The following is a 72,089-nucleotide window of genomic DNA, read 5'->3' as shown; positions in this document are numbered from 1 at the left end:
ATTTCAAGATAAAAGAAAAACCCCAAAAATATTTGATTGTTTGGTGTGTGTAATTTCTTTACTTTATTGAAATTTGATTGCTTAATTATTTGAGTGTTAATTTTATTGATTGTGCACCCGCATGATCACCTCTTGCATGTTAGTAGATAAGTTAAAATCAATTCAAGCTGCTTGCAAAACTTTTTTCTAAAAATAATAATGAAAAGTTACTGAAAGGGCGTTAGAGTAATCTAGCGTAATTAACTCCTCGAATCTATGTAATCTCTGGTTCGTTGAAGTAAAGTAACTTTTACACTTTACTTGGATTTCTAATTGACCCACAAAAAACTTATTAGTGACGACTCCTAGATAAAATTGATTTGCATGTTAAATAACTTGAATTATAACTTGTGAATTGGTATGAGCTTGGAAAAGTCTAAGTTTTGTTTAAATTTAGTAATCCATTAGCCAAATCCTAGGTGGTGCACCTGAAGTAAGATTGCGATAGTGAGAAGTCCAAAAATCGTACTCATAAAAAAACTCATGAAACCATTGGTTATTTTGACTATTTAAGCTCTTAGAAAGTATCACTTATTTTGTAAGAAGAAATGTCATGTAAAAAGAGAATGCAATAAATATAAAACTTGGTTATCCAAGCGTGAACCCGCGGGTAACGATTTTTTAGCATTTATTTGTCAATCCAACCTATCAGAAAATCCCATTAGTTCATGATGGCTAGATAGCGGTTCAACAAATCATGTTGAATTTACCATATAAGGATTCATAAATCATAAGAAACCAAATCAAGATGAATAAAAGCTCACCGTGTAAAACAATAATAAAGTCAACGTTGAGTTCGTGGGAAATGTCATTTTAATTATAGATTATGGTTTTAATTTAATATTTTTAATGTTAAGAAACACATTTTATGTACCTACTCTTTTGAAATAAGTAACAATATTATTGTTATGTTCTTCAATTCAAATAAGGTTATGTGTTGCAATATGTCCGATGGACCGTACAAATTGTGTTTAACTCCCAATGATATATATACGTCACTTGTACAACTGAAAAGATTGTTTCCCAAAAACCTCCATCTGCGGTGTCTCAGGCACGCCTCTTTACTAATGCTATCAATAACGATCTTATATACTCATAATTTAGCACCCAAGTGGAAGATAATCCCTTTTAAAGTCAGCATTTATAACATGAATTGAACACAAGAAACACTCCTATTTAAACTAGTCAAGACTAACCTTCCTACTTATAAGTCATGACAAGACCATATTTCATTAGATACGACCCTCCAAACTTAAATGGTCTAAAGTGCCCACTTAGTTCGTTACTTGTTATTCTATTTCTTCAATTACTATGAAATTGAAAATAAATAGATAACCAATGTAAAGGATAACACAACAACGTAAAGGACGACATTTGTTTTTAACTTCATCTTTTATCTTATTTATAGAACATGGGTGATATACAAGGTGAGAATACACTTTGGGGAGGCTATTGTTAGGAGCTACTCCCTATCGGGTTTCTCTACACAATCTCGCTTACCACTATAGTCAAAATCTATCACCCTGTTGCACGACACTATTTCCAAAAAGTGATTAGTCGTGCCCTCCAAAAATGATACTCCTAAGCCGACTCCCTAGCCAAGCTACTCCACCACGTTCAACCGGCCGTCTGCACCATCACAGCCGCTGCCATTCACTGGGTAATGAATGGGCCCCACCAAGCTCCCGCCCACGTCCAGAAAGACTGAGACGAGACGGATGGGTACCCAATGCTTTGGCGGGCCAACGTCTACCCACAAAGTGACGTCATAGCGGGACCAGCCTAACCAACGGAAAGTCAGGGTCAGTGAAGGTTGTTAGACAGCCCACGAACTCGTCGAGGGTAACAAAGAGAGTGACGGGGGTTGCAGGCGGAGGGTTACCCATGCTTATCAATCTGTAAAATTTATAGCAACCACAAGAGTGAGTGAAATATCTATCACACTATACTATATGAACAAACCATCAAGCACATCAAATAGGGTCATGCATGACAGGTATCTATTTCAACATACAAGGCCTACTATAACATATATTGTCTCACACATTCCATTACCAATTCTAAGGTGTAAAGATTTAAAGGTTAATGACGACGAGCAACCATATGATTCATATAAAGACACACCATTTAACCAATGCAAGGATATTTTAAATGTCAACTCCAAGACACATGCCCGATGCACTCCCTGGTCACGCAAGGACTTCCCGTCTAGAAAGGTTCGGTGTGTTCTCCGATCTGCTACGGTGTACGCCGGTATTCTCATTGGCCCACGCAGGCTTTGTGGTCTACTGACCACGGCATCCCGATCACACTCCCGGGACATCTAGGGTACACTCGTCCTAGGCATCCAGTTCACACGATCCCTGGGCATCCCGCTATTCCCTGCTCGCTTCGCGAGGCATTGTCGATTTGTTAACCAACGACATTCAATTGTATCTTAACCAAACAAGCACAAACACAGGTGATCTTCCCATTCATTACACCGACCATCAATGACACTCAATTTTTCTCAATGTCACTTGGTTCCTAAGTCCAACTTAGACTTACGACTTACTAAATACGATTCTATCGGAACATTTCACAAGTTCATTAGGAAACAAGCATAAAAACCAATATACAGAACATATCACACCACTAAACCTAGCTCACCATTCTACTAAGCAATCTATAAATTCCCTACTATCTAGTTAACCCACGGTGCAACTGGATTACTAAGTTCGTGACCCTCTTCACCGCAACCACATCAAGCCGCACAATGAATTCGTTGCTTTCCCCTTCGCGACTTAATCATATTCAATCTCATCACTACTCATACAAAGTTCCAATTGGTTCATTAGTTCGCAAATGCCGACAAGCATGGCCTCACCGGACTATGCACTGAATCGGCCCGAGCACCGAATCAAGACTCCTCTCCACCGCGCTCCAATTTCCCTCTCTTGCGCAGCAATTTTGTGGTTCCGCCCAACGTCCTACTCCAATTCAGATTGTTTACAACCACATCCACCAAAATCCTTGTTCACAGAGTAAGAAACTTCATCATTTGCGCCCCCAACCAATTCGCCTACAGTGTGGAACTCACAAGTCGAGCTCATAGCCTTCTTCCCCCTCGCGGCGCCGTCCACCCGAGCAATATAGTGCATCCAACAGCATATCACTCACCATTCGACTCGTCTATAACCTTATCCAATATAATATTGCCTTCTACACCACGAATCTCATTGTTCGATCCCACACTGACCCGCTCACGGTTCCGAAATCACAAACTGGAATTCGTAATTCCTTCCCGTTGTGGCAACGCCCAACCACAAGATACTATAATCCATCAATAACACTACAAAAAAACTGGATTTTTGCCACGAAAATTTGCGACGAAAAAATTTTCGTCGCAAATTTGCGACAAATTTTCCAACGAAAAGTAAAATTCGTCGGAAATTAACGACGAAAAATTTTTCATCGCAAAATTCGTTGGAAATTAGGGACGAAAAATTTTTCGTTGGAAATTTCCAACGAATTTTGCGACCAAAAATTTTTCGTCGCTAATTTCCAACGAATTTTGAGATGAAAAACTTTTCGTTGGAAATTTCCAACGAATTTTGTGACGAATTCAAAAAAACCCGGTATTGTTCGGCATTTTTTTAATTCGTGGGAATATTCGTTGGAAATTTCCAACGAATTTTCCCACGAATTTCAATTTTCCAGGCAATTATTTTAGTGTGTACAATTTTCGTTGCAAAATTCGTGGGAAATTTCCCACGAATTTTGCAACGAAAACCCTACTCCTTCCTTATTCAACATTTTCGCACTCATTATTCCCGCAACGATTCTCAATTTCCACATTCTCTCAGCGCACTCGCTGAGGCACTGCTCCACCGCCGGGCCCAAGCTCCCCCCGCCGCCGCCGAGCATCCGGCCGATGAAGGGGGCGGTGTCCGTCGCATTCGCAGCGGCGAGGCCGAGCGCGACCGCCGTGAGCCAGGCCCTCGCCATGGCGGGCGAGCTCGAGCTCGCCCAGATCTGGGCGAGTTCTAGGCGACCTCGAGCTCGCCGGCGACGAGGCTGGGCCTCACCATGGCCGGCGAGCTCGAGCTCGCCCAGAACGCTCGCCATGGCCGGCAAGCTCGAGGTCGCCCAGAGGCTGGCCCTCGCTGGTCATGGCGAGGGCCGAGCTCGCCATGGCCGGCGAGCTCGAGGTCGCCCAGAACTCGCCCAGATCTAGGCGAGCTCGAGGTCGCCCAGAACTCGCCGGCGACGAGGCTGGCCCTCGCCTGCACGATTTTTGTCACGACGAAACTAATTTTGCCACGATTTTTCGACCAAACAAAAATTTCGTTGGATTTCCAAATTTTTCGTTGGAAAAAAGTTGTTTTTTTGTAGTGTTTCCAACGAATTTAGCCACGAATTTTCCAACGAAAAAAATTTCGTCGCAAATTTCCAACGAAAATTGAAATTTTTCGTTGGAAAAATTTGCGACGAAGAATTACCGACGAATTTTTTTTCGTTGGAAATTCGTTTTCCAACGAATTTTTCCCAATTTTTCGTTGGAAAAAAGATGTTTTTTTGTAGTAACTCAAGCAGCAACACAACATTCCCTACTCCTAACCGAGACCCCAATTCATCATACGGTGGTTATCGATTAGTATAGGTTGATAGAATTTCACTTGCCTCAAGTGTCGGGCTCGGCGCGGTGCTATTCCGAGGAGAAGGAAAGGTCGCAGGGCTTCCCAGGCTTCTTGTCACACTCCTCGAGCTCACTGACGCGGAGGAAATGGCCAGCGTGAAGTATTTTCTGGGCGGTGCTGGTGGCGGACTGGACGAGGCTGGTGGGTGGTGTCGAGGAAAGAGCAACTGAGCAGAATAAAGAGGAAGGAAGAAGGAGAAGTCGGGCAGAAGAGAGAAATCGGAAGAAGAGAGAGAAAATGAAGGTTTCATCCCCCCTTCTGCATGCCTAAAATTTGGCTGTGTGGGTGTGATGCCATCCGTCTGTTGCCCGCGCCACTGGGCGCATTCCTTCCGCCAAATGGTAGAAAAGAAAATGAAGGAATGAAGAAGGGTGGGCTGGTGGTGGTGTGTAGGAGGAATAAGGGACCGGGGTTTTTAACGCGAACAAAGGAAGTTGTAAGGTAGAATGTGTAATTGGTAAGATGGCGTTAAGAAGTGAAAGGATAGGTGGTCGTAAAACGGGTCATGCGGTGGTTTGCATGGCGATTATTTGGTGGTATCCAAGTTTCCGAAGTTGACACTTCCCTATTTCCATCAAACGAACATTCTAATCCTCATCACCCCTTCATTTACTTGTGTTCGTTAAACTAACAGACGAAATTTTGGGATGTCTCACTATCTAAGGAAAAGTTTTGTACGTTGTGGCATAAACGCCATGGTCATATTTCTAAGAAAAGAGTGGAAAGGCTGACATACTACCTGCTCTTAAACGTGACTTAGAGACTTGTGTAGACTATTATAGGGTAAGATGACTAAGATAAAAAAGAAAATTACAATCCATAGTTCTGACTTGTTGGAGGTTATTCACATTGATATTAGTGAACTTTATACAGTGACCTTGTGTAGAAATTTTTATTTCACCACATTTATTGATGACTATTCCCGATATGGTTATCTATACTTGATTAAGGAAAAGTCTGAGTCTCTTGACAAGTTTAAAATTTTTCGGACTAAAGTCGAGAAACAATTGAGAAAAGTCATAAAGGTTGTCAGATCTAACTGAGCATTATGGCAGACATGACAATGCTTGACAGCTTAAAGGGTCATTTACCAAATATTTGAAAGATTATGGGATAGTAGCTCAGTAGTATACTATGCTTAGGAGTCCTAAACAAAATGGTGTGGTCGAAAGGCGCAATCGCACACTTATGGACATAATAAGGAGTATGATTAGTAGGACCAACTTACCTAGTTTTCTATGGGGGTGAAGCTTTGAAAACAGGCCTCTACATTCTAAATTGTATTCCTACTAAAGTTGTTCCATTGACTCCTTTTGAGTTATGGACTGGACGTAAACTGAGCTTAAATCATCTTAAGGTTTGCGGAAGTAATGGTATATAATCTAACATTAAGTAAGTTGGCCCTTAGAACCATTCAGTGTTACTTTGCATCTTACCCAAATCATTCTAAGGAAAATTGATCTTATAGTCTCAATTGAGGTACAAGAATTGTGGAATAACGAACAACGAATTTTCTAGAGTTTGATGTGGCTAAAGAGGGTAGCTGCTCTCAAACTATTAAGCATAACAGTACAATAGGGACCACTGTCTTTTTTCTCTACCTATACCAATAATTATGGAGCCTCTAACACCACAAACTAAACCTGTTAAGGTCTAGGATCTATTGAGGTAGCTCCTAATGAAGTTCCTTAAGCCCCACAGGAGCAAAATAAGGTTATAGTAGCTCTACTCAAGAGATCCATCAAGGAGAGATGACCAGCTATACCACCGGACTATATATCTGGGATAGCATGTCTACGATATCGGTTGTGTTATATGCAGTTGCAGTTTCTTATCCTTAGTTAGATCTGTGGTTGGATGCGATGAAAGACGAGATGCACTTTGTGAAACATAATGGTGTTTGGGAGCTTATTGAATTGCTTGAAAGTCACAAGCACATCAGCTGCAAATGGGTGTATAAGACTAAAATGGACTCTAAATGAAAGATTAAGAAATTTAAAGACAGACTGGTAGCTAAGGTTTTCACCTAGAGAGAATGAAAAGATTATGAAGCAACATTTTCCCCAGTTTCTTCTAAAGATTCCTTCAGAGTGTGACATTCTGAATTTCGACCCATTTTTGGGATTTATGAAATGATTATCTCATCAATGTACTTTTAGTTAAATCTCGCTTTGAATTGATCAATCATGAGAAGACTAACCGTTAGGGAATTGCTAGTTAGGAATTAAGTACGCACGACCTAAGAACTCGACCCTGGATTGACACTTCGATCATAAGGATTGACGAGGGGATATTTTGGGCCATTATAGACCGATCCAAGGATGGTTATGGAATGATTTGCCAATGTTATACAAATGGATCGCGAGTGATTCCGTTTGACCATTGTATGGATTAACGTTCCTAAACCAATTTCTAACGATCGCGTCCTTCGAAACTAGTGATTGACTCTCGCAATTACATGACAACCGAGGTCACCATGGCTTGAGTAAACTTAAACGTGGCTTGATATTGGATCAACCACGGGTTGAATACGCATAACTCCTAAAAGCCACCCGTTAATTTGAGATATACTAAAGTCGCAATTGATCGATTTTGGCCATGAATTGGAATCCAAACTTGGGTATTGAACTTTCAAGGATATCAAAACTATTATATTGGACGTTGCCTCATTTAACTTGCTTAGTTATCGTTTTGCTCGAAAATTCTTAGAAAAGTGAAATTCGGCCCGGAAATTGGAAAAGACCCTTTCATCCCTTTGTGTTCTAGCACTTCTTGGTTGAGTGGAAGGACATGTTGGTCTTTTGTACCCCCTAGTATGACCGAATTTCTTGGACAAAATTACCCTTCTTGCTTTGGCTATTTTCTTAATTGCCTTTTTTAGAAACCTTTTCAAGAAGCAACCGTAGCCTTTGGATCTTGACATGGGGACCCAGGGGTGATCTCGACCCTTCATTTGGATGATGTTGTTCAGCCCATTCTCTCTCTCCTCCATCATTTTCAGATCAACCACTTCACTTCATTCACTCACTTACTCACTCTCTCACTCACCCTTTTTGTTCGGCCAAGCCACCGTCCACCACCATCATCGACTAGCCACCGCCCTCACGCCACCACCAGCTCCACCACACGTGAACCACTGCCCCTAGCTACCGTTCAAGCTGTGACCAGCCGCCGTCACCACCCATTCGCCGTTTGCCGTCCGCCATGGCCGAGGTTGTTACTGCACCCCGGGACCATTAGCTACTGGTTTAGTGACACTTTGGGCTTAGGATTAGTGGTAAGTAACTTCCTAAACCTTGATTAGGTTGATAAGTGACTAATGGACTAGTTTAGGGGCTGATTAGTGGTTAATTGTGGACTGATTAGTAGCTAATTGTGGGCTGATCTATGGATGATTAGTGGTTAATCTTCTGGCTTAGAAGGCTGATCATGAGGCATAAGGTTTGTTCATGTGGTTTAATCTTGATTGTTTGATGTTAATCATATGGCTAAAAATTGTTGATCATGGCTGATTATATGCTAATCATTAATCATGTGGCTTAGAATGGTTGATCAAGTGTTTAAAGTTAATCATGTGGCTGATTAGTTCAATCAATGGTTGATCATGTCCTAATTGTTTGATCATGTGGTGCAAATGCTAATCATGTGGCTAATTATGTGACTAATGTTGATTGTGTGATTGTGATTGATGATCATGTGATTAATTAATTTAATCATGGATAATTAAGTGATTAATGTTTGATCGTGTGGTTGTGGTGACAATCATATGGCTAAAGTTGATTGATCATGGCTGATCAAGTTGGTCTCGGAGTTTAAACATTGATCTTGTGGCTTAATAATGGATCGTGTGGTTAATCATGGTTAATCATGGCGAATTGTGACTAGATAATGATATTTGATATGGATATGAATGCGATTCATGACATATTCATTCGTAGAAAAATGCACGTCATAAACACTATGCATTGACTAATTAAGAAAGATAAAAATTAGCAATCAATGATTATTTGCGTGCATGGCCATGACAAGTTCCGTCTAGGCGGAAGTTCTAGACGAAGCCTGGCGGGTGTTCGAATGCCGTCTAGGTAGGGGTTCTAGACGTTACCGATCGCGGTGGAGGCCGGATCGATGTTCCATAATGGAATGCCGCTTGGTATCCGGCGTACCGGGGGGTGTTCGATCCCAAACGTTACCGCGCCCGAAGTAGCGGGGATGCCCGGCTAGACCGGAAGACCGACGGGGGTTCGGTGTGGTCCGAGGGGTCGTTAATAATTTGGATAACTACGAGTGCTATTTGCATTAGGGAATGCTTTGTGTTCAAGAGTGATATTTGAGCATGTCTTGATTATTAATTGTTAATATGTATGTTTATGTAATGCCATGATCTGTTTGTGTTTGGTGAGTACATGTGGTATGGTGATACCGTTGGGTGCTCGTTAGAACCTTTATTATGAATTGTAAGTTGGTTGTGCCAAGGAAAGGTTATTGTTATTGAGTTACCATGATAGATAGGATTGCATGATTATGATGATCCCGAGGTACATGTTCCTAAGCGAGGCTTAGGGAGTTTACTCATTGAGATTTATTCTCATTGTTGTAATTCAAACCTTTCAGACCCTCGATCATGAATATGAATGGCCATCCGCAATGTTTTGGGGTACTAATGGATATGGAGCATATGTTGACGGAGTTTCCGGTAGGTGAAGATAGGGTGTATATTAGGCATGCCAGTACGGTTTAGGTGGATGAGGGCGAGGCGTATTGGAAGCCTCATACCTTTTTGGCGTGGTTCTTTAGAGATTGGGATCAATCCTTTGGTCCACTCCGTGGATTTGATAGTCCTTCGGATGATGAGATAGGAGAGTGGGACCTTATGGATATCGTTCCCCCTAATAGAGTTATCACCAACCTGGTTATCGGCCCAAAAGACTCAGACCTCGAGTCGGAGTTCATGGAGTCTGACCCCGAACCGGAGCCTTTGGAGTTTGGTCCTGAGATGGATAGTGACATGTTTGATCTGGGGGGACGCCGCCAGGATATCATGTGAATGATTGATGGGTTTGGTGATTTTGTCTTCTGGATGCCCTCTTTTAAGTAGAGAAGTTAAGTAGATCGACCACCCGATCCTTTTTGAGTGTGTGTGGCTCGTAGTAGAGGCCTCTAGTAAGGCTTGTATTTGGCGCCGTTGTAAGTAATATTATGTTTATAAAGTGGTTTGTTGTTATGTTTCGTTTGTCTCTTTACTATCTCGTTTAATTGAATGTTGAACGGAGAGTTCGAGTTACTTCCGCATGTATTACTCTTTAGTTCGCTTGTATTGGGTTGGCGACGAGTCCTAGGAAGTCGCATATATAACGACCAAGCGGGATATTGCAAGCTCGTAGGATACGTGGCGTGACACAGAGTGACCATGGCACTGGTAGCTCATTGTAATATAGAGTTACACTAGATGGATGTTAAAACTGTATTTCTGAATGGAGACTTTGATGAGGACGTCTATACGATGCAACCTGAAGGCATTGCAGTAGATGATTCAAATAAGCTTATGTGTAGACTGAAAAAGTTAACTTATAGCCTCAAGCAAGCTTCTAGACAATGGTATTTGAAGTTTTATAATGTTGTCACTTCGTTCGGTTTTGTTGAGAACAAAGTGGATCAATGTATATACTACAAGATAAAGGGAGGAAATTTATTCTTCTCATACTCTATGTAAACGGTATCTTGGTCCTTTTTTTTTTTCGGTCTGATACGGTATCTTGTTACGAGCAACGATATGAGATTACTATATGAGACAGAGCGGATGTTGTTGCAGAATTTTGATATGAAAGACCTTGGTGAAGCGTCTTTTGTGCTTAGCATTGAGATCCATAGGAATCGTTCTCGGTACGTATTGAGTTTGTCTCGAAGGGTATTTTTTTATCATATTTTAGAAAGATTCTATATACAACATTGCAAGCTAGAAATTGCTCATGTCATTAAGGGTGATCAACTGAATATGTCATAGTGTCCTCATTCAAATATTGAGAAAGCTCAAATGAAGGATGTATCATATATCTTCAAGTTTGCAATAGACCAAACATTACTTTTGCAACTAGACTTTTGAGCATATATCAGTAAAATCCAGGACACAATTACTAGGTTGCTGCCAAGAAGGTTTTGAGGTACTTAAAGAGGGTAAGAGACTATATATTGATTTACAAACATGTTGAGGACTTGCAGTTAGTAGAACATTCATATGCAGGTTTACCGAATGTCAGGATAATATGAAGTCGACAATAGGGTATATCTTTATATTAGCAGGAATTGTAATATCATGAAAAAACGAGAAACAGAATTCTATATCATCCTCGACCATGCAAGCAGAGTTTGTAACATGATTTACGGCCGCTACTCAAGTATTTGGCTCCGAAATCTCATTAAGGAGTTGACCATATTTGATTTTGTGGATAGGCCCACATGGTTGTATTGTGACAATAACTCTGCAGTGTTATTTATCAATAACAACAAAGGTCTTAAAGGGTCTAAGCATATGGCAGTCAAATTTTTAACCATAAAGAAAACAGTTAATAATGGTGACATTGCAATAGAGCATATTTCCATAAATGATATGATTGCAAATCCACGAACTAAAGGTCTTCGCCCTTATATATTTGAATGACATGTTATTAGCATGGACTTACGAGCATCATGAGATGTTATTTAGTGGGAGCTGTTTTAATTTTGCTCTAATAATGTTTACATTTATGTTTATTGCATTTTGCAACATATTTTTATATGTATCAACTCATTTGTATTCAAGAAAGTGTTTATGAATGCATTGTTATCGTATTAAATACATATATCTGATGAAAATCTTAAGGTATTGTGTACACCTTTAGTAAAGGCTAAGGGCATTTAGTTATTAGCTTTAAGGATATATCTTAGTACACATAAAGTAAAATTAACTAAAAGAATAAGACATATGTAGGTTTATTGGAACCATAACGAGGTTTATTGGAACCATAAGGGTATTATCCGGTGACACATCAGGTTTCGTGACATTTAAGGAGAGAGAATGTGGACTGATAAATGAGATAACACATAAGGTATCACTCCCTATGAATTGTTATTAATTTGCCACACTATCACATTGAATCCATATCGATAGAATTAAAAGCACTTATGACCATGTCATGCTCTGTACGTATTCATGCAGTCATTGCCATGATTCAGTGTTTGAAACTTTATGAGATCGTATTGATTGTTAAGAATAATCACTAGAACAACACAAATGTGCGTATATGAAGTACAATTTCAATTAATATAACTTAAGTTAGAGATGTAAGAGTTTTTCTAATATGGACTACGTTAATTGATATTGTAATTTATTGTTTTATGGGATTTATCTAATACAGTAAGATATAAATATTCTTAATTAGTTTAATATGGGCCTGGTTAGTGCGAGCTGAGTAAAGCCCAGCCTATGATGAGAGGGCATGTGGTTTAAACTCTATAAATAGTGCTCAAGTGTCTTCTCTAACCCTGATGTACAAATAACCTCACATAAGGAGCAGTTACTGAATGGGGCAGTCTCAATAAGCCAATGATATAGAGGGCAATAGAGGAGAAGTGCTTGTATTCAGAATCGTCGCTATTCCGCATCAAGAACGAAGGATCCTAAATTAAGTGTGCAAATCCTCTTTTACTCGATTACAGTTCCATAAATTCTAGTTGTGGAGATCTTAAGTGTCGTTTTCGCGGCTTACAAGAGAGAGATTTATGTCGTGTCGGATTGACAATTTTCCACATTGAACTTTAATTTTATGTTAAAAAAGCCACGTCGAGATCAAATAAGTTTGAAAAGTCACATAAGATGAATCGGCAAAATAGGCACCGAAGTAAACGATTTTTAACCTATTTTGATCGAAAGAAAAGTGATGGTACTCAAGTGCCATAAAAAAATTATGGTACTTATAGTGTACTTATCCCGACATATTTGTTTGTATTCAAATTTAGTGAACTTAGGCTACGTTTGGTACTCGGGATAAAATTCGGAATACGATAAATTTTATCCTATCCCGTGTTTAGTGTCTGCTCAAGATAGGATAAAGTTGGATATAAGAGGGATATAGCTCAGATAAAATTATCCCATAGGAAAGGTGGGATAAAGATGGATAGGATTTTTAATATCCATAATATAAAAGTTATTTTTCTTAAATAACAAACTTGTTAAATTAATAAAATTAAAATATTATTCGAATATAAATAGTATTTGAATTTTAATATAAAAAATTCAAATTAACAAAAAAAATAAAAAAAAATTCGTTTTTATTTATTCTTATTTTTATTTATATATTCAAATTTCTTTCTATCTTATGATATAAATTTCATATATATATATATATATATATACACATTTAGTATTTATATTTATTACATATTTTAGGCATATTTGTATAGTTTACTATTTAATAAAATTTTATTAGAGAATGATGGAAGGGGAAGAAATGAAAAAGAAAATAATTAAAAAAGAAAGAGAAAAATAATAAAAAATAAATAAAAATGAAATAGGCGTGAGTGTCATGATAAATTTTTCTCATATCCGTTTGTGCAATTTTTAGGTTCATTTATACTAATATAACGTTAATAGTAAATAATGGACATAGTAATATGTAAAAATATTCAGCTTTATTACTACAATTCACTAAACAGTAAATAGGATATAGTAAAATTTGGGATAGGATAAATTTTATCATATCTCATATTTGGTACCTACTCAAGATAGGATAAAGTCGGATATAGTAGGGATATAGCTCGGATAAAATTATCTCATGGGAGAGGTGGGATAAATGTGGATAGAATTTCAAATATCCATAATATAAAAGTTATTTTTCTCGAATAACAAACTTGTTAAATTAATAAAATTAAATAATATTCGAATATAAATAATATTTGAATTTTAATATAAAAAATTCAAAATAACAAAAAAATAACAATAAATTCGTTTTTATTTATTCTTATTTTTATTTATATATTTAAATTTCTTTCTATCTCATGATATAAATTTCATATATATATATACACATTTAGTATTTATATTTATAACATATTTTAGGCATATTTGTATAGTTTACTATTTAATAAAATTTTATTAGAGAATGATGGAAGGGGAAGAAATGAAAAAGAAATTAATAAAAAAAGAGAGGGAAAAATAATAAATAAATAAATAAAAATGACATAGGTAAGAGTGTTGTGAGAAATTTTTAGGGTTAATACCACGAAAAACCCCAAACTGGTACATATGTGACAATTTTATCCCAAACTAATTTTTTGACCACAAAAAACTCCAAATTGGTACATCCGTGACAAATTTACCCTAAATTTATTTTTTGATCACCAAAAACCCCGAACTGGTATATTTGTGACAAATTTACTCTCCGTTAGTTTTCATTAAATTGAATTAATACTACAAAAAATCATAAACTGGTATGCTTGTGACAAACGGAGGGTAAAACATAAAATTAGTACATCCGTCAATTGCCGTATGTTATTTAACAAAGCAATTTGACAGAAAATTTAGCAGAAATAAACTAAAGGTAAATTTGTCATAGGTGTACCAGTTTGGAATTTTTGGTGGTCAAAAAATTAGTTTGGAGTAAAATTATCATAGGCGTACCAGTTTGGGATTTTTCGTAGTATTAACCCAAATTTTTATTATTTCCGTTTGTGCAATTTTTAGGTTCATTTATATTGATATAACGTTCATAGCAAATAATAAACATAGTAATATATGAAAATATTCGGCTTTATTACTGTGATTCACCAAACAGTAAATAGGATATAACAAATCCTTTGGATCTTATATCCTATCTTATCCAATCCTATCTTGACTAGAAATCCGGATGACTAAACGCAGCCGGATTTAATATCCTATCTTATTAGGGGTCTCATGTGTGGAAGCCACAAAATCAATGGTTTTAACCAATCCGATCTAGTGAATTTCGATAAAAGCGTGCCATAACCTTTTTACTAGCACAATTTTGGTGTTCTATCACTTTGAGTGATATCGACAATTTTCTTTACTGGAAAATTTCATGTGGCATTTTACAACACTTGTGGTGAAATTTTTTTAAAAAATTATGAGTCATAGTGATCGATTTATGAATTCCCTTCGAAATGAGCATAGAAAAATGACTCCCTCTTCTACTTCTCATCCTTCGCGCGGCTCACCGTCTCGTCCCCCAAGATTACGTCTCGGCCGGAGCCCCGCCCTTTATCGGCCACACCTCGCCGCCTCCCGCCACCGGGCACCGACTGAAACTCGCGTGCTCGTCGGCGGACGCCGGTGACGCGGCCAGGTTCCGTCTCTCCACATCTCTCTCGCTCGCTGCCTCGGCCCCCACCATTCCTCGACTCTTTCTCGGTACGTCGCCGCCGCCTTAACCCGCTCTTCCGACTGCCGGGACGACCAACTTCGGCTCTCGGCCGCTCCTTCGTGGGAAAGCGGGCATCAGCGGTTGCCTCGAGAAGGTACACAGTGGGAGACTATGGAGGCAGCGGGAAGGGTGGGGACTTCGTCGGAACCTACTATCTGGGGAGACATCGACATCTGCGAGAGGTAAGAGGGGTTCCATGGATTTCTCTTGGTCGTCGTTTCTTGTGATTTCGTCTTGCTCATGTTTCTTTCTCTCTTTTTCTGGAATTCGCAGTTACCTGGTGTGCTCTATGTACGAGGAGGCGGCTTCGTTGGCCTCCTCTGTTCTGGAGCGTCTCTGTCGGAACAAGAGTGATCTCCTTGGAGAATCAGGAGACGGTCTTTCGCAGCTGCATGACATGATGGAATCGGCTGGGATGGTGTTAGTGCAGTCTTTGAAAGAAATGGGGAGGTCCCGTTTTTTTTTTTTTTGCTTGATTTCATTGATTTGTTATGAGTTTCCATCTGATGAGTGGGTACCTGTGCTCTTTACATGTTCTCTTAGTTTGATTAATACATGCATTTTGCAGCCTTCCCTGTGTAGTTCATATCATGGGGATTTCGTATCTCACGCCATTGACAAAACTTTCTTATAATCTTTAGAAGCATATTGTCTTTCTTCAGTGTTTAGTTTAAAAGCCTGTGCATCAACCTGCTCATGAGAAGATGTTTCGGGTATCTAACTGTGAAGCATGTCGATACATCAGTAGATCTTAATAACAATGCGGGTCTTGTTAGCAAGTGCCCCAAGGGCACTTGTTAACTATACTTAATTTGAAAATTTTCAATTACAAAGCACTGATCGTGCAAAACATGAGGGCATGTAGTGCATTGGAAAGTGTAAAGTTTCCTTAATCAGTTGCCACTCGTTAACACAATCCTTACAATATTAACAAGATGGACCTGGTCTGAACCGTCTGTTGAGATTTTTAGTCCCCCTATTTTAGGTTATAACTTCTTGAAGGAACCACCAAGGCACATGGCCTGGTGGAAGGGGGAGGGGAGGTGAGGGTGTTAGGAACAAGTTCTGAGTTTGATTGTGGACGAATGTGCTCTGGACCCACAGAGCACTTCAACTAGCAAAAAAGATCTTTAAGGAAGCTTCATGGTGGAGAATTTATTGAGTGCACAATAAATAAAATGACTTATATATGCAAATTTTCATGCTCGCTTTAGTTTTAGGGGGAAAGTTAAAACTGTATGGTAACTGGTAGTATTTTCTTGCAGGACTGCAGAAATTCTGCATAAGCTAACGGAATTGTTCAGTTCTGTTGCTGCCATCCCCGTTGAAGTTCTCCAAATTGGGTAATTTGGTGTCTTCTTGCATTATCGCGTTTTCAATTCTACATGTTGAATAATGCCTTTTCGTGGAATGGTTTCCATATAAATGTTGATGCTTTCCTGACCCTTTTGAAGAGCAAAAGTGCAAAAGAAAGAATAGATCATTGGTTAAATATATTTAGTGTTTGCATCCAATTGAAGTCCTTATTGAAGCTAGTGAGCAACATTTCTCAACCTTTATTTCTCTACCATTGGTGAAGGTACATTTCTCAACCTTCATCAATATGAGGCTGATTTATGCTCATCTTATTTTGGTTATGGGGCTAAACAAGATAGTGTTAAGATGTCTGATTCTCTAAGGCATCCAATTATATGCTATGTTTTGCCTTTTGGAATTTGTGTTCCTTATTTTTGAAAAGAAAATATCTGGAGTTTTGCGTTCTTCATTGTTCTTGTTTATTTTTCCTTTCTTTTTGTATGTTAATTTCTCTGTCTTTGGTGATGACCCCAGACAAGCAACTGGGCTATTTGCCTTGCAGTGGTTTTGCTTCAATGTTTTACATGACTGTGTTAGATCCATATTTGGCCTGCTCCATTTACCAATTATTATAAATGAAACACAAAGATCTCAAGAGGATTTAGGTAGATTGTGTATGACGTTGATGGGTTTATCGCATTTGTGCCTTAAGGCTTAAACCAAGAGATACATGTGATTCAGGCCTTTAAGTTTGTTTGGTTGTTATATCTTCCAAAAACATCTCACAACCTTTAAGGGCATATTCTCCGGGCTAAACAAAGGATTTCACATAACCCACCCCAAACTTTCCCTTACACGGACTTTGCACCCTTTAGTTTCAAAATTATCCACTTTGCACTGTGAGGTTCTAAGAAAGCCTGCAGTCACTACGCCTTGGTCTCTAATGTTATAGGAAATTGTTGGCAAATGTATAGGAATTAGAAGGTGTGAAGTGTAGGCTTTGAAACTAGAGGATGCAAAATGCTAATAAGGATAAACCTGAGGACTTTTTTTTTTTTTTTTTGTAATTGCTTATCATTTGTGCAAAATTGACTATAAGTTGATATATTCGGAAGAGTTGTAGAAAAGCATTACAGTATATTGACATTGCTTTAATTAAGTACCTTGAAGTTTGTATATACTCTTAACTGCTGACAACTTGACATGGGTTTAGGAATGTAGCTCACCTAGATTGACCAAAACCCATTGAATAATATACTTAAATTTCCAAAACAATGAATTATATCACAGTGTTAGTTATCGTGTGTTTGTATTTGTTTTGTAGAAGCAAAAAGTATTTTTTTTATTACATTTTGCCAATATTTAGAATTTTGTTCAAATTTCCAATATATGAAAAAGCTCTATGTGAAGTCATGTGTCAACATCAGTATGTTGTTAAAGTTTCAGGTATTTTGGGTTTTAAAAAAGTCAAAGTGCTTGAGCCATGAGATTTAAAAAAAGTAAAAGGCAAGAGTCAGTTCAATCCTTAGTCATTATGAACTTCGAAATGACAACTTCGAAAATGCTGTTCACTCAAATGAGAGAGAGAGAGAGAGAGAGAGCCTTGTGTCTTTTGTTGACATGATCTGTATAGAGGTGGATAGAAGTAAAATAGGAAGACTTGACAAGTGCAGTACTGGAATATGTTGATTTAAGTTGTACATATCATGTATTGATTTGGTGTATGCTACAAACAATGCTTTTTAAGATGTGGTAACAGCCCTACCCACTTCCACCACACCCATAATGCAACTTGATGATATAGTTTTATTGGTAGTCAATGTCATCTCATGCACTATACATGCCTTAACTTTATTGCAGAGTAAGACCTATGTTATGCTTGGTCCGTATTGTCTACTTTTTACCAATTGTTGGTGTGATATCAGTATACATCCTTTAGTCTCTAAGAAGAGCATCTTTGGTTAGCATGTTGAATGCAGGTTAGATGACCTCTTTTACAAACAACATGAACTTCGCTTACTGGTGCAGTTTCCTATCAGGGCCTGTTTGCAGATTTCGGAAGGTTCTCCAGGGGTTCGAAAAGTTCTAGAGGAGTTCCTCAGCAACTGGAACTATGTGGATGAGAAATATTACAGTCCTGTCAATGCAGAGGCAAATGTTAATTGCACAGAAATTTGTGATGGACATTTTGTTTTGGGAGTTGATAAATATTTGGGAGTTGTTGACATTTATGCGCTGACTTTACTGGCTAGAATATTGGGTGAATTTGAACCGGCCATAAGTTGGGTTGAGAAAGCTGCATTGCCTAAGGATAAGAGGCAGGTAAGAGAGATTTTGCAACCATACTTTTTGAGAACCATTCATTTATGGAATTTATGAGATCATTGATAATTGTTCAACATGCTTGCAATTTGATGATAAGTGAGCCTGGAGTATGCAATTTGCTTCCCATGTTTTCTTAACTTATGTGATTGCTGAAATCACTGCCAAGAAATAGTGAAATAGGTGGAATTGACTGCTTTATAGATTGTTTTGAGATACATTTTTAGGTATCATCCAAATTAATGGAAAAGGTACATGTTAATAGAAATATATGAGGTTCCTTACCCAAAAAAAAAAAAATAGAAATATATGAGGTTTTTTTTCCTGGCTTACTATTCTCACCCACCCAGCTCCTTACATGGTCATGACTACCGTATTGCAGGTTGAGTTTGGGCCATTTTTCATTATTTCTTGCTGTTATGATGATGGGGCAATAATGTGCTCGACGTTAATATGGATGTTAAAGTGGAACAAGGTCCACTTTTTCCTCTAATGTGGCAAAAGGGACTTAGAGTATAGTGCATGAGGGGAACATTATTCTATGAGTGGGTCTGGTTTCTCCTGTATCGGTTTTGCCTTAACTAACATTGGTGGCCTTCTGACTTTAATCTCAATCTGTCTTATGACATTCAGATGTATCAAGTGTTATGGAATAATGGCATTTAACTGGGCTTTTCTTGTCTGATACAGATCCCATGCCACCCTCTATCTCTCTGTCTCTCTGTCTCTGTCTCTCTCTTGCATGCACGCGCGCGCACACACACACAACACAACACACACACAGACAAGAGCACACAATCTTAAAAATTTAGCCCCATTGTTACTTCTTAAGTTGTTTGCAAAAATTATCTATATTGACGATGCAAAAGCATGGGGGTCAACTTGATTTTGGACCTGACCCTGTAGGTCTGCCTAACTACTTGGACACAGTTCATACTCGGGTGAACCTAGGTCCTGTCCTGATTTAGGTACTTACAGCCCAGTGGACCTTCTAGTGCGTTTCTTATCGTGCATTGATTGGTATATAGAATTTTGTACTGATAAATTGGTGTTTATACTTGTGATGTTGGAGCAAATGTTTAGGTATATTTGGGATACTGCTTGCCAGTTATTGAATCAAATAAAAAGAAGAAAAAGAAACTCTGTTGGATATACTCCGAACTCTTTTTACTTAAGATGTTCCAGGTTCTAGGTTGTAGGCCGGTTTCTGATGTTAAAGGTGGTAGCCGGTCTCTACGGGGTTGAACTTAGGGCATGGATATCTTATCCTTAATACACTTGCAAGGAATTTATCATGTGTCCTGGGGTATTTAAGATGCATTCTCTGGTTAGGCTATCCAGAAAGTAGGCTCCTCGTTTTACTGTTAATTTTCATTTTAGCAGTGATATAGATTTCATTAATCATCTCGTTCCCATTTGATGTATAGTATCTGAATAATTGATTGTAGGGTGATTCTAATATCACAGATGCTTACAAACTGTTTAGCATCTTTGCCATAAGACTATAGAGCATCAGCCGACTTGCCTTGTTTCTCAGTTTAATGTGTAAAGTATTGCATTGTTTGGCTACTAAAATCATTTCTGTGATGGCTTTCAATCAAAGAATGATGCTTCACTTTTGCACGAACTTGATTGAAATGAATTTTGGTTTAATAACACATGGTACTGTCCTTGATGCAGAGAATGTTAACAGTTTGTCATTTCAACTTGCAATTGGTAGGACTTGCTCAGAAGGTTGCATTCGCTATATGCTATCAAGGCCACTAGCTTATCACAAGATCCCCTGTCACATATGCTAAATGAGCATGAAGTTCCTTTAATAGGAGAAGCGAATGCATCGGAAGAATTTATTAGATCCGTAGGACAGAAAAGCATGCCAAACAGAGAACATGATCGGAAACTAGCAATTCTGAAGTTGTATGGACAAGGCAAGCCATGTTTCTGGTTGTTTCAGTCAATCAACGTGAGATTTGGCAATTTTCGGTTAGTCCTATCTAATGGGAAGATCTTGCTGGGATGCCTGATGCTGCTCGCATATTTCATTGTGCGAAGAGAGCGATCTGCCTTGAATAGGTAACTTGTCTTGGCTCTAATGCATTTTCGTGGTACCACTGCCTATTTAAACTTGGTGATTTGCTGAGCCATCACAGAACGTATTTATGCATAACTAGGAAATACCAGTTCCTTGTGAAGTTAATGGCGCCATAAATACCTCTGTCTAGGGGTGACCTGACCGGTGGGAGCCTGTAGGTTCCAGGTTCCAAAGTATGTAGGGTAGATTCCAGGTTCCAAAAACTGGGGAACCTGTTTTGATGGGTGGGTTCTAGGTTATAGGTAGGTGAAAACTGGAACCTGGAACCTTAAACTTTAAACAAATTTTTTGTGTTTTTTCTTGGTCTATGTCTTTGTGTGATCCCGCGATGTTCAATGGCATTAGATGATGAGTGTATAATCTGGAATCACTAATTTGAGCTTTCATTTTATGACTTATTAATGTTTCATATTTTTCGTGTGTTTAAATATAAGTTGTGGTCAGTGTATCGTAGCAGCGAGTAATGGTCATTAAAGGTGATGATTCACTGCAATTGTTCAATTAATAATACAGTTGGAATTTGGGTGAACCTTGGAACTGACCCTGGAACCTATAACAGGATAGGTTCCAAGTTTCAAAGTATGTAGGGTAGGTTTTAGGTTCCAAAAAATGAGGAACCTATTCCCATGGGTAGGTCCCCGGTTCCAGGTGGAACACATACGAAATCCATAACCGCTCACCCCTATCTCTGTCCTGCATCAATATTGGCTATTATGGATCTTTGCATGCGGTTGCGGAATTGGTGGTCTCCTATGAGTTGGACCTTAGGCATGGATATATCTCCTAAAATAATTCTCTGTGTCATGTTCTGGAATTTAGGTATCATCAGCAGTGGGACCACCTTTAATATTTTTGAATTTATTCTCAAGTTTTACGGGTGTCCTACAGAGGTTATGCAAACATGCTTGTAAATCAATTCACTTCCGACGTGCTAGTTAAAAGTAAACCACGGTCAGGTTGGCTTTTGGGTTCTGTATGTGTACGATGGAGTGTATGCTGCTCTATAAACTTATAAGATCCAGAAACTATGAAACAAACTGGCATTTGGTTTCTCAAGAATCAGCTTTTTTCCTCCCAAATTGCAAGAGATATAGTGCAAGGGGTACAATTTAAGTCACCAAAACAGCTTCTTTGGAAAATCAGTGGTAAGGCTGCATGTATCAACCCCACCACATACCCACACTGTGTGGGGAGGCTTGTGGCGTTGAATGCCCTTTGTCTGCTGGACCTGTCAGCTTTCATTCCCAACTCAGACATGCTGTCTGACTGTGGTCTCTGAAAACGAACTTCACCCTGCCAATTGTAAGAATCAGAAGTACAAGGAATTTTTTTTTTTTTCAAAAACAGCTGTTAGTGATTGATGATGCAATAGTTAATTGATTGGTCTTAATACTGCAGTTGCAAATGATCTTTAATTTTTTTCCACCTTGTTTACCAACAGCTGGTTGCTGACTAAAACTGTTGTAACTGGGTTTATGTGAGCCACAGATGTTATTTGCGTTCTTTTGGTGGAATCAGTTGAATGCTCTAAACCACTTTAAGTTTGTAAAGAATTTTAGCCTGGATAAGCCACATATTCTGAACCGTGTTACATGGGTTGTTTTTGGGAACTCATTTTCTAATTTTGGTGTAAACTTGGATGTTGTAGAGAGAGAGAGAGAGAGAGAGAGAGAGAGAGAGAGAGGGATTCATTTCTAGAAAGTGGCCTCCAGTGTTTTTATTGAACTGCTTGTTAGGGAAGTGTTTTTTGAGACAAACTAATCGTTATTCTGATGCTTCGTCAGATTCTCTCGCATTTCAGGTACATCAAGAGACAGGCTTTGGCGCTGAAGAATGCTTTGGTAGATTTTTGGCAGCTTGCATTTTCTTACCAGGTGAACCCTTTAGCGGCTGTTCAACCCCCTGCTTCCATGCCTGCCCGGCCCTAAGAAGTGTTATCCTGGACCGACTGGAGGCAATCTGATGCAAGGAGGAGGTCTCTTCTCTTATATTACCAGGATGCTTTCCCCTTCCCCAGGAGACTAATGTTTGTGACAACTCTAATGCAAAGAGATTTCACGCCTCCTTTTTAACAAACTTTCTGTTTAGACAATTACAGCAGATGTCGCTTAGATAGAGAATTGTTGCCTTTCCTTGTACTTCTTTGTCAATGGGTCGATTCTAGCCAAAAAAAGAAAAGGTTACTATAAATTGCGGGAAACGTATCGAGGCTTGTTGTACGTTATAGGTATGTCATTGAGATACCTTCAGAGTACCGAGCCCCAAAATATTGATTAGGAGAACAACCAAAACACCTCTGTATTGTAATCTTGATATCTTAAAGAGAATATTTCAAATAAAGACTTAAAGTGCAGCCCTTTTTCAATGAAAGATCTCAAAGTGGGTTTCATTTCAAACGAAGGCTTGAAGTAGCTAAGTTAGTCTCAATTAAGGGTTTAAACTCGTTAGGTCAAATCATCGCCAATCAGCTTTTTCCAATGGTAAGAGCAAGGGTAGTTTTGTAACTAATTTGCAACTAGGTAAAAGAAGTATAAAATCCTAAAAAAACAAAAAAAAAAAGCTAATATCATCAATAATCTTAAATTACTACACTCATGCTACATTTACTTCAAAAATCTTAGATTTACCACAATTTGGGGTAAATATGGTACGGATGCACCAAATTGGAGTACATGTGGCACAAATGTATTAATTTGCGATTTTTTTTACATTGAAATTAGTTTAGGATAAATATAGCATGACTATATTAGTTTGAGAACTTTTGTGATATAAAAATTAGTTTTTGATTAATGTGACCCGAGTGCACCAATTTAGGATTTTTGATAATATTAACCCAACAAAAACCCCAAAGTGAATTTTGAGTTTTTCGTGGATTCCTACATTCCCCGATGCTTGAACTCTCAATTCGTCGACACCAAATCCGTTCGAGACAAAATTGGGTCCATCAACCGAAAGCGACTTTGAATTCTCAGTTTGTCAGATCACTAATTTATGTTTTCGCCTTTTGCTGATGCCTCAAGTTTGTCGCCCAATGGCAAATTGCTCCTTGCTCCTTTCAAGTTCGTCGTCACAATCTCCATCCTTAATTAAAGGAGCAGAAGCGTCGATTTCGTCTAAGGAGTTTAGAGAGGCTTGGGTTCTCTCAAGTCCATTGTCGTGAGCTCCATCCTCAGCTAGAGGAGTGCTTTCTACCACATCATGTGAACACGAGATGGATGTAGAAGCTGCTGGGGTTGATGATGCTATTGTTGCTGCTGCTATTGGTGTTGATGCTATTGATGAATTCTTCAATGATTTTTGCTATGGCCTAACCCACCACATATCTCATAGTTATTGTAGTATTTAGTCTCTTCACCTTTGCTCCAGTAGGCTATTTGCACAAATTTTTTCTTCCTTGTCTTCAAATAGTTATAAGTTATTTCATTCACATACTTTGTTCTTTGTTTCTTCTTCCATCAACTTGATTGGGTACATTTGGCGGGTGAAATGGCTCTCTAGCAATCCATGTGTACTTGAAATCTACAACATGCACTAATATGGCTATAAGTTTGCATGAATGTTTCTTATTGAAACACTTGTGAACACATTATTCAAGTTGTTCCCTCATACATATAAAAGCCACCATAACATGATAGCAAGGTGTTAGGGCTAGTGTTATCACCTAAAGGGGGGTGAATAAGTGATTTTACAAATTAAATAATTTAAACGTGTGGAATGAATATAGTCGAGGTCAACAACTTGTATGATTAATATCAGATGGATGCGTATGACAAACTTGTATATAAATTGTCATCAGATGATTGCGTCTGATGACTAAAACGATGTTCTGACGAACTTGTTTGACAGATATGTATGCAGTATGATGTCAGCAATAATAAATAAAAGTTTAGGGATAGAGAATACTACACACAGATCTTTATAGTGGTTCGGCTTTATCGAGCCTACGTCTACTCTTCACGCTGGCAGCCTATTGGCTGTATTTCACTATTGAATCATCAGAAGATTACAAGAGCAGTGCTTCTCAGATGATAGACTACACTATCACGTATACTCTTCACTCAAGTAATTTTCTTTCTAAAAACACAACGTGGAAAACAGTAATCACAAGTGTGTAAGATCGAAGCTCTATTCAGACTTTGAAATTCTTGAATCTAGTTCTTCTATCTTGTACGACGTTTGCACTCCTTTTATACTCCTCTACTTCCAATCTATCCGTTGGACAGTCTTCAGAGGATTGATCTCCAAATCAACCCGTTGGAGATTCTTCCCAAAATATGATACATAGCCATTAGAAAAAGAACCATTATCTCCAAGTGATTTGATCACCCATACAATCAAATCAAGGTTTCCATAAGTATAGTTCTTCGTGTTTGAGGAACGATCTTGTGATTACCAATTAGGATATCTTAAAATATCAATTTGATTATCCTACATAAACAAGCCAAAAATAACACTCATTGAATCTGGCGAGTAATTTTGAGTCTGATGACAAAGTCCTTTCATCGACTAAATCTGATGACTCAGCATTTACCTACATCAAATAACTTAGGTGTAATTTTGGTCAGTAATAGATTGTTTTGTCATTCCTCAAAACTCATTAGGGATTTTGCTCAACAATCTCCCCATTTTTTATGATGACAAAACTATCCATATGTGATGTAAACAAAATATAGTCTATTCGGATGATATAACTTTTGAAGCATACAAAACATTGTTAAGCTTTGAAATATATCAGTTCATATTTTGCCGCTCCCATACTTCATATTCATATCACTTGCATTCACATCCATCCTTTATAATACTTCTCCCCCTTTTTGGCATCAGCAGAAAGGATAAATAACATAATCAATAAAAATGCAATAAGAGTTCAGTATAAAAGTCAAACTACCATTGTCGAATCATAAGTCAATATTCAAAGGTAACACCAAGTCAAACACAGAACAAAAATCAATATGGAAATTTGAAATAGATAGTTCAGAAATGATAAGATGCGAAGAGATGTGATCACTTTTGCTGATTTTCTGGAGGGGTTGAGGGTCCTGCAGGTTTAGATGAAGAGGTTCCAAAAGATGCAGATAGGAAAGGCACTTGGACAAGATGGAGACTAGAAAATTGGTTCAATCGTTGCTCAATATGTGATGAGAGCTGATGAATTTGGCCTGCAGTGTTAATTGCTGCAATTTGTACATTAGTTCTAACTTGAGCCTTCAAATTGTTGAATCTTGCTGCCATCAAGTCCTTGATCTTCTGAATTCCTTCTTTAAGTTCATTGCGTAGTTCTCGGACTTCATTTTGAACTGCAGCTTGTCTCCATCTTAGATCTGTAATGGCTGCATGGTCTGACATGGATGAGGAGATATTGTATCCAGAAGGAGTATGAGTGGTCTGAATGTCAACAGATGCTGCTTCTTTCCCTTTGCCTCTTGGTTGATCTTTAGAAGGACTGTTCTCACAATCATCTCCTTCAAGGGGAAAGTCTGCAGAAGTTGCTGCTGAAAGAGCTACTTCTTGTGCATTCTAATTGTGATCATCCTGTATGTCAGGTAGATTAAAATCATTGTCCTCAACATCTTGAGCATTTTCTTCTTCAAACTCCTCCTGCATGTTATTTTCCTCATCATTGTGAGCATTTTCTTGCTCAAACTCTTCATGCATTTCTGCTTCATGATCATGTTCAAACTCCCCCTGTCTCCTAGAGGGTTCTTCCTTAGCTTCTTTCTTGGCAGTGGCCATTATCTCTTGCTAATTTTCCATGACTACTTTGTTGATGATGTCACTAAGTGAATTCATCAAGTGGTCCTCCTCTTCTCGCAGTCTCTGAATTTCAAGCTGAGTGGCAGCATGTCTGTCTGCACGAGATTTGTACTTGGCATCTTGAATAATTAGCCATTGCATAAACCTTGACTCCTCAAGGCTTCTTTCATCAGCTTGAGATTGTTCAGCGGATTGGTCATCAGATATCTGCATCTTATTAGAATCACTGGCCACGGCTTGAGTTTTTTTGGCTGGTCTATCAGTTCTGGAGGCTGTCGGCTGCACTTTCCTCTTTCTTACTAAGGGTTCAATTGATTCCTCCTCATCAGAATCATGAAAAATGTTAACAGAGCCCTTGTTTTGTGCACTCATCACTTCTGCAGGAATAATCTTACCCTTCCTATCCTTCCAATTTTCACCATCAAATCTGTATTCCATCTTAGTCATCATGAGTTCTCCAATAGTCATAGTTTGAAGAGGTTTACCTTTGAGTTTTTCAGGAATGGAGATTTTCAGATACTCAAAGATAGCGTTGATCAAAGCTCCATAAGGGAGTTGACCTTTACTCTTTTTGACAGTTCTATACATTTGAAGGAGAATCATATGTGATAGAGAAATGGGAAAGGTGGTTTGAATCGCCCAAATCAACTTGGCCTCATATCGAGAGACATCGGTTTTGGAAGATCCTTTGGGTTTGAGACAATTGATGATGATTTTGTGCAGGACAATGGAATTTAGAGGAAAAAAAGAGTGAGATACATGAGAGGTGGAGTCTCTGATGAAAGAAGAGTCACCAGACAGAGATCGATATGCTAAATCCGAAGTGATAGGAATAAGAGAATATTCTGTATATTTTACTCCTAGAATGGCAGCGAGATCAAAGGTTGATAACTTGTAATCTTGTTGAAAAATAGAGAACTCAATTTCAGAAGGAGAAATGAATGACAGATTTGAATAAAAGTAAGCCGTGAGTTCTAGGTAGACTTTGTGAGGGAGAGAGCACATTCTTTGAAAATCAAGATTTTCAATCATACTCTGAATTTTGATATTGAAATTTTCAAGGAAGCTTAAGTCTACAACTCTGTTATTCATTATTCCTCTTGCTAGAAGAGAGTTGTAAGCAACTTGATGAGTTTTGTTTCTAAACAAGCTATCACTTTTCTTGTCATCAGGAGAAATTCCAGAAGTGGGCACAAACTCAACAAATAGTTTTTCATCATTATCATCCTTCCTATTATCATTGTTTTTGCTTTTCTCCAAAGTCTGCCGTTCCTCCTCACCAACGAATTCTTCTCTTTCAACATTCGAATGTTCTCCTACTTTCTCTTTTCCTTTCCGAAAAACTCATTTCTTTATAGTCACAGGGGTTTCTTGAACATTAGAGAATTCTCTAAAAACTATCCCCTTGTCAGCAACAGGCGATCTTCCAAGCCTTATACCCTTCTCATATTCTTCCATAACTTCACGTTCAGATAGAAAACCTAAGGTTTTACATACGGCATTTACAGTACTCTGGTCACTCCGATTTTCTCGAAGTACTCTAATATTTTTTATCATTCGTCTTGCCATAACAAAACGATCACGTTCTTGAACAGGGATACGTGGAGATTTATTACCTGCAGACGATTCTTGCTCAGAGCCCGAGTCAGAGATATCGATTTTCTCTGCTTCTCCACCTTTGTCTGCTCTGGTGAACATTCCCGCGATTCTGTTCGATCGTCTGGAACCCTTGATTCCTTTCTTTGATTCAGTGGTCGATTTTGGTTCCATTGAAGAGATTTTTCAGTTTCCGAAGAAAAAGATGAGATCTTTTAGGGTAAGAAGTGTGTTTGGAGATCTTTAGGGTTTTAGAAAGTAGAATGTGTGTTCGGAGAGAGTGTGAGAGTGAGAGAGAAGATGAAAAAGGTTTAAACCGAGAAGTACTATATATCGATTTTTATAAAACCCCTTTTGGAAATGTCAATTGACAGTTATGGGAAATTTCGGAAATTATATTCTGAAAATTTTGGGATTATAATTCTCAAACGGTATCAATCAAAGCAATTAATTTCAAACAATCATGATATTAAAAATATATGAGATATACATACCTTTTATAAGATGAGTTGTACGCTAAAATCAGACACTTCAAATATATACTTGATCAAATAAGTCATCAAATGCAATGAGAGTTTATTCTGCACATCTCAATAAAGTGGGTTAATGATGTTTAGTTTATCTCTAATAAGCTCAAAACTTTTCTTCTCTAGAGGTTTTGTAAAAATGTCAGCTAATTGCTGTTTAGTGTCTATAAATTGTACATTTATATCTCCTTTTAAAACATGATCACATACAAAATGATGCTTAATATTAATATGCTTAGCTCTGGAATGCAAAAAAGGATTTTTGGTCAGATTGATGGCGCTAGTATTATCACACTTGATCTCCACAGTTGAGTCTTGGATGTTGAAGTCTCTCAATTGTTGTTTCATCCAAAGAATTTGAGCATAGCAACTATCAAGTGATACGTATTCTGCTTTTGCCGTTGAAAGAGCTACAGTTTGTTACTTCTTTGAATACCATGAAACAAGCATGTGTCCCAACAATTGACACGTTCCTAAAGTACTTTTCCTGTCTATCTTGCAACCAGCATAATCAGCATTAGAATATCCAATAAGAGTCAAATTTGATCCCTTAGGATACCACAACCCAAGTGTAGGATTACTGCTAACATATTTGATAATTCTTTTGACTGCAGTAAGATGAGATTCTTTTGGTTCTGATTGAAATCTTGCACACAAACAAACACTGAACAGAACATCTGGTCGTGAAGTAGTTAAATATAAGAGAGAACCAATCATGCTTCTATATAATTTTTTATCTACCGATTTTTCTTTTTCATCCTTGTCTAATTTAATAGAATATGACATTGTAGTATCTGTCTTTTTGCAATTTACCAAACCAAACTTTTTCATAATTTTCCTGGCATACTTTTCTTGACAAAGAAAGGTGCCATTTTTGGTTTGTTGAATCTGTAATCCAAGGAAGAAAGTTAACTCTCCCATCATGCTCATTTCAAATTCACTTTGCATCATTTTAGAGATATTCTTACACAATTTTTCATTTGTAGAACCAAAAATGATATCGTCTACATAGACATGAACAATTAAAATATCTTTACCTTTTCTTTTGATGAATAGGGTAGTGTCTACATTACCTTTTGTGAATCCATTTTGTTCCAGAAAGCTGCTCAGTCTTTCGTACCAAGCACGTGGTGCTTGTTTGAGACCGTATAATGGTTTCTTGAGAGTATATACCTGATCAGGCTTGTGAAGATCTTCAAAACCTGGAGGTTGTTCTACATATACATCCTCTTTGATGTAGCCATTTAGGAATGTACTTTTTACGTCCATCTGAAATAGTTTAAAATCACAGAAACTAGCATAAGCCAGTAAAATTCTTATTGCTTCTAACTTGGCCACCGGAGCATAGGTTTCATCGTAATCTATTCCTTCCTCTTGTGAATATCCTTTAGCCACAAGTCTTGCTTTTTTTCTGACGACTTTTCCTTGATCATCCAGTTTATTACGAAATACCCATTTTGTTCCAATAACTGAATGATTTTTAGGTCTGGGAATAAGTTCTCATACTTGATTGATCTGGAATTGTAAAAGTTCCTCTTGCATAGCTTCAATCCAGCTTTCAACTTTCAATGCATCTTCAACATTCTTTGGTTCAACTTAAGAGATGAGAGCCATTTTATTCATGACTTCGTTTGCCTTTTCTCTGGTTTTAATTCCTTCATCTAAATTTCCAATGATAAGGTCTTTAGGATGACTGGATTTTTACTTCCAGTTTCTATTGAGTCTTTCATCGTTTTCATAATTGAGATTTGATGATTCTTCATTGTTTTGTTGGTTTGATGATTCTTGAGCTTCATCAGATCTTTGATATGATCATTTTTGCTTGCCGTCAATTCTTCAGATGCTATGTCCGGTTCTTCAGATGCTGGGTTTTCAGTGTCAGAATCATCTTGTTGAGTCTGAATTGAGTCTTCAAACTTGATATTTAATGATTCTTCCACTGTTTGAGTATTTTTATTATATACTCTGTAGGCCTTGCTTGTTGTTGAGTATCGAAGAAAAATTCCTTCATCTGACTTTTCATCAAACTTACCAACACGATCATTAGGATTTTTAAGAATGAAACATTTACATCCAAAAATCCAAAAGTATGAAACATTTGGACTTTTACCTTTGAACAATTCATAAGGGGTTTTTTCGAGAATTTGTCTTGGAAAAATTCTATTTGAAATATAACAAGCTGTTGAAACAGCTTCAGCCCAAAAATGTGTTGGAGTTTTGCTTTCAAATAGAAGAGTTCTAGCCATTTATTGTAAAGTTCTATTCTTTCTTTCAACTACTCCATTTTGTTCAGGAGTATGAGGTGAAGAAAAAATATGTTGAATACCATTTTCATCACAGAAATAAGAAAAATTTTGATTTTCAAATTCTCTTCCATGATTAGATTTAATGCTCGAAATAGTGTAACCCTTTTCATTTTGTACCTTTTTGGCAAATTTTGAGAAATATTCATATGTTTCACTTTTATGAGCAAAAAAAGAATACCCAAGTGTATCTTGAATAATCGTCTACAATAACTAAACAGTATTTCTTACCTCCAAGACTTAGAGTTTGAATAGATCCGAAAATGTCCATATGAAGCAACTGCAAAGCTCGGTTAGTGCTTACATAATTTATTGATGAACTTCTTACCTGCTTACCTTTAGAGCAAGCTGAACATAATTCTGTGCTTTTAAAATTTTGTTCTGGCAATCCTTTGACAAGTTTCTTGGAAGCTATTTTGGAAAATTAACTTGACATTGACGTGTCCGAGCTTCGTGTGCCACTGATCAGATTCTTCTTTTATGGAAACGAGACATTGCAAGTCATCAGACTTTGTGTCTAGTAGGTAGATGTTTTCATGTCTTCGACCCGTAAATGATTGCTTGTTGTCTTTACTTATCCCAGAGCATTTGTTTTCTTGGAAAGTAATTCTGTAACCAATATCACATAATTGACTAATGCTAATTAAATTGAAATTCAAACTTTTAACAAGTGCGATTTCATTGATGATGAGATTGTCAATTCTGACAGTTCCCTTGCCAATTATTTTTCCTTTGTTGTTGCCTTCAAAGGATACACTTCCTCCTTTAATTCTTTCTAACTTAATGAATTTCAAAGGATCTCCGGTCATGTGTCTTGAGCAACCACTGTCAAGGTACGACTTTTTCTTTCTTTTCTTTGGTACCTGCAAAAGATAAGTAACTTACTTTTTCTTTGGTACCCATATTTTCTTAGGTCCATTTTGGCTAGGATCAGTCATTCTCATAATATCTCTTTGAATAGGTCTCCAAACCTTAGGACAGTCACTCTTAAAGTGATTTGAATCACCGCAATTTAAACATTTTTGGGAAGTTTGACCATTGAATTTTACAAACTGCTTTTGAAAATGATTTTTATAAGCAAATTTAGAAGGTCTTTTCTTTAGTCTTTCTTTGACATTCGGAAAAGAATTTTTCAATTCAGTTTTTTTCTCAAAACCTAAACCTGATTTATTATAATAAGGAACTTGAATTGACAAAATATGTTGAAGATTTTTCGAACCCATTGAGAATTTTTTGGTTATATTAGAAATGTTGTTTTTCAAAAGTTCTTTTTCATTAGAGATGTGATCAAAACTTTCCTAGAAATATTTTTCAAATCAGAAATTTCCTTTTTCAGTGAATCATTTTCCTTTTCAAGAAAGTCTTTACTCTTCTTGATAAGATTAAACTCTTTTTACAAGAAATCAATATTATCCTTTTGCGAAATATCTTGTTGTTTTAAAGATTATTTTCCTTTTTTAAACATTCAATTGACTCATCAATTTCCTTGTTTTGAGTTGTACTTCTTAGAAACACAATTTCCTTCTTCAATACAGAAATCTTTTTGAAGGCAGTTTTATTAACAGAGATTAATTCATCAATATAATTTGCAACTGCTTCAGGAATATTTGAACTACTTACCTCATCTTCTTCATCAGAACTTGATTCTGAGTCTGATTTTGCCATCAAACAAATATTGGCAAACTCTTGTTCGCTTTCATCATCCTCTGAGTCACTCCATGTTTCAGCTTTGAAAGCCTTCTTATGTCGTTCATATTTCCCTTTATTCTTTTTGAGAAGAGGACATTTGGGCTTTATGTGTCCGTTCTTTTTGTAGTGGAAACATATCACATCTTTGTTTTCTTCATCTTCGATACTAGATTTATTCTGAAAATTTAGCTTCTTGACTTTTGATGGCTCAGAATTCTTGAATTGCTTCTTTGACTTATTCATATTCACCTTCTTTGCCATCTTTCTTAGTTTCTTGACCATGAGAGCCAATTCTTCATCTTCATTTTCATCTGAATCTGTATCTGTGTCATCTGAATCAATGTTAGTTTTTAAAGCAATGGACTTTTTACCTTTGGGTTCTTCAATTTCTAAGAACTTTTCAGTTTCATAGGATTGAAGAGTTCCGATAAGTTTGTCCACCGTGAGTGGTCTGATCTCTTGAGTTTCTTGAATAGAAACTTTAATGTTGTTCTACTCTTTTAAAAGAGCTCTCAGTAACTTGTTCACCTTCATAGGTTATGAGATGGGATTGTTTTGGAATTCAAGCCCATTTACGATCTCAGTGAATCTGCTCTGCATCTCAGAAATTGTTTCATTTGGTTTCTGAGTGAAAGACTCGTATTGCCCAAGGAGAATGTTGAGATTTGTCTCCTTGACTCTTTTTGTTCCTTCATGGGCAAGCTTGAGACGATCCCAAATTTCTTTCGCAGTTTTGAGATTTGCAATTCTTTTGTATTCACACTTGCCAGACCATTGTATATGGCCATTATGATCTTTGCATCCAAATGGATTCTTCTGGAAATTTCCTTGGCCGAGAGAGGTAAAGCTTGAGGTCTGATTTGCTCTCTAACTCTTTCAGAAGAAGGTGTCTCATTTTGCCCTTTTGAAGTTTCTGGGGATTTTGTTTCATTTGGGATGATTTCATGGTCAACAATGTCCCATATGTCTTGATTTATTCCCAAGATGAATGTCTTCATCTTGTTTTCCCAGACACTGTACTCAGTTCCATTGAAATAAGGTGGTCTGTTGTTGTGACCTGACTCAGCATTACTAGCCATCAAGAATCGTTAGCTCAGAAATAAAATAACACTTCAAAGAAAAATGAGCACTAGACTTTGATACCAATTGTTAGGGCTAGTGCTATCACCTAGAGGGAGGGTGAATAGGTGATTTTACAAATTAAATGATTTAAACGTGCGGAATGAATATAGTCGAGGTCAACAACTTGTATGATTAATATCAGATGTATGCATATGACAAACTTGTATATAAATTGTCGTTAGATGATTGCGTTTGATGATTAAGACGATGTTGTGACGAACTTGTTTGATAGATATGTATGCAGTATAATGTTAGCAATAATAAATAAAAGTTTAGGGATAGAGAATACTACACATAGATCTTTATAGTGGTTCGGCTTTATCGAGCTTACGTCCACTCTCCACGCTGGCAGCCTATTGGCTATATTTCACTATTGAATAACCAGAAGATTACAAGAGCAGTGCTTCTCAGATGATAGACTACACTATCACGTATACTCTTCACTCAAGTAATTTTCTTTCTAAAAACACAACGTGGAAAACAGTAATCACAAGTGTGTAAGATCGAAGCTCTATTCAGACTTTGGAATTCTCGATTCTAGTTCTTCTATCTTGTATGACGTTTGCACTCTTTTTATACTCCTCTACTTCTAATATATTCGTTGGATAGTCTTAAGAGGATTGATCTCTAAATCAACCCATTGGAGATTCTTCCCAAAATAGGATGCATAGCCGTTAGAAAAAGAATCATTATCTTCGAGTGTTTTGATCGCCCATACAATCAAATCAAGGTTTCCATAAGTGTAGTTCTTCGTGTTTGAGGAACGATCTTGTGATTACCAATTAGGATATCTTAAAATATCAATTTGATTATCTGCATAAACATGCCAAAAATAACACTCATTGAATCTGACGAGTAATTTTGAGTCTGATGATAAAGTTCTTTCATCGACTAAGTCTGATGACTCAACATTTACCTGCATCAAATAACTTAAGTGTAATTCTGGTCAGTAATAGATTGTTTTGTCATTCCTCAAAACTCATTAGGGATTTTGCTCAACACAAGGGATTCCACTAATGTCCAATCTTCTACAACTACAAGTTTTAAGTCTTATATTAACAACCCTCTTGTCTCTATATGACCCATTAATTCCAACTCATCCTCCCCATTCTAGGCAGAAACCCATGATGTTGAATGCTTTTCTAAAGATCCAATATCTCTTCCGTCTTAGGACAGATCACAACGGTTTACTTGGCTAATCCATCCCTTTGCTTATGAATCCTCTCCATAAGCTGTATTCTTGGGCTGCATTTGATCGTCTAGATTTCTAGACAGAATAGGACTGGATAGGATAGGATTTGAAATCCAAGGGATTTGTTATATCCTATCTACTATTTGATGAATCGTGGAAATAAAGCCGAATATTTTCACATCTTACCATGTCAATTATTTGCTGTGAACGTCATATCAGTGTAAATAAACCTAAAAATTGCACAAACCAAGATGATAAAAATCTCTCATGGCACTCTTACCTACTTCATTTTTATTTGCTTATTTTTTTTATTATTTCTCCCTCTCTTTTTTTAATTATTTAATTACTCTATTTCTTTTTTTCCTTTCCATTATTCTCTAATAAAATTTTATTAAATAGTAAACTATACTAATATACCTAAAATATTTAATAAATATAAAGAAATTAGTATTGATTTATATATATGAAATTTATATCACAAGATACAAAGAAATTTTGAATATATAAATAAAAATAAGAATAAATAAAAACGAAATTATTGTTATTTTTTGTTATTTTGAATTTTTTATATTAAAATTCAAATATTATTTTAATTTTATTAATTTAACAAGTTTGCTATTTTATATTATGGATAATGAAAATCCTATTCACCTTTATCCCACCTCTCCCATAAGATAATTTTATCCGGACTATATCCCTTCTATATCCGACTTTATCCTATCTTGAGTAAACACCAAACACGGGATATGATAAAATTTATCCTATCTTGAATTTTATCCCGATTACTAAACGTAGCCTTGTAGCTTCAAGCATTGTCATGATATGCTGGTCCCCAACATCAATGACGCTTGTGTTGAAGCTTTCACATCAATTATTTAGGGAAATGTTGCATTTGAAGCTTGTCATAAAGTGGGACTTACTCTATTGGATTGGAGGCCTCTAGGACAACCAATTATAAGTGTTCTCATCAACTACCCTTAACTCTTCTATTGTCAAGTTAAAATCACATATCCTAAATGTCATGTCAGTCTTTTAAAGCAATAGTTTAAATTCTAGTTCTTTGTGAAGGAACCTAAAGTTCTCATACACATGGCTCAAGCAAAATTTATGTTTTGTTTTAGACATTAAATTTGCTAGTACTTGCACCAATTCATTTTCCTTGTCACACAAGAAAAGTCCACTACTTAAAATTTGTAGAATCATTAATCCAAGGTTTTCTTCAATTATACTAGTAAACTAGTGCAATGTCTTGTAAGTTTCTTGTCCCACAATTGTCTATGCAAAGGGATTAATCTAATTGTTTTCATTTATGACTAGAGGTGCTAAAAGTATATCCTTGTAACATGATGACAAATGGCAACCATCATACCCCACAACGCGCCTCTGCACTTTGCAAGCATATAAGAGCCAATCATAGCCCTTAGAACAAATTGCCCTTAACTTATTTGGTGCATTCTAATCGATCCTCACATGTTTCACATTTTTTATGGTATCGTTCCTAATGGCTTTTTGGAACTGCTTAGCATTATTAAAACACATCCCCAACTTGAAGACAATATTCTCTATATCAACCTTAGGATTGAACTCAATATATTTATACTTATTTTGGCTACTCATATTAAGAAAATCTACATCATTAGCTAACACATCTACATATAGGCTGCTGTTTCCAACGTTCATATCCTTCTCCATTGAACCATCACCCTCGGCACATCTTACATTTTTTTAGTATAACTGATCAAGATCAATAATGTCAAACCCATCTTCTTCAGCCCTTTAGCAAACCTATATCAAACACAGATTAGTTCACAATTCCACATCCCTCACTTGGTGCAAAATGGAAGCAAAAAAAAATGTTAATATTTTTCTAAAGAAACGCAAGTTGCTAAAACAAGGTCAATATGTTTCAAAGCCTATGCCAATTCCCCATAATCATACTAACTCATATTTGTACATAGAAAAACACAAGTTATGATTACAGCACATTATAAAATTTAGACGGGATTAATTCAAACTTATGGAGTTATTAAACTTGTAAAGCTGGACAAGTTTCACATTTCTCCCACAAAATTTATTCCCACTTCTTTAAATGTCAAATCAGCTCCTTCAAACCATTTTAAATTGACATTTGCTTAAGGCCATTTCTTGTTCAAATCTATGCATCAAAAGGCTATGTACTCACAGTTACAGCAATGTCCATTGCTTCAAAATTATGAATACTATTTTCTTTTGACATCACTCCGCATCGAAATGAATCTTCACCAGTTTTGTGGACTTCACGGTGCTTGAACACGATTACTCAGTTCTTGAGGATCACTACTCATATTGAAGATGATCAGTGTGGAAATTTAGCATATATCCATAGACTGTTGTCTTCAACCTTCACTTAATAAAAGTTCACTGCGAGCTTGCCTCCTTAGTTCTTTGCAGATGCAGAAGAACAGCATCAGAAGCACTAGTGAACTCTCAGAACGTATTATTATGTCTATGTTATTCCTAATTAACCAAAGCAAACCTAAAGGAAATGACCCAAAACACAGAGTTGATGGTGGCCAAGAAAAATCAAATTAATGACTTCATGGGTCTTTTACATTAAATTAGCGGATTGATCCTTAACGACAAACATATATGAGAAAAACAAAACGAAAACAGTAAAAAATTGCACGATTTGCACAGAAGAAAACCGTAAAATCGGGGACTGTGACCAGCACTAGTGATCATGACGATAGCAAATCCAATTAGAAAATGCATGCCGGATTCCACTTGCCATTGAAAAATGCAGCCGCATGCATTGATTCCCACAAAAGGAGATGGAATGCACCCACATGTTTGCCCAAATAAGAAAAGAAAACATTCCTTCTACCATCACTATGTTGTTAATGCCATTGGTTTGGTATATTCCATGATATCCCCGCACCTTATTGACATGTTTGCAATCGCCTTCTTTTGGTCGAAACAAAGAAATTAGAGGGTGCGCTCACAAGGTAGTGCTTTTACGAGTTTACCTCTGAGAAGGGACGAGAAGGGATATGATGTCGACGGATTGAGAGTTTAGGGTTGCTGTGGGTCGATGGACCCAATTTAGTCTCAAACAGACTTTGATGTTGATGAACTGACAGTTCGAGCATCGGAGAATCGAGGAATCAACGAAAAACTAAGAATTCAATTTGGGGTTTTTGATGGTTGGGATTTTACTCATTTTGTTTTTACCCAGTTGAAAGTTTTTGATAAAATTGCACATGTTCAAACTGCCAAAAGAACCTTACCCACGAAGATTTGTTTCTACAACCAGTTCAGATCCTTGTTTGAGATTAATTTGTTCACTTCGGTTCTTATTCGAGGCAATATCTATTATGAACTTTTGTTTATGAAAGAAAGAGCACTATTTCAAATCCTTCTTTGAAAAATTTCCCAAATGCTTTATAAGAGTAAGGGTTAATACCGCGAAAAATCCTAAACTGGTACACCTGTGACAAATTTATCCTAAACTAATATTTTGATCACAAAAAACTTCAAATTAATTTTTTGATAAAAAAAAATCCTAAACTGATATACTTGGGACAAATTTACCTTCCGATAAGTTGCATAATATTACGAAAAATTACAAATTGATAAATCTGTGACAAAAAGGAGGGGGTAAAATCCCAAACTAGTAAACCTGTCAACTGTTACGTACCATCTAACTCAGAAATTTGATAGTAAAATTTACCGAAAAATTAACGGAATGTAAATTTATCACATATGCACAAATTCAGATTTTTTTAATGATTAATAAATTAATTTAAAATAAATTTATCATAAATTTATCGATTTGGGTTCGTCACGGTATTAACCCAATAAACTAACGAGAATTAACTGACCGCTTGAAAAATTGGCGTTAAAGGGAGCATATGGCATTGTTAGTCCTTTTCCGAGGAGTCGAAAGAGAAAACCAAAAAAAACCAGGCACCACCCTTGTGCGGACCACGGCCCCCCGCCGCCGCCGCCGCCGCCGCCGCCCGAACCCGGCGGTGACTCGCGAGCGCGCACTTCTTCCACCATCCGCCGCTGCAAAACCCGGCGGTGGTGAATGAATGCTGACCGCTCCGTTTCGTGGTGGCAATCCAGCTTCCCTCGCGAGCTCGGTTCCGATCGGACGCTTCCGAGGCACCGCGACCCGCAACCGCTCGCCGTCTCCGACCCTCTCGATGCAAGGCGGAGCGCCGGCGGAGGCCGACGGCGGCGGCGGCGAGGAGAAGGTCCACGTCCACTACGACCACCTCCTGCCCTCCAAGTACGCGCGGTGGACGGCGAGGTAACCTCTTTATCCGCTCCCGGCCCTCTTAGCTTCCTAGATCCTGGCTACCCGCGATTGAAATTTTCCTTCTTTGCGGAGATGATGATGGGTGGTGGGTGTTTTTGCTCCTCCCGTTTCTCGCAGGGAGAGCTTCGACTTCATGCACGACAGGCCCTGGCAAGAAGTTCGGGACTTCTACTCCAATGTCATCAATGGGCGGTCGTCGGTTTCCGAGCTGTTCGGGACCGAGGTGATGGTTTATGTTTAGTGGTTGCTTCGTTTCTGATGCTGATTCTAAAGTTATGATCTGACTGCCGGGCCGGCTTTTCATAGGGGGAGTAGTTCAGTGGAATTTGTTTTTGAGAAGAGTCAAATTTGGTGTTTATACCTTGGGTTCTGGATAAAGAATTCGGGCATTCTGTTTTGGGTAATGTTTCTCTGATGAGCAGCGATGGGATTCAAGCATTTCCCCAGTTATGGTTTTTACCCTCTTGAGCAATGTCAGACAATTGGTACCTGTCGAATGCGTGGGCTTAAGCCGAATCTCGACCAAAGCCATTTATGAAGCCGTTTATGATTGAGTAGGATATTGGAGTGATACAAGTCTACCTGTTCGATCAACTCACAATCTGTCAAATTTTTGTGTTCTATTATAATCTTGTCTATGGCATGATGACGACAAAGAAAACTTAATGATGGCGAAGAAACTACAATCCCTATCTGAAAGAATTAACACAGATATTCGGTCTCCACTTATATTTCGATGTGGGAGCTTTATAGTATATAACCTTATTGTCGTTACTGTTCACTCATGTATCACAAAACTTCCATGCGTCTCTTTTTTGATTTCTCATAATTTGTTCATCTTAAGAAGTTAGAACATGACGTTATTATATTAGCAAAACGATCCGTTATGTTAAGTCATGCCCCCTTCTTTTTTTCCTTTTTTCCCCAATCAGCCATTCACCATAGCGACTCTACTAAATTTGGTTATAGTTATTTTTGTTATGAAGGACTATGAATCAATTTAACTCATGATTCAGGGAACTCCATTTTTTGATTGTAATAGAGTTTTTGGTTTTAGAGCTATCAAATGCTTATCTCCATTCATTTGAGTTCAGGGTCTTATTTGGACTTGGATGGCCTACTGAGAGAAGACACCATATAGTTTTGTTATCTTCAATGTACTGATGTCACCCCCTCTCCTCTTTTGTTTACCTTTTTTTGTTTTTTCTAAATTGAAATTCTTATGACAAGATCCTCAAAACTCAGGACGAGAATTACGATTCATTCTCCTGCTAGTTGACATGCATTCTGTTAGTAAAATAATCGAACAATTAGATATTTGAAGTCAGCACTGACTTGTATTCAGAAGCATGCAATACTCCTTTGGTTATTTTGATGTGTCTGAGTTTAATACGACTCTTCAATGAAGATACTATGCACTCAATTTTGTGTTGCTTTGATGCAAATAATTCCATTCTCTTCGCAATCATGTCTAACACTAGTAGCACGACAATTTGATTCTTCGCTTTTTCTCAAGAGAGACAAACTTCTTCTTTTTTCCTGTCTTTCGTGTAGTTTCTCAAGGTAATAGTTTTTTGACCGGACACACACTTTGTCTAGAAGCAAGAGTTTGAACAAATAGTTTCCTAGCCAAATAGTGAAAATGTTCTTCCACGAACACAAGGAGTAGGAGTAGGGTTGAGTAGGAACAAGGATTGGCCCTGTCGTGATCCACCCTTTTCGAGATTTTAGAATCTAATGTTTGATTTCGTTTGCCCCTCTCCTCGTCTTACCTTTAAGTGAAGGAGTAGGGCGTGCACAAAAGAGGAACTTATTATTAAGTTGTTCTGTTGTATCAGTGTAAATTAATATCTAGCTTGTTGATATGTGTCATATACCCTCCTGTTGTAATTTTCAACTTGTGCTTCAGAAATTTGTGAATGAGAAATTAAAGTGCTTCCATGTACTGTTGAATTACCAGTACACATTTTGCAGGGGATGGATTAGCATGTGTCCCTTATATGTTTTTCCAATGTCTTCTCTGGAAAAGTTACTGAGCTCTGGTGTGGCAAAAAAGGCATATTCAGTCTACCTCTGTTAAAAATTGGAACTAGTTCTTGCTAATATTACAGCAGATGGAAATGGAATCATGATACTTCAATCTTGTCCCACCATGATGCCCTGGGAATAGCCCTCATGACATGAGTCTGCTTAATTTAAGATGATCTTATAAGACACTGAAGTTTTCTCATATGCAAAGTACAAGATCAATTGGTTAATTTATACTTTCATCTTAGTTAAAATATAAACCTCTAGAGTGTGTATTATTGAGACTAAGAAGTTGCATCAATTTAATAGATGCAATATGCAAAATGATACGCATCAGGGTCTCTGTTCAAAAAGTTGTTGGAAGAAATTTGATTGTTGCCCAACCTGTACAGAATAGGCTGTTCTGATAATCTGTAAATTTGGATGATAGTAGTAAGGATTCTCTGTGTGGAAATTTGTTAATGCAAGTTTTTGGTGGTGGTAGTGATTAATTGTAATAGGTATGTGTAATGTCTCAATTCTTGGTACTTAATATAGGGAATTTTCTTGTCAGAGATCTCCTGTTCATGATGATACAAAAATTCCAGAGACTTGTGAGAAGTCTGGACTAGACAGTCTTCCAGGAGGGAATAGGTCTGGAAGATGGGAAAGAAGAACATATAAGATTGTCCTTTCTTATCATGGTGGTTCTTTTGATGGTTGGCAAAAGCAGCCTGGCTTAAACACCGTCCAGGGGTAAGTTGTTTCACCTTCTGATTCTACCTTGAGCATTTTAAGTCTACACTCAATGCGTTGTCTTATCTGCGCATTATGTTGTATTTGGTTTACTATCAATACCTTGCTTTCTTTGTCATAATTTTTTGATGTTGCCTATCTTCTCTATATTTGTCATTTATATGAACATTGTAATCTATAACCCCCTCATGACAACTCTTTAATTTCCAACTTTGGCGCTGACTTGAAGCTTTAACAATTAGTCCTCCACTGCAACATGTAGACCCAGTTCTAAAGTGTCTTTTGGGAGGTTAAATATGCTAATGGGCAACCAACCACTCACCATGAGGGAGAGTAAAAGCACGCTTGTGGACACTCACATGTACTTACTAGCATCCACTCACCAAACTAAGAAAAAGTGAAGCCATATGCTGCAATTTTTCTCTCCTATTTCTGTACCTAATCCTGGCATCTATATTCCCCTCTTAGTCGTGAAACTTGATTTGAACCTTGGGTTAAAACTCTGACATGATCTATACCTATGAACTTTTATTTTTGGACAGCTCAATAGAAAGATCTCTAGGGGAGTTTGTGGATGAGAAGAAAGCTAAGCTCCTAAAGGACAAGTCCTTGCCGGTGGAGGGCTGTGCTTTGGTTGCTGGGCGTACCGACAAAGGAGTAACGGCTTTGGGGCAAGTCTGTTCATTCTGTATGTTTTATAATTCATTCTCATCAAAGTTCTCCTATGCGTCTATCTTATTGAACAGTTCTCAATTTTTGAGTGACTTCCTTTCAAACGTATTCATTTTTTCCTTCTTGTAAAGGAACATCAAGCATGGCAAACTTTATCTGCTTCCTGCTGCATTAATTAGGGCAGTTTTAGTGAAAGTTATCCTTCTCATTTTCAAGAATTTAAAATATTTATTCTATAGGCAATGAGAGGGGGACTTTAAAACAGGTTCACATCGGACCCTCCTGTTATTTCTGGTTCTTCATAGATTTATAAATCATGAAATCCCAAAGTTAGATAGGATAGAAAGAAAAATGAACTTGAAGATTGCAAGTACGTTGGAAAATGGATTCTTGGTTGGCTAGATCAGAGTTGTCTTTTCAACTTCGAGAGAGTAATATCTCATGGCTCGTCTTTGAAGTAAGATCTCAACCAAAATGAATCCTATTTAATATTTTATAAAAGTGAATCTAACTTCTCAAGGAACATAAGAAACGCTTATGATTATTGTAGTGACAGTTTCTATCTCAGACCTATGAGATGCCTCGCATTCCTCGTTGAATATGTAAGACACAAGTCGAATCCCAGTTCAAGGCCAAACATAATACTGTTTGCACTTGGTGGTTTGGATAACTGAGCTTATATTGGGCTCTTAATCCATGCTATAAAACCGTTCCTTAACACTAAATCAACCCCAATTGTAAAGAGAATAGCAACCTACCTCTTTTTATTTTAATGAAGGAACATAAACCTGAATAGTGAAGGAAAAATGCTGGAGTTGCTAATGATCCTTGTGTGGCTCTATGTAATTGATACCTTATAATTGCTGCATGCTTGAAAGTGCTTTGTTCACAGATGCTATCTTGATGTATGAGAAACCCTTTTTTTTTATATCAAAGGAGAGCCATATATTTCAATCATTTGTTGTTGTTGGGGGGAGGGGGGGAGGTGGGGGGTTGGGGATTTGGGTTTCCTGCAAGCTTAGTGAAGATGGAGCATACGGCTTGTAGGTGATTAGCTTGAGTCAAGACAGTTGTTTGGTTTTGATGCCATCCTTTTTATTCCTTGTAAGCACTTTTAATGATGTGGAAAGGTCCTCATGTGCTGTGAAAGATAAGTAGTTGTCCACTATATCTTTGTTGGTATTGTAGGAGCTGTTCTCTGGGCTGTCTGCTTGCTGAAGTTTTTGGGTCTTTCCTCTTGTAGTTAGATTGTAAATGGTTTGCAACCCCTTGGTACCCATTAATGGAATTTTATGACTATTGTAAACCTGAAAAGAAAACAAAAGATTGATTAGACTGGCCATCGCCTAAATGATATCGGAGATGGAGACTTCCCAATGTTGCTCTACATAATGTCATATTTGGTCTCACCTATTCTCAACATGATTTGTTTAATTAGTCTGTTTGAGATTGCCAAAAGCTTTAGCCTTTTCAAGCAAAGTAGTGAAAAGTCGCATTTTGACTCGCAAAATAGTAAGATATTGCGAGTCAAAACCAAGATACCTTGTCAGCTCATATTTAAATTACACTTAGACTAGTGTTGAACTTCTTAAAGTTTTTAAATATCAACCACACCTACATTTGATATTTTAATTTTTAGACCAGCTGACCGTGATCCTACAAAATTTGACACGGTAACAGTGCAGGAGATCTTTAGTTCAAATCTTTCCAGGCCCCTATGTGTCCCTATGTGTCTCCCTTATTATATAGTGCTATGCTTTAGTCTTAGGCCAATATCCAACATACGCGTGAGGGAGAGTGTGAATGTTAATAAAATGTTAGACCACTTCTTCGTATAATAGCTTAAGGGCCTGTTTGGTTTGACTTTAGGTTTTTGCTTGTTGCTTTTAAATTTTGTATCTCACGGACTTTGACCTTTTTTTTTTTTTTCTAATTTTGGAACTCCTGAAACTTTTTATATACTTAAGTGTCGACATGTAGAATTTCCATATAACTTTGTGACAGTTTTTTGGAATTCAAATAGTTATTTGAAATTTTGGTAGGAACTTTTTGCTTTTGTTTAAATGCAAACACACATGCCATAAATTTTCAGAACAGTTGGCAGTGGTCCCACAAGTTTACCTAAGAAGCTGAACTTGCTGGACTATATATTGCAACTAATCTTCAGCCTAATACATCACTTGAACTAGCAAGTCCGAATATGTAGAAATGACCAGTTTGCATTGATCTTAAAACCGAGGCACACCCACTAGACTCCCAAATAGTTTTTGTGGGACGAAGTATTCGTCCAAGTGGCGGAGAGCTTTAATTTATTGAGTCAAGCGAACTAAAAATCTTTTACAGCATGGCCCATGTAGGATAGAGGAATTCATGGTTCACAAAATAATATATGTTATTTCATGTCGGGTCAACACAACCTACTATTAAATTAACATCCATGTGAAAGATCAGTGGACAATCCAAGTAATTGATACCACTTTGCATCAAATACAAATAAAAAATAAATAATTTGACAAATAACATCGAAAATTTGACATTTTTAGGTGTAGGGCTGATAAATTTATAATTAGTGTATACACTTTAAAATTACGCAAGCCAGTTATTTGCTGGAAAATTTTATCATTCATATGGCATTTTCATATCTTATAAAATCTTATGATTTTACGATTCATTCTTACAACACGATTTTATGAACACCCCAATGATCTTAGATAAAAATAGGTTTTTTTGACTAACTTGTTTTCAAGTAGGTCCTACTACTGGATCGGATGAGTTTGGTGGCTCATGGATGAGCAAATAAAACCTTTGCTGCACTTATCATCTATGAAGTTACTTTTATTCCATATTTTTAGGTGGACCTACTAAGTAACTGTTTTCGGCTACATATATCCAGATACATGGAGAAAGGATGTTGAACCTCAACATATTGAACTCGCCGTTAATACTGCAGCACCAAGGAGACTCAGGGCTTTATCTGTTTCTGAGGTAATGGTTTGCTAATTACTTTTAGCAACAGAAGCTCCTGGACTCTCCCTGAAGAATTAACTGATTTTATTTTGCTGGGAAGATCTTTATACTTTTAATTCGCGTAGAACACTGATGTGGAAGGTCAGTGTAGGTATCACGTTCATTCCATCCCAATTTCTCTGCAAAGTGGAGGCGCTATTTGTACATATTTCCTTTCAAGGATGGAGAAAATGGGGAGCCAAGCGAGGGGACTAAGGAGAATGTTAATAGTGCATTCAGAAGCAAGGGATTCGGGAATGATATTGGTAATGAGGATCTTCGGAGTTTAAACTTATCTGATAAGGATAATGTTTTTGAAGGTGGAAATAAACAAGTGAGCTTTGAAGTTAGTCGGGTGAATCAATTTTTGCAGCTTCTAGAAGGGAAATTACTGTCATACAAGATGTTTGCTCGAGATACTAAGGCTTCAAGAAATATGTAAGCTTTCAAGCCTCAAGATACTACTAGTGCTTTCTTGAATTAAAGTTTAGTCCTATAGATATTTGCAGTCTAAATGATCTGTTTCCAAAACTTCTTTTAGTCATTTTTTACTGTTGAATCTTTCTGTATGGATGAGTAATAATTATGCTTTTGATCTTTTCTTCAGATTATTGAGGGAATCTGCATCTTAATTTTCTCTTGATATGTAATTGTTCATATTGTTTACATCCGATTGTTGCTTGTATTGTATGCTTTAACCACTGTGCTCATGTGGTGATTTTTTGTTAAGATTAGGGAGGGCACCTAGGAAGTATTGAAGGAAAATATCACGTGTGCTGTTCTAAATTTCTTACCCATAAAACATCTGACACGATGATCATATTGGTGTTTGAATGTTATTTCTTTTACCATACTACTGTTGTCGATTCCTTGCGTATAATGAGAAAGGCTTGTTTTGAGGATGGTTTAGAATTCTCACTTTAATAGCAGTCTGTTGAGCCATTGTACATTGTTCACTTTTTTTAAATTGAAAAGTTTTTCTCTTTTCTAGACATCTAATCAATACCTCTTGGAGGAGTCACTCTGAAACCAGAGCTAAGTTTTTATTTTCAGGTGCATATTGTGCTGTTTGGTTAAAATTAACTGGTTCATGTTTGCAAGAAATATTAAGCAATCGTGAACATTAATAGATGAGAAGATTTTAATAAATCACAATTCATGCACAGGGGAAGGTGATGTTCATCTATTCAAGATAGATGTGTAAAATCTAATTCTTATCTAAGAATCTGTAGCCAAGCAAGAGAAAAATTGGAGCCAAGACAGAGGTATCTCTTGAAGAGATACACGGCTGAGTAGATCTAACCATTAACCGGCAAATCTGTGAGGAAGAGGCCAAATATACAATGGTAAGTCTCAAAGTTGTGAGCCTGGGTTGGTAGAGAACTTGAGAAATATGAAAGAACCAGATATCAAAAGCGGTAGTTTACGGTTGGTAGAGAACTCAATCGAATAATGGATATCTATGTCTGGATGGTAGTGTACCTGATTATTGCTTGATTCCCTTGGAAAGAATGCTATCTGAATCGTTAATATGCATCCGTGGGTAACTTGATTTCTCGGTGCTTTGAGGATCCTTGCTCTGGCATTTTACCGCTGTAACCTTGCATGCTTGACTTGTGCTTCTGTGCCTTACTGAAAATCTCTTCTGTTTCAGTGGCCCACCAACAGAATGTTTCCTGTATCATGCTCGTGCTGCTTTGGCCAGATTAAAAGGCACGGTAAGTATTTTCCCTTCTGCAATATTTCATATTTCTTCTTCACTTCAATGCTTGATCAACTATCAATCTGATTCATGTGTTTTTTATGCTTTGGGCTGGTTGAAAGATGCAGTACGGTTTTTTTATGTTCTCCAGTTTTATGGCTAATAGCACTCTCTTTTATGTTAAACTAGGATCACCAAGAAGGAAGAAAAGTTATGTGCATTGAGCTGGTTGCTAATCGATTCCTTCGGAAGGTACTTTTTATGTCTATTTACTGCTCGTGAGAGCATGGGCACGTCAATTCAGTTTTATTTGGTCAGCAGTCCTTTGCAGCTTTCCTATAGAATTTGATAGAAGATCTGAACTATCATGATTGCTGATTCACTCGTCTTCCTATGGAATCATTCATTTAACCTTCAGACTTCTAAGATTGTTCAGTTCTGTCATTGTATCAGTTTGATCTGCTGTTAGTTTCAGCCTTAAAAACATCTTGCGGTGGTCGATCATTGTGCAGATGGTTCGGGTTCTTGTTGCGACATCAATAAGAGAAGCAGCGGCAGGTTCGGAGGAGGATGTGTTGATGAAGCTGACGGATTCAACATGTAGACGTGCGACTGCTCCTCCAGCTCCTCCTGATGGCCTGTGTCTCGTTGATGTCGGGTATACAGATTTCAGTCCGAAAATTTGCCTCATTAAGGGATCTTGAACTTCGTATCCGTGCTGTGTCATGAATTAACCAAACTATTCTTGATATAAACAGACATTTTTGTCTTCCATTTTCCCTGCAATCCCTGCGGTTTTGGACTGATATTTGCCAGTTTTGATCCTATCAAATTGTCATGCTTCATAGGATTGTCGACTAAGGGAATGAGTCATGTGGGAACCATCATTGAAATTGATTTTTAGGTAGTTCGGACATATGACTTTACTAGATCCGCTAAAGCAGCATCAGTTCTCGGATGAATTCCACCTATTCATTTACTTACTAGTTTTGGTGCAAGTAAAATCGTTAAAGTGATGTTTTCGATTGTCGGCGAAAAAGACTTGTTATTACTGTTGTTGTGATGAAATTCTCAGCAGTATGCATGTTTCTCTAAATTAGCTATACATTATCTTAGCCTCGACATTCTCAGGGTCGGACGAATTCGGGTCTAATCTACGTAGCCTTACCTTTCAACCGGACCATGCACGTACGGGAGCTTAACGCGCTAAGCTACCCTAATATCACCACCGAGCCGAACTACCTTAAATTTATTTGTAATGTCCACGCTTAATTAATGAAAATCCAAGAGGTAAAGCAACCCGATCTTGATACCGATCCTGATCTCAGTCTTGAATCATCTGAATCCGAAGGAATTCACCATACTTGAAGAAAGAAACCAAGCATGAAGCAACCCGAGACTTGACTTGTGTGTTCCCTTGCTCAATCCTTGGTTTCTACATCATGTTACAAAAGTCTGCGTCCACTACCTGTGAATTTTTGTGGTGGAGACTTTAATTCCACTCTCAATATGGCTAAAACACACTCTTCATTAATTGAAAAGTCTAAAACTCAATTAAAATAGACAACTAAATTGGCCAGAAAAGGTAAGTAAATTGGGATTTAAACACCATCTCGAAGCCATAAAGAAAAAATTCAAAAAAATACACACACAACCCAACTAAGAATCCCATGAAGATAAGCTGCAAATATATATAGTGAAAGCCAACAAACAAATTCAAACTTCGTTGGCAAGAAGATGGAGTTGAATTGTGTGTTTAGATCCCAATTTACTAGCCTTTTTTGGCCAACTTTGTTGCGTATTTGAATTGAAGGCATCTTAGGCTTTTTAAGTGATAAATGTGTGTTTTACTCCATATTGGGAGTGGAAATAGAGTTGCCCTTTTCGTGGTGATAAGACAATATAAAAATGAAAAAAATCTGGTAATTGAACATCAATGCTCACATAATAATGATATCATTAATATTTTCCTCATTAATACCATGCGACGAGTTTACCGCGCATTTCACCAAATCACCCCTACTCCTGATTCATGACAATTCCTTTGCATGGCGAATTATCAGGTAGTCTCTCAACTTGGTCAAGACTCAAGGACCAGTCCTTTGTTATCAAAGTGGGGAGCCTCCTATATGGTAATTGACCAATTCTAGCTCACAAACACCAGGGTTAGTTTCTTTCTGATCACTACTGCATCACAGACAAGCAAAATTATCCAGCCAACTGTAATAACTAGATGAAGAGTGATCTTTTGCCAAATTTGTCTGTCCAACTTAGAGGCCAGCCTGAGATCTCTCTCCTAGCGACAGCATTTTGGTACAGCTCATGCAAAAGTGAGACATTAACCTCCCTCCTTAATTTGTTCTTTGCCTCCCCTTCCTCTCTCTCTCTCTCTCTCTCTCTCCCTCCCATATTGTCTTCATCTCCTATTCTTGGCAATCTCTCTCTCAAGGGTGCTTGCTTTGTGCTTGTGTGTTGTCCATCCAATATTGCCTACCTCCGTTCCAGGCCCTTCCTCTCACCCGCCCCCCAAAAAATCCACCAAGAAAGGAACCTCCCTCAATTGCAGCCTGGCCCCTTCGGAAGGGCGCTGCACGCGGCGGCCCGACGACAAGTGCGCATAGCCGTACCATCGTCGACCATGGCTCCCCAAGCTCGAGCAAAGTCTTGGACCCTCTTGTTTGTTATCCTATTGCTTGACGGAGCGGCAACCACCTTCGGTGCCTCCTCGGAAGCCGATGTCCTCCTCAAGTTCAAGAGCTCCCTGGAAGATGACAAGAAAGCGTTGGCCAATTGGAATGGTGGCTCCCCGTGCATCGGTGACCAGGCAAATTGGATCGGCATCCTTTGCACGAACGGCAGCGTGTGGGGGCTGCAACTCGAGAATATGGGGCTCGAGGGTGAGATTGACGTGGACTCCCTGATGGGCTTGCCGTCTTTGAGGACTCTGAGCTTCATGAACAACAGCTTCGACGGCCCGATGCCCGAGATCAAGAAGCTCGGGGCTCTGAAATCCGTGTTCCTGTCATACAACCATTTCTCAGGGGAGATCCCTGCCAATTCCTTCGCGGGTATGTCGTATTTGAAGAAACTGCATTTGGCGGGAAACCAGTTCAGGGGTGCCATACCTTCGTCATTGAAGCAATTGCCGAGGCTTTTGGAGCTGAGGCTCGAAGGGAACCAATTCACGGGACGGGTCCCGGAATTTGAGCAGAGCGATCTCTTGCTTTTGGATGTATCCAACAATGAATTGGATGGTCCGATCCCGGCAAGCCTTGCTAACATGAACTCGAGCTCATTTTCAGGTAAGTTCTATACGGCGAAAATGCCCCAGTTACTGCAAAAGATTAATTGAGCATGCTAAGCATCTTCAAAATGCTCCATCAGCTTAGAATTCAGAAAGTTTCGTAAAATTACATCTTGATCATACAGACTCACTATTATGCAACTTGTGAATACGTCCACATTGAAAACAAACATTAGATCATTATATACTCCCACATAACTATGAAAAGTTTCCTTCAAACAATAGAATAACTAAGTACTTGTTCTAACCAATTTTTGAGGAAACTCCTAAAAACATATGTCCAACAGGCAATAAAGGATTGTGCGGAGCACCGTTAAGTCCGTGCACGACTGCAGATGCTCCAGCATCACCAGATAAAAAGGGCAGCTCAAGTTCCACCGCCATCATGATTTTTGCAATCGTAGCCTGTGTACTCTTCTTGATCACCCTTGTCTTGCTGATCTTGTGCCTGCGAAGGCGGAACCGGACCTCACAATCGATCGAGGCCCCTCCACCGTCCAACCTGCAGAAGAAGGCGAGCTTCAAGGAAGATAGCCATATCAGGCACGGCTCTTCCGACCACTCCAGTAATGGCAAGAAGGCCGAGAACTTCAAGCTGTCATTCGTCAGGGACGACCGAGAGAAGTTCGACCTGCAGGACTTGCTGAAAGCGTCGGCAGAGATATTGGGGAGCGGGTGCTTTGGGTCATCTTACAAAGCAGCCCTGTTTAGTGGGACCGCCATGGTGGTCAAGAGGTTCCGGCAAATGAATAATGTTGGCAGAGAGGAGTTCCAAGAACACATGAGGAGGCTGGGCAGGCTGAGACACCCCAACTTGCTTTCTCTTGTGGCTTACTACTACAGAAAGGAAGAGAAGCTCTTGGTGTCCGATTACGTTGAGAACGGAAGCTTGGCTGTTTATCTACACGGTAAGTTCATTGGTAAGAGGCACTTGTTTTTTCATAAGTTCACTAGGTGTTTTTCTCTGCTATAAGTGTGTCCAGTGAGGTGATTTATGAAATAGATTTCCATTCAACATATGTCGCTCCGCTTTAATTAGGTCGAGTGCATACAGATTTGATTTCAATATGAAAAAGAATAGTAATAATTGGGACGTTTCATGGGCACGGAATTTACGCCACCTGCTTCATTAATTACAGGTAATCATGCTCGAGGCAAGCCCGCTCTTGACTGGCCAACGAGGCTGAAGGTCGTTAAGGGAGTGGCCAAAGGACTTGCCTATCTCTACAATGAACTCCCCAGCCTCATTGCCCCGCACGGTCACCTCAAGTCCTCCAATGTCCTCCTCTCCGAATCCTTCGAGCCTCTTCTCACTGACTACGGACTCATCCCCGTGATCAATCAGGAAAACGCTCAAGACCTCATGGTTGCCTACAAGTCGCCCGAATACCTTCAGAACAAGCGCATCACAAAAAAGACCGATGTCTGGAGCCTTGGAATCCTTATCCTGGAGATCCTGACAGGAAAGTTCCCTGCGAACTTCCTGCAGCAGGGTCAACAGGGAAGCGATCAGGATGACTTGGTGACGTGGGTTAGGTCGGTTGCTGGGGAAGCTGATCAGTGGCCGGCCGAGGTGTTTGACAAGGAGATGAGGGCCAAGAGCGGGAGTGAGAGCGAGATGCTCAAGCTCCTGAAGATTGGTTTGAGGTGTTGCGAGGTTGATGTCGAGAAGAGGTGGGACCTGAGGGAGGTCGTGGGGAAGATCGAGGACGTGAGAGAGAAGGACAGCGACGAGGACTTCTACTCTTCTTACGCAAGCGAAAGTGAAGTTCGCTCGTCGAGGGGGCTATCTGATGAAATCAGTTACTCTATCCCCATCTGAAGCAATTCGTAGAATTTCGAGTTTGAGAAGCGATCTGACATTTTAGAGGAGGAATTTAAGTGTTCTACAAGTTGATACTAGCTAGGGGGTGGCTGATTTTGTACCTTTTGTCAAAATTCATTCATATATAAGGGGGCAAAAGTTGCTGCGGATCATGATCAAGGTGGGGTTGGTCGAACGATTTGTTTAAACGCGGTCTGAACTAATGAGAACACTTGTTGTAATTTTTTCTTTTTTGTTCAACTCAGGCAACAACAAGAGAATGCTATTACTGTAGATTTTTCTTGTTTCCAGTAGAAACATGCTTATATAAGTACTCAAAATAACAAAGTACGAACCAAGGCCAACGCCTAGTCTGAGTCTCCTAGGATAGAGCTCTTTTCTTATCCCATACAACCAGAGTTTGTAAATGAGAGGTAATACAATCAAAAGTAGACATATCATACATAGATGCTGTCAATCCCATCTTTGCTAACTTGTTTGCACAATGATTTGCGTCCCCGACACATGCTTAATCTTCACCTGCTACAATGCAGCTAAATTGTCCGTGTTCATTCAAAATCAAGTTCAAGTTAGGGACGTCAACATTAGTATTCCACAAAGCATATATCAAGTATCAGATTCAATCTCTAACTGGTTATATTGAGATCTGAAGCAATAGGGAGTCCTTTCTTAATAGCCCACATTTCTGCAGCAAACGCTGAAGTTTTCCTAAACAGCGAGTCAACCCTTCACCCATTCTGCTTGATCATCCCTTATTATGCCTCCAATTCAGCAACGTTAGTCCTCTCCACCACCGCTTGGTCAGAATTCAATTTAACCAGCCAGCTTGTGGAATTAGCCATTTCGCTCCTGATCTGAACTTCTTTCAGTATTGCTTAATCTTTCTTAATTTAACATTTTGTTCCCCTGCATGGAATTATGATTAAAGACAAAATTCCTATATATCCAAAGAACCCTCAATCCCATCAAGAAAGCAGCACTTCAAGAAATCTTAGGCCTATTGTACCGAGTTTTAGTTCTCGCATCCGCCCTATCCACTCCCTTAAGGACTTACGGTAGCTCCCTGCCAGAGAAAGAGATATTCCAATACCATCCCTAGATTTCTGAGCAAAAGGAAAATCTCTTAGCAAATGAATTATAGTTTCACCATGAGTATCACATGGATACACATCTTGCACATCCATGCCTCTGAGCAAGCCGATGCCTTGTGGAAATACTGCTATGAAGAACCAACCATATAACATTCTAGGGGTTACATCACATTTCCATACCCAATTCCAGTTCTCCACTTTACCGTCTCTCAGGTCTAAATCCACGGCAATTTAGTATGCAGAACGCAGGCTGTTCTCATGAGTGTTGGGAGAAGTTCCAACAGAAATTGACCTTCCTACCTCCCTTCAGACTTATTGGAATTCCCCTGATTACTTGAATAATATCTCGAGGTAAATCACCAGGACGATTGAGAAGTCCCAAGTCCCAGGGCTGATCAAACAATCTTTAACCTGTGAGTCAAGGTCTCGCTGAAACATTAGGAACAGGAGTTACCGCTGTCCAATTGTCCTTCAAAAAAATTAGTTCAGCCATTTTCTGCAAGATATGTCTCAGCCATTTCCTAAGACTTTATCACCTTGTTCCAACATTTTTTCCAGTTCCTCTCAGACTCTCTTCAAATTTGTATTAGCTATGTACTTCTTTCTAACCAATTCCCCCATTTCGCTTTCCTATCCCTACAGACTCTCCGACGAATTCTCCAAGGAGGGCCATGTAGCCAAGACCACCCTCATCCTTACCCTTGGTGACCTTTTCCCACCCCACAAGGTGAAGTATTCTTTTTGCGTATGTAGAATCCCACAGGGAAATCCTTGTTCATCTCATCCAGGATGTTACGAGTTCTAACAGATATTTTTTTGTAATTTCATATAATAACCAGGTATAGATTCATTCACAAGTTAAAGACAGATTAACTGGCAGGAGATAACATACCTGATTTACATCCTGGAAGTTTCTTTCTCAACTTCAACTCTCCCCATATGAAGAGGAAAGCCGAGATATTTCGCGAAATCATTCAATGCACTTATCCCCGATAACCCTGCATACTTGTTACAATCAGGAACACACGTTCTTAGAGAAGAAAACTCTAGATTTAGCAGAGTTCACCTTTTGTCCTGAAGCAGTAGAAAATAGGTTTAGAGTGTTTTATCACAGATTCACTTCCAGCCTCAGAAACTTCTCCAAAAAGAAATAAGCCACCTGCGGAAAACAGATTAGAGAAGGATGGACCTCCTTTAGAAGCTCTCCAATGTCCTGTACGACATTCTTCTTCGATCATTTGACTGAAAACTTCCACGCAGAGTACAAAAATTGTAAGGGGAGATGGGGTCCCCTTGTTTGATACCACGACTAGGACAAAAAGTTTCCATCATGCTCCCATTAAGGAGAATTGTAGTTTAAGCAAATGAAACATAATTCATAATCAAATCCACCCAATCATCCAAGAAGTTAAAAGGACATCAAGGTTCTTCTGATGAAGTCCTATCCAAGTCTATCATAATTGTTTTGAGATCAATTTTGATAGAAAAATAAAAACCTTTTTCCTCTTAGCTTGCTGCACCATGTGAGAAATCTCTTCGACAATAATCACATCGTCGTGAGTATCTCTCCCTTGCATGAAACTAGCCCGGTAGTGACCGATGATGTTATTTTACAAAAGGTCGAAGTCTTTTCATTGGAACCGTTAAGAAATCATTATCATGTTGAGGAATCTGTCTAGTCCCAAAAATTGTCTCTAACAGTCGCGCAGACAGAATTACCAACCACGTCCCGCTGACCTTGATAAAAATTTAGCATGGAGCACGTCAGGACCAGGAGATTCGAGAGGTTTCAAATACGACATAACTCTTTTAGTCTTGTTGTCAGCGATATCCACATCGAGGCAGCTTATAGTTTCAGCACCCAGGGTCTTAATTTGACATAGATTGCCATTCTCAAAGATTTTTTTTCATTCCATCCTTTTGGTACGAAAAAGATTCTGAAAATGAAGCAGAACCATGTTAGTCACAGCTCCTTACCATCGGCGACCCAATGACCCCACGAGTCTATAAGAGAGAAAATGCATTTTTCACTTCTCCTAACGACAGTCGCCGTATGATAATATCGAGTTTTCTTTCCCCATCGGCTATCCAAACAGCTTGAGATTCCATCGACCAAAGGATTTCTTCCTGTTCAAGAATACCATGATGCTGTTTTTGAAGATCTGCATCAAGGTCAATGAGAAACTGATTAGGATTGGTCTCAAGGGCGCCGATCGTTCCTTTTGTCCTTTTTCATTGAATTTTATTACAAAATTGTCACCCCAGCTACTTCATTTCATTTGTCGGAAGTTATGTTGTCAGACTATGAAACTTTTGAAGAAAATCATTGGTATCCATGTATGATAATGAAAGATGTGCGAATAACGATAAATGAGAAACAAATCATTTATATTAACATGATGGGATTCGAAGCTGGCAACAAGCACTACAACGAAGATCACAACAAAATCAATGGACAAATCAATATATGAGCCAACATGAAAAATTACCTAATCAATACTAAAGCTATTGTATGGATGTCAATTCAATTCAATTTTAAACTTTTCGATTTTGTCAATTTAGTTTGAAACTTTTGCCTGAAATTCTAACGTGGTCCTTCCGATCAGTTTTTGCTCGAAACCGGTGACGTGGTGGTTTAGTCATCATGGGCCATCCCACATGGCGCATTGCCATGTCAAAGATTTTCCGCGGAAATTAGCCGAAAGGGCCACATTGGAATATCGTGTAAAGGTTTGGATTAATTGGCCAAATATGAAAATTTAGAATTGAATTAACATCTATACAATAGGTTTAGAACTGATTTAACAATTTCCCTAAAACAAACACCATGTAAGATTTCGATATGAATCAAATATCAGAGACTCGATGAAATACTAGGATGAGCAAAAGGAACAGCCTAGATTGGACCGAACTATCTGGTTCTGGGCAGTTTCCGGGGGCACTAGTTCAGTTCCTAGTTCCATGCGTGGAACCAACCACCAGGACCGGACCGACTTTTTTTTTAAAAAAATTTCTAACAAATCTGTAAAAACTAAAAGAAATACTTGGCCAGCTTCTTGGGTTCTGTGACTAAACTCTTAAGCATAAAATCTGTAACACTTGCCCCTTCACAATGTATTGCTTTAACTAGCACCTTCCATCAGCAAAAGAGAAAGAAAAGGAAGAGGAAACAAATAATTCAAACAATCCACAGAAAGAAACGCAACAACAATTCATATACCATACATACTTGTCAAGAAAACGTTTCACTATCACAAGGTCAAATAGTGTGCTCCCAAATTCAACACAGAGCAAGAAAACAAAATTTTTTTTTTGAAAAACACTGGTTCCATAGGCCCACCCGGGGACTGGACCAGACCGGTCGGTCTAGATGGTCGGTTCCCAGTTCCAGAAACTAGGAACCTGTCCTTTTGGTCTAGCTCCCGGTTTGTGGGTGGAACCAGACTTCGCTGGATCCAATAACTCCTATGAAATACCAGCTTGAACAGCGAACAAAATTGAGAAAATGGAAACAGAGAATTATCAGTGTCTTCTGCTTTTTACCTTACCTCGACTGATTCCAGTGAAGAGGATCCGTAAGGCGCTTTGAGCATGGTGTAGGACTTTGAGTGCTCGAGTTAGGGAGCCCTCGGGACACGAAGGAAGACTCGAAAGCACCTGGTCATACCCGAATTGTACGTACAGTCTATCAGTCATCGGTTGAGCGAAGCAGATTCCTAGTTCGTTCTGTCTCGGATGTTTCGGGATCGATATGGATCTCAAACGACGACCACTAGACACCACGGCTATCATCTTTGAGTCTAGTTTCCAACGATGTATGGTTCGGGTGTTAACTCCCCCCCGGTACAGCCTGATGTCCGCGATTGTGTAGGGTGAATCCTCTATTCCGTCCGGCAGTCCTCTATGCCACAGCCGGCGTCAATGTGAAATTTTTTTTTATTGTTTGAATATTTTAAATAATTTTTTTTTGTTTTTTCTCTTTTTATTTTTCTTTTCGTTGCTCTTTTCTTTCTTTGCTTTTTTTTTTTCTTACGCCGGCAAGGATCATCTACAACCCTAATCAGCCACGAAGGCCGTGCCCAAACTAGGTGACGCCTCACCTGCAGTTGTCGGAGCCACGGAGGCCCTGGCCTCACCGATTGCGAGTAAGGGCCTTCGAGCTCTCCCCCATATCTGTGGGCGTGGTTTGCCTCGTTAGCGGCCGGCAAGACCGCAAAGGCCCTCACCCGCAATTGGCAAGGGTTGCTGGCATCCCTCGTCGGTACAATGAAAAAAAAAAGCAAAGGAAAAAAAGAAAATTAAAATAAAAAAGTTCAAAAAATTTTAAAAATCAATTTTTTTTAAAAAATTACAAAAAATTTCTACATCAGCGCCGGCCATGCCACTTAGGATGATTAGCATCCACGTCAGCAATTTTCGGCTAAAATTGACCAAAAGGACTCAATTGGCAAATTGTAAAAAATGTTTAGCATTAAATTAATCAAATTGAATGGTTTAAGACTAAATTAGTATAACTACAATAGATTGATGACTTTTTTGGTAATTTTTTCGGGTGCGTTCCAAACTTTCTTGTGCACCAATATATTAAGAGATATAATTTCGATTTCTTTCTTATTTAGCATCTCGACGATCTTTGTCTCAGATTTCAGATCGTCTTTATTTGCGAACAGCACTACAGCAAGCACATGAAATATCAAATCCAGAAAAAAGTTCTGGCGTGGAATTATCAAGAGTAAATTTTCAATGGAGTTCAAGAAATTTGATGGGGACGATCCTGCAACCTCCCTCCCCTGGTTCCTTGGATTTCAGTTGCCATCGTCGCACAAGCGAAACATGAATCCGACCTTCAAAAACTGTTCAAAATGTTTGCATGCTACGACGATAAGACAGTTTAGAATAAGGTTTCCGAGGAACCATGAAATGGTAGGGGAAAAGTTAAAGCGGTTGACGATGGGTTGCGACCCAAACAAAGAAACCAAAAACATAACAAAACCCTAACTGATGAGACGACTCTCTCCTTCCTCAATAGATCCCAAAACTGCCCAACAAGACCCTTCAACTCTAGAAGAAGGGACTAAAAAAAGGATAATACCAGAGGAAAGAAGGAAGGAAAGAAAGAAAGAGAGAGAGAGAAGCCAAAGCTTCCTGCGGATACTGAGGTGCGTAGAAAATTCGTGACATTGACAAGGTGATGACGACAATGGTGAGCTTGGGTGGGAACAACCACAATGTGGCGGCAGTGAGGAGGAGAGAAGGCGAAGGTGGCGGTAGGGAAAGGTTGATAGCAGTCGCGATCGACAGGGATAAAACCAGCAGATATGCTCTCAAATGGGCCATCGAGAACGTCGTCTCCTCGCGAAACCGGACCCTCAAGCTCGTTCACGTCAAGTGCCGGCCTTCAACATCCCCTCCATTTCCAGGTCCCACACTCTCTCTCTCTCTCGATCTCTCTCTCGAACGTTATGTGACTCCTGATGGATACGAGTCACCTATCTTCTCCGATCGACTGTTTCCATGAAACACGAGCTTCAGGAAAGTAAAAAGAAAAGGTCGACAAGTCAAATTACCGTGGCGAATACTACTGAATATTAGCGTTTTGCTTTTCTTCTTCACTTTTTCTTCGCATTTATCGATTCATATTTTGGTGCAGCCTTGTCGGAAGAGACGCAACCCGACGCCCAGAAGACGGACCTCTTCCTTCCCTTCCGCTGCTATTGCTTGCGAAGACATGTGCGTTTCCATTTCCTCACCTTCCATTCTTGTCCAAATTAGTATGAAAAACAGAGTAGTAGTACATAAAACATGAATGAACCATTGGACTTCAGATTTTGCCTTGCATCTAGTGCTGGTCGACAACATTTTTTCCACGAACAGTTCATTATATAATTTTATCGATCTCTTTTGCCTTTGATTGCAAACTGATAAGCATTATTTGATGAATCAAGTCGTCATCAATCTATATATTTATGAATTGTTACTTTCTATGCACATTGGCGTAGTAAAAAAGTTTCTCCACCAGCAAAGTTTGATTACTTACACGTATTCAAGATTTAATTTCTACATCTGTCTTTATTTTGTTTAATGATGGATATTTTTCTTTCAACGACTGCATGTGTAAATAATGTTTCAAGCTAGTGATGTTGCTAATAGAAATCTTACATTCGTTTTGTTTTGCAATGAAGGTATTCAAACCGTTTTTATTTTTTACATTGAATGTGAACATAACTTATATTGATGATGTTTCTAATAAGTGTCTTTTATATTCCCTTGTTTTTGTTTAGGTTGATTTATTATTTTTTCTAACTAAAAAGTTCCCATTTGGCGGGCTGGCAAGCCCACTAAGTGGGATTAAAGATTTTCATAGGGAAGTGGACAAAGGTTTCACGTATATATTATTTACCCCAATTTCTAAATAGATTTTGCATTAGAGTTTCAAAATTGTGGAAAAAGAAAAGTAGAGAGGAAAAGCTTGGGTTTTGTCGCATTCGTCAAAGGCGTTAGATAAAAAAAAGTTCCAGTTAAGTCAATTCGGTTACCGGCAATGGCAAGAAAATTCTTCTAACTAAATCTCAGAAATCCAAAATAACAAAAAGCCTGGGGTAACAATTTGTCATTAATAACTTTTTAGGTATTTTTCCCTTCAAACTTATTTTTAGCAACAATTTGTTATTCCACCGGACAAAAAAGTCATCCGGTTTCCTTGGGAGATTGCGGGGTGCAGATTGCACCATTGCTCTAGGCATACTAACGTTGCAGTCAGCTAAGCATCTTCCATTCTTTCATTGTATTAGTAGCAGCACGCTTATTGTCCTTTAATTTTAAACTCCGACAGGTACAAAGTGAAGTGGCCGTACTTGAGGATTCAGATGTAGCAAAAGCTTTAGTTGAATATGTATTCCTCTGCTTTCCTTTGTTTTTTCTTTGGCTGTTTGAGCTTGCAATGTATGGCCATCTTGCCTCAAATATATACCTTTGTGTTATTCTCGTTACAAAAGCAATGTAAATGAATATGAGGTTCCTATTGTGATTGCTAACCGATTTTAAGCAACTCTCTCAAGTACGCTTCACAACTTCATGGAGACATTTCAACAAACAGCCCGTGTGCAAAGAGATTACTAGATTTAGTCATGAAATCGAAATTGTTTTCCATCTAAAATCAGTATTTAGAACAAAAATGTCATCATCAATCATCAACTAACAACTGAGATTTTCAATGATTTACTCATGGATTCTGTGGACGGAAATTGGTCTCACACTTATTGAGAACAAGGTAGGAAAGAGTGGAATGAAATTACCTTGTCGAGAAGGGGTTCTCGGTTGCGTTTACTGGTTGAGCCACACATGGAGGTGTAGCCTGTTAATGCTGCTAGTTTGTGCTTGCAACAACACATGTTTGTGCAGCTGATGCAAGCACAAAATGACACCAGCACTTGTTTATGCTGGTGCATGCTTGGCATCGAAATGATCGCTTTTTAATAATGATTGGCACTGAAGTGATTGCTTTTTAACAATAACTGGCACTCAAACGATCACTATTTACAACTTTTGGACAACACAATTTAGGGGTTGTATGTTGACTGGGCACATCAGCGAGCCATGTAAGATTGAAAAATTAATAAAATATGACCTTTGTTGGATTTCCGGCAACCCAGATTGGAATTGGCACTTAAGTAATAATTTTTTTAAAGGTGGCACTAGAGTGATCTAAAAAAAACTTTTGGCACTAAGGTAAGCGCCGTACACAACTTTTAGCACTTATACTATCCTTCTCCCAATAAAGCGAAATGGTCGAATCGACAATATAGGGAAAAATTACCAAAAAAGTCATAAACCTATTACATTAATATCAATTCAATCATAAACATTTCGATTGTAGCGATTTAATCCTAAACGTTTTCTCACATTTGTATCAATTGAGTACATCTGGTAAACATTTCGATTCGGTAGTCTTTTCTCAATATATCTAATAACAAATTTATCCATTCTATATCATCTTAATTTATTATTTCTTTCTTTTATTATTCTAGCTGATATCAAAATTGCTGATCTCGCCATATGTTGTACTATCATGTCGCCACGACATTTTGCAGGTGATGGATTGCCACAAATACCAGAACGAATTGGAGAAGAAGTTGCTAGAAGCACGTTGGTCAGAGCAAGCCGCATTGACGGCGATGGAGAAGGAGAGAGAGAAATTCAAGGTGGGGGCGAAGGCTTGGCGACTGGCTGGCGCGGAGGCGGCGAAGAGCTTGGACTCTGAGGAGAAGGCGCACCAGGATGTCGGGTATCGGAGCTTGGTCCACATAATGGTGGTTTTGATGTTCTTCTATGTTTATTTCATCTATAAAAAATGACTCGTGTCCAAAGGGCTGGTTCAGTTTGTCATATAAGGAGGACATGAATGTTGTTGAACAAACGTCGGCTTCAGACTGTCTTCATAAGACAAGATTAAGCAAAAACTGGGTGCGGGTTAGGGCAACAAGCTGATCCCACAAACCGCCCCAAAATCAACCCAAATGCAGATTCTCTTTTCTTGATTCCTCTTTTTTTTCTTCTAAGTTCAAGAACAAAACTTAGAGGTACCAGGAAAGACCTCTTTCAGGTTTTGATTTCTTCTGCCGTTTTTCAATCCTTTTAGGGTAAATAGGGCTTTAAGTTTCTAAGAAGGGCACGTACGTTTACTTGTTGGGGATGTTCATGATCATGATGGTGGTGCGATCGCCGCCCTCGTCGACCCTGGCAACACTGGCTTCTTCCTCGTCCCCACCATGCCTCGGGGCTCCACGATCCTTGGGTACTAGTGAACATTGGTCGTCGTGACGATGCTGCAACAGCAATGCGCGACGGTTGGCGGTCGTGGAAATCTATCTTCGGTGAGCTCAGCCAAGGCGCCTGTTTGTTGTTCTAGTTTCTCAAGCTTCGAGAAGCCATTTTTACCGGCCACCATCTTCGCTCACCCATCCCCGAAGCTTTGTATATCCATTCCCTGGCTGGGCGATGACAAAACGAGCCCATGCTTTCCTTAGAACCACCGTGGCTGAGAGGGTGTAGATCGTTTCCTTCATTCTGTGCCCTATGGTCCAGTCGCAATTGAGGTGCGCGACCTCATATTTGAGGTCATGCGACTCAGATCTGAGGTCGCGCGACTCCATTCATGGAGATTGCAAGGAAAGACGAAGAAGAAAACAAAAATAAGAAAATAAAAAAAAAATAAGTGTTTTAAAAAAAACAAGTTAATTGAGCTTAAAATCCACGTCATCAACGGAGGAAGAGAGAAGAATACGTGTCGAATTGACACATCAACTTTAACGACAATATTGGACGAATAGATAACGGGGGCCATATTTGAATTTAGAGTTGAAGTTCGTGATTTTTTATGAGACGAAAAAAAATTCAGGTCAAATTTGAATATAGAGTTAAAGGTAATGTTTTTTAAGGGAATTGAGCCAAATTTAATGGTGGGCGAAACTTGTCTTTTAGGCTAAGTTGACACCTAAATTTTTGCACGTAGGTCTTTTTTGCATATTTAAAAAATTAGGGATATAGTTACATACCAAAATTATTTTGTTATTGCACATTACATTCATGCATTTCATAGTTAATTGCATTAATTAGAGTCATCGTGCACTTAGCTCATCTTATATGGATAATGTACAAGAGTCTTAAACGATTATATTACATTGCTTTAATTGAGCCGACGTGGCGTGACATGGTATATGTGGTGAATACTTTTTTTTTTTTTTAAATTATGATACTTAAGCAATCAATTGAAAGTTATGATGCTCAAATGAACTTTTTTTGGACGTCATGACACTCGAGTGATTTGAAAAAAAGAAAAAGGTTACGGCACTTAAGTGAGAGCCGTACGAAAGTTATGGTATTTGAGATGTCTTTATCCCATTATATTCGTTCAAGAGAGCAAATTCACTAATTTCTATTCAAGAATTGGCAATACCTGTTTTCCCCCTGGGTCAATATGTAATCTTGCCTTTTAGGATTATGGATCAAAGAGTGGAAGGTGATTTCTACATATTATGAGATATCTAATGTTGCCCAGGGGATATCGGGCATCCAGAGAGCAAACTATGCGGAAAAAATAAACACCGGAAAACAAACCAAAAAAGAAAAATCTCGGGGAGAACAAAGGTCACGCGAAAGCGGCGATTACGCACTCGTCGGCCATTGCTTCGTTCTAAAATTTGGAGGAGAGCATGTTGAGACAACCATATCCGGTATGTAAGAAGGAGAGATAAAGAAAAGGACTGCCGGACGGAATAGAGGATTCACCCTACACAATCCGGTATATGGATAATGTACAAGAGTCTTAAACGATTATATTACATTGCTTTAATTGAGCCGACGTGGCGTGACATGGTATATGTGGTGAATACATTTTTTTTTTTTTAAATTATGATACTTAAGCAATCAATTGAAAGTTATGATGCTCAAATGAACTTTTTTTGGACGTCATGACACTCGAGTGATTTGAAAAAAAGAAAAAGATTACGGCACTTAAGTGAGAGCCGTACGAAAGTTATGGTATTTGAGATGTCTTTATCCCATTATATTCGTTCAAGAGAGCAAATTCACTAATTTCTATTCAAGAATTGGCAATACCTGTTTTCCCCCTAGGTCAATATGTAATCTTGCCTTTTAGGATTATGGATCAAAGAGTGGAAGGTGATTTCTACATATTATGAGATATCTAATGTTGCCCAGGGGATATCGGGCATCCAGAGAGAAAACAATGCGGAAAAAATAAACACCCGAAAACAAACCAAAAAAGAGAAATCTCGGGGAGAACAAAGGTCACGCGAAAGCGGCGATTACGCACTCGTCGGCCGTTGCCTCGTTCTAAAATTTGGAGGAGAGCATGTTGAGACAACCATATCCGGTATGTAAGAAGGAGAGATAAAGAAAAGGACTGCCGGACGGAATAGAGGATTCACCCTACACAATCGCGGACATCAGGCTGTACCGGGGGGGAGTTAACACCCGAACCATACATCGTTGGAAACTAGACTCAAAGATGATAGCCGTGGTGTCTAGTGGTCGTCGTTTGAGATCCATATCGATCCCGAAACATCCGAGACAGAACGAACTAGGAATCTGCTTCGCTCAACCGATGACTGATAGACTGTACGTACAATTCGGGTATGACCAGGTGCTTTCGAGTCTTCCTCCGTGTCCCGAGGGCTCCCTAACTCGAGCACTCAAAGTCCTACACCATGCTCAAAGCTCCTTACGGATCCTCTTCACTCGAATCAGTCGAGGTAAGGTAAAAAGCAGAAGACACTGATAATTCTCTGTTTACATTTTCTCAATTTTGTTCGCTGTTCAAGCTGGTATTTCATAGGAGTTATTGGATCCGGCGAAGTCTGGTTCCACCCACAAACCGGGAGCTAGACCAAAAGGACAGGTTCCTAGTTTCTGGAACTGGGAACCGACCATCTAGACCGACCGATCTGGTCCAGTCCCCGGGTGGGCCTATGGAACCAGTGTTTTTCAAATTTTTTTTTTGTTTTCTTGCTCTGTGTTGAATTTGGGAGCACACTATTTGACCTTGTGATAGTGAAAAAACAAAGGAAAGCAGAGGAATACATTTTAGGGAAGATAGCCGGAGCTTGAACAAGGCCATGGACAAATGGGGGAGAGAGAGAGTGAGCGAGGGACAAAGTTGACACAGAGAAAGTCGTTTTGAGTTCGTCCGCCATTTTTCCCTAAATTGACAAATTGGAGATAAATTGGCATAGAAGCAAATCAAACACCGGCATCATGTTCTTCTTCACACTGCAATCCACGAAGAAAGGATAGTTATTGATGTCCTCGATCGTTAGCTCCAATTTGTGAAGAATCAATTTGCTCCTTCATGACCTCGACTGTGACCAGAAGCTCCAGCCCTTTGAGGACAATCCCAATTCCACAAAAGAACTTGTAAAACCTAGCGGAATTCTCCATTCTCTCGTTCTTCATCTCCACCAAGTTGAAACAATTGTATAGGGATGAGTAGGAGTCCCTATCCATCTGGCCCAGTCAAACCCTTTTCGGCCTCACCGGGATCGCATTGTCCAGCCTGGAGGACGAATTTCACTCCGAGACAAAGGTCGCGAACGGTGAGATTTGCAAGATTTAGTGGTCGTAGCATCACCACAAAAGGTGGTTCAATCGCCATGAGATTTTGAATGAGAGAGAAAGAGAGAGCGAAAGAAAACGATGGAGAAAGAGAGAGCGATAGAGAACGACAGAGAAAGAGGGAGTGCAGCGTCGTTTTATGATTAAGGCCACCTCATCGTCCACGTGGACTTTCCTATTTTAATGGAAAAGCCACCAATGCATCAACATTTACTTAAAAAACTCACATAATTTTTTAGCTGGAATTGTCGCAAGAGGCACTTAAGTGATTGTTTTTTCTCCGATTTGGCACTTAATAAGTGAGTCGGCGAAAATTTTTGGCATTAAAGTGAGCACCCTAATAACTTTTGGCATTAAAGTGAGCACCCTAATAACTTTTGGCACTTCTAATATCCTACTGCCAAAAAAATATTAATATATTGCTGCTATCAGTTCGAGCATTTAATTGCCATCCCAATTGTGGTGGGAAAGACGCAAAATCAATAAGAGAAGGTGGTTGAAATAACTTATTAAATATCGTAATTGTCATATCTGTTTAAGTGCCACCTACTATTGGATCTGAACCAATTATTCCTGCCGTAGGAAAACGGTGCTCTAATCCCTAAATTTTTTTTTTGGTCAAAACACATATACCATTTCATTCATTTAAAGATAGACCACATGAGTGAAGTTGTTAAGAGTCAATACAAAATAAATCCCAAAGAGATTGGGGTGGTCTGGACAACCCGTCGGTTGGAAGTGTCCCTTTTCGATGGGACTTGGCGATCCAGTCTGCGACTTGGTTGGCTTTGCGTGTATAATGGGCTAGAGAGACACCTTGAGATTGGGCGAGTAGTGCATTACATTCCTCAAAAAGACTTCGCAAAGCCCATGGGCTCAAAGACGGTTGATTAGTAAATCTAACGGTAGCTTCATTATCTGACAAAATGCTCACATGCTCCACAGATTCGTTTTTCAACTCAGCCACTTCCCGCAAATAGAGCATGGCTTCCTTCACTGCTTTGCCTTCAATTTCCAGAGGAGAAGAAGCAGTCGCCACTTTTGCAAACCCAGCTAAAATCAAATCCCTGTGATCCCTACATACCCCACCCACCGACCCCTCTGTTTTGCCTTCGATCCATGACCCGTCAACGTTGAATATCCATTGTCCTGTTACCGGTGGCGACCACCGTTCTGTCATGGACTTCTCTAATCCCTAAATTAAGTTGGTCATTTTATCATCACAAAAGAGGATAGTTAGAGTTACTATCGCCGTTTACCGAGGCTTCCTTCCAAAGCTCATCACACTTCTCCTTCCAACCTTCCAGCACTGAACATGTGTCAGATTCTACATAATCATGTTACCACTCAGTAGAGTCTCTCTCTCTCTATCTCTCTCTCTTTGTTGAAGTGACGATGACTTGGCACCACATCAGCACTTAATATAAGGATGAACAAATAGGGAAGTGACATGGGTGCAACATCTATTTTAGTTGCTATTCTGGCGTCCATGTCAACATTCCAGTAGAGTCGGATGGATCAAGGGAAAATTGCCAAAGAAGTCCTAAACCTTTTGCACTAGTGCCAATCTAATCCTAAATCTTTTTTTTAATGCCAATTCAGTCCTAAACCTTTTGCATTTGTGCCAATTTAGTCCTAAACCTTTTTATGGTGCCAATTCAGTACTAAACTTTTTATATTTGTGCAAATTCAGTCCTAAACCTTTTATTTTTGTGCCAATTTAGTTCTTTCGGTCAATTTTGGCCGGATTTTGCTGACGTGGACGCCGACCAGTCACCGGCACTGACGTGGACAACTTTAATAATATTTTAATATTTTTTTGAATATTTTATTATTATTTTTCCCCCTCCCCTCCCTCCTTCCTCCATCCGGTCATCGGACCGGCGACCAGCCCCTCACCGTCTACGGGCAAGGTTCGCCCTCGCTGGCCACGGGCAAGGCTCGCCTTCGCTAGCGACGGCGAAGGCGAGCCTCGCCGGCGTCTGGGCGAGGTACGACCTCGCCAGATCCAGCGAGGTCGAGCCTCATCCAGCCATGGCGAGGCTCGCCTTCGCCGTCGTTGGCGAGGGCGAGCCTCGCCAATGGCCGGTGAGGTTGACCTCGCCGACACCGGCCTTTGGCCTCTGGTCGTTCGCTAGCTGGAGGAAGGAGGGAGGGGAGGGGAGGTAAAAAAAAAGAAAAATTCAAAAAAATATTAAAATATTATTAAAGTTGTCCATGTCAGCGCTGATGACCAGCGTCCACATCAGCAAAATCAGGCCAAAATTGGTCGGAATGACTGAATTGGCACAAAGACAAAAGGTTTAGGACTGAATTGGCACAAATGCAAAAGGTTTATGACTGAATTTGCACCAAAAAAAAAGTTTAAGACTGAATTGACACAAATACAAAAGGTTTAGGACTGAATTGGCATAAAAAAAGATTTAGAACTAAATTGACACAAATATAAAAAATTTATGACTTTTTTGGCACTTTTCCCAGCAATGAACAACCCCTTCTTGAAAAGTACACGGACCCTTTTGCAAAAAAACGCTAAAGAAAAAGGTGAAGGAATGATAGTTTCATTCATGCAGTACTAGAGGGATCACTGGTTTTTATCCAATAAAATATGATAAGCGAGACATCGAAGCAAAAGTCAAGCACGTTCTCTCTCTTCTGATGGCTCTTGTTGCCATTTATCCAGGTCTGTAAACGAGCTCAACTCGCGTCCTCGCTCGCTCAAGCCATGCCATGAACGTGTGAACCCTCTCTCGGGTGCAGAACGAAATGAAAGAAGAAACGAAGAGTCGAAGACAGTGGCGAACGACCATTCCTTGACATGTCACTCGAGGCGAAAATGTACATTTATATTCGTGTGCTATTCGGAGAACTGATGGAATGAGTTGCAGGACTCGCAAAGTGTGATATCCCAAGTCGCGAAATGCCAATCATGTTTAATCCTTCAATACAAGATTCAAAAGGTTCTCTTTATCGAGCGAATGGTATGACGCAATCCATCTGTCAAAAGTTCGAATTTTCCGGACATATTTTAAGTGGAGTTTGAGTTCCAAGTCGACTATATTTCTCTGTTGTAGCAATCAAATCAATGAATTAACCCAATGACACCTTGAAAGTAGCGAAATGGATGTAGCATCCAAGCTCGTGCAGTTATCAGAGTACAGAAGAAGGCCAACTGGTTCTATCATTCTTCGTCCACTTCGAGTCCCGGTATGTATTCCAGACTGACGTCGAAGATAACAGGACTATTTGGAGCCACCCTCGGCCTTCCTGGAGCTGAAGTGAGACCTTTTGGGAACGCCAACTGTTGAGGGAGCGAATCACACCATCAGAACTAAGCATAAACCGATATTTATAGAACAGATTTTCGACTAGTCTTTAAGAATCTTCACTAAAGAAATAAAAGTACTTGATTCTACATGAGTGTAAGTTTGAAAGACAAGCAAAGTATGACAACAAAAAGTTGCTAACTTGCCAGATGATCAAAATGTAAGTAGTCAAAAGGCCAGGATAAAATGCCAAGCCATAAATTTGCACTCAACTTCCAAAACATATTAAAATAAGAGATGACATGCCAAAAGCTTTCCTTCCTGGAATAATACCTTTGGTGCATTTACCTGTTACTGCTAAACTACCGGAAAGTTTGATTCCAATCCCTTCCAATTTCCAGATTGTTTTCATAAACCATAATCCTCTGATTAATGAGACAAAAATACTACATGAATTGGGACAGTTAACTTCTTTATAGTACTCGGTTTGGTTTCAAGGGATAAGATGTGAATGCTAATCAAGTTTAGTGCCCACTGTCTTCTTTTCCTATAATTCATAATTTCACACCAAAAGAAAAGAACAATTAACATGGACACCTTCAAACCTGTATAAAAGAATGATTCAGCTGCTAGCACATTTCCTACTTTTATTTGGGAACCCTCCCTATAGCTATTTCCCATTGAAAATCAGGCATTGTGAAATGAGGAACTTACTGATCCCGGAATGTACAGTCGACGCTTCCCTCCAACTTTCATACTCAGTAACCCTTCATCAAGTCCCTTGATCACCTAAGCCAGCGTTTCAACTGCTATTTGTCATTGCAAAATGATAGGCATGGCATATCTGCATTCATGCTGTGTGAATACGTATCTATCCATGCATAAGAGCACCAACACAAGCCATATTATGTGTATGCTTGTTGTGTAGACGTAGCAAATCAACACCATTAGCCGGAGAAAGGTAGCAACTTTGACATTTGGGTCTCTTAAATCACTCATGCAAGACAACATGAAAATTAAAAAAAAAAGGGTACAATGCTACTGGCACTATAAATTCTATATATATGGCTCTACTGGTTTAAGAAAAAATTACTATTAATACTGTCTTAGATAGAAAGTACCGATAATTGGCCAGAGGAGAAAAAGATAAAATTACTGATTCGATTTGAACTTATTAAGTTTGCATATTCTTAAAAGCTGATCCTACCAATGGCACACGATTGTCATGAGCAAAGAAGCAATCAAAATTCTTCGGCACATGCTTACACACATCTAGAACTTGGTGAATAAAAAAAACGTCTTCTTTCTTCCCGAAAAGTGGTCTCAACAGCATAAATTTATTTCTTCCCAAATTATATTACCTTAAGAATCAAACTTGAAAATTCAAACATGTCGGCGTTGAAATTATCAATATGCAGTGGCAACTGCAACAAACTTGGCCTGTACTTCCTAATTTGTGCTAACATCATTTCCAGATTAACTCATGACATTTATAGTTGCCTAAGAAACACAAAAGAGATGCTAATACATCATTTTGATATCCATTGTGATTAATCTGGATTAAAACCACACACGAGGCAAGGTGGGGTTAAAAACTCGACTGGAAGATCCAATCTGGGTTTGAAGGAAATTTGTAGGTTCTCACAAATCAAAACCAGTTTTCTCAAACCAATCGATCAAAACCCCCCAGCTCATCATCAGTAATCCCAATACTTAGTTGGGATGACAAGTCTTGTAAAGGACAAAAGTACAAATCAAAAGGCAAGACCAAGATTAGTGCATCTTGTACGGCCAAACAAGATTATCATATATTTAACAGAACTAGCGTTCAACAGTGCACTGGTTCTATCTTCAGGAAAGAGGTGAACATAAAGAAAGATAATTTCATACTCTTTTTATGATCTGATGACCAACATACAATGTATAAGACAATCCAGAACACACCTGACCAGAGCCAACCCGAAATATATAAAGCTGGCCTTTCTCCAGTGAGCTGCAAAGTGAAGCATGAAAATGATTCTGAAAAGATCAAGATCTGTTGATAAACCTTATTAGAAACTCCAACCTAAAAGCTTAAGATAATAGGTGGAATTACATGAATATAAGGCCCGTGGAAATCCCATAGACAAGCAATGTGGGATACTTTAACAAAACTGTTGATTAGGAGCATACACAGTTATCAAGCACGCTTAACTTAAAATTGGCATCAAAATGTCTTCAATCTCCAGACAAAAAGAAGCAACATAAAGCTCAACAAGTGAACCTTGGCTTGATTATTGCCTCCAAATTTAGCACCAGCATCGAGGAAACATCTGATATAATTATGCAAATAATTTCTCCCTGTCCTACAGCTTTTTGGTGGCACATGCAATGGTGTAAAAGATCAATGACCTCACGAATCCACATTACACTCCAGGTCGGATCCACCTACTTCAATTGACAACTAGACACACACCTTTTATTGAAGCGAAATGAACTCAATCCAGTTAAGAGAAAAGAAAAATTTTCAAGATTTCAGACAACAGCTTCTAATGTTAAAAAGAAAATATTGTCCATAGAAGATTTCAAAGAAAAACTGATAGATAGCAGCAAAAGAATGATATCTCGTACCTGTCAAATATTTGTCCAGATGGAACCATAGCAACATAATTAGCAGCTACCTAGGGTGGTGATATGAACATGAAGAAAGTCAATTTAAGAGGAAAAGTTTCTAAGATAAGCAAGCTAATAGTCAATGTGAGGCAGCACAATTTGGAAAGTTCTCTGCCTTCAGTTTTCCATAATTTAAGGTCAAATGGCTAGACAGCACATGTTGATTCACACCAGCGCATGATCAACAGTAGTGAACTGGAACTCCACTACCATAAAACATTCCAAGCCAAAACAAGAGAGGAATTACCAACAGCTCAATGTTTAAACGGAACTTTTTTTAACTCAGTACCCAATCAACTCAGACAATTTGATCCAAAGTAAACTAATTCATGCTGAAACTCCGATGG

General features: G+C 38.6%; 4 protein-coding genes across 8 annotated transcripts in view; 3 read left to right on the top strand and 1 right to left on the bottom strand.

Moving 5' to 3' along the window:
• Nucleotides 1-14,925: 14,925 nt before the first annotated feature.
• Nucleotides 14,926-22,783, top strand: LOC115686931 (protein APEM9). The gene is made up of 6 exons (XM_030612357.2): nt 14,926-15,315; nt 15,407-15,583; nt 16,399-16,476; nt 18,469-18,751; nt 20,472-20,824; nt 22,645-22,783. The coding sequence occupies exons 1-6, from the start codon at nt 15,245-15,247 to the stop codon at nt 22,769-22,771; spliced, it is 1,089 nt and encodes a 362-aa protein (XP_030468217.1). The 5' UTR covers nt 14,926-15,244; the 3' UTR covers nt 22,772-22,783.
• Nucleotides 22,784-38,912: 16,129 nt separating this feature from the next.
• LOC115686930 (uncharacterized) lies at nt 38,913-48,790 on the top strand. Of its 3 annotated transcripts, XM_056318822.1 has the most exons (10): nt 38,913-39,320; nt 39,447-39,552; nt 41,911-42,092; nt 42,635-42,780; nt 45,658-45,749; nt 45,883-46,208; nt 47,425-47,488; nt 47,662-47,724; nt 47,985-48,130; nt 48,604-48,790. In XM_056318822.1, exons 1-10 carry the CDS (start codon nt 39,100-39,102, stop codon nt 48,623-48,625), a joined length of 1,368 nt encoding a protein of 455 aa, XP_056174797.1. In that variant the 5' UTR covers nt 38,913-39,099; the 3' UTR covers nt 48,626-48,790. The 3 variants fall into 3 exon arrangements, with proteins under 3 accessions (XP_056174797.1, XP_030468213.1, XP_056174798.1); XM_030612353.2 differs by lacking the exon at nt 48,604-48,790 and having other exon boundaries at nt 38,914-39,320; nt 47,985-48,403; XM_056318823.1 differs by lacking the exon at nt 48,604-48,790 and having other exon boundaries at nt 39,192-39,320; nt 39,402-39,552; nt 47,985-48,403.
• Nucleotides 48,791-49,929: 1,139 nt separating this feature from the next.
• On the top strand, nt 49,930-52,874 carry LOC115686949 (pollen receptor-like kinase 1). Its single transcript, XM_030612381.2, has 3 exons — nt 49,930-50,774; nt 51,064-51,684; nt 51,916-52,874. The coding sequence occupies exons 1-3, from the start codon at nt 50,111-50,113 to the stop codon at nt 52,596-52,598; spliced, it is 1,968 nt and encodes a 655-aa protein (XP_030468241.1). The 5' UTR covers nt 49,930-50,110; the 3' UTR covers nt 52,599-52,874.
• Nucleotides 52,875-68,805: 15,931 nt separating this feature from the next.
• LOC115686935 (peptidyl-prolyl cis-trans isomerase FKBP16-3, chloroplastic) overlaps nt 68,806-72,089 on the bottom strand; it is a 5,475-nt gene continuing 2,191 nt past the window's right edge. For 2 of the 3 annotated variants that reach the window (XM_030612366.2, XM_056318649.1), the window contains 4 exons: nt 71,701-71,750; nt 71,035-71,083; nt 69,805-69,879; nt 68,806-69,125 (listed from right to left, as the gene is read on the bottom strand). In XM_030612366.2, coding sequence (XP_030468226.1) covers nt 69,006-69,125; nt 69,805-69,879; nt 71,035-71,083; nt 71,701-71,750 — 294 coding nt within the window. In that variant the 3' untranslated portion in view covers nt 68,806-69,005. The remainder of the gene's footprint in view (nt 69,126-69,804; nt 69,880-71,034; nt 71,084-71,700; nt 71,751-72,089) is intronic. The other variant, XM_056318650.1, reaches the window with a different exon arrangement.

Source organism: Syzygium oleosum, unplaced genomic scaffold (assembly GCF_021117445.2).
Source record: "Syzygium oleosum isolate NSW1041296 unplaced genomic scaffold, Sole_v2.1 Sole_v2.16, whole genome shotgun sequence".
In the NCBI taxonomy this organism is placed as follows: Eukaryota; Viridiplantae; Streptophyta; class Magnoliopsida; order Myrtales; family Myrtaceae; genus Syzygium; species Syzygium oleosum.
This window is presented reverse-complemented; position numbering and strand designations above follow the sequence as displayed.

Coding starts and splice junctions, on each gene's coding strand:
- LOC115686931 (XM_030612357.2), top strand. CDS start 15,245: ATGGAGGCAGCGGGAAGGGTGGGGACTTCGTCGGAACCTACTATCTGG. Junction 18,752..20,471: donor TGCCTAAGGATAAGAGGCAG/GTAAGAGAGATT, acceptor TGCAATTGGTAG/GACTTGCTCAGAAGGTTGCA. Junction 20,825..22,644: donor GAGCGATCTGCCTTGAATAG/GTAACTTGTCTT, acceptor CTCGCATTTCAG/GTACATCAAGAGACAGGCTT.
- LOC115686949 (XM_030612381.2), top strand. CDS start 50,111: ATGGCTCCCCAAGCTCGAGCAAAGTCTTGGACCCTCTTGTTTGTTATC. Junction 50,775..51,063: donor GAACTCGAGCTCATTTTCAG/GTAAGTTCTATA, acceptor TATGTCCAACAG/GCAATAAAGGATTGTGCGGA. Junction 51,685..51,915: donor CTTGGCTGTTTATCTACACG/GTAAGTTCATTG, acceptor CATTAATTACAG/GTAATCATGCTCGAGGCAAG.
- LOC115686930 (XM_030612353.2), top strand. CDS start 39,100: ATGCTGACCGCTCCGTTTCGTGGTGGCAATCCAGCTTCCCTCGCGAGC. Junction 39,553..41,910: donor CCGAGCTGTTCGGGACCGAG/GTGATGGTTTAT, acceptor TTTTCTTGTCAG/AGATCTCCTGTTCATGATGA. Junction 47,725..47,984: donor CTAATCGATTCCTTCGGAAG/GTACTTTTTATG, acceptor ATCATTGTGCAG/ATGGTTCGGGTTCTTGTTGC.